The sequence below is a fragment of the Triticum urartu genome, chromosome 1A (assembly GCF_056163025.1).
Source record: "Triticum urartu cultivar PI428250 chromosome 1A, HENAU_Tu73, whole genome shotgun sequence".
NCBI classification, from domain to species: domain Eukaryota; kingdom Viridiplantae; phylum Streptophyta; class Magnoliopsida; order Poales; family Poaceae; genus Triticum; species Triticum urartu.
The window spans coordinates 589,323,066-589,394,544 of record NC_141873.1 but is presented as its reverse complement, the minus strand read 5'-3'; the positions used below and the strand labels follow the sequence as shown (position 1 = coordinate 589,394,544).

Here is a 71,479-nt window from a genome sequence, read left to right as displayed (position 1 = left end):
ATGGGCCAAGTGTGGGAGGGGACCAGCCCCAGGTGGGCTGGTGCGCCCCCCCACCAAGGCCCAAGGCTGAAGGAAGAGGGCAAGGGGGCAAACCCTAGGGCTGATGGGCCCTAAGGCCCACCCTGGTGCGCCTCCCTCTCCCCCTCCACCTGGCCGCACCCTAGATGGGTTTTTGGGGGCTGCCGCCACCCCTAGGGAGGGAACCCTAGGTGGGGGCGCAGCCCCTCCCTTTCCCCTATATATACTTGAGGTTATGAGGGTTGCGACACATATGATTTGATCTCTCCCTGGCGCAGCCCTACCTCTTCCCTCCTCGTCTCTTGCGGTGCTTGGCGAAGCCCTGCTGGAGTACCACGCTCCTCCACCACCACCACGCCGTTGTGCTGCTGCTGGATGGAGTCTTCCTCAACCTCTCCCTCTCTCCTTGCTGGATCAAGGCATGGGAGACGTCATCGGGCTGTACGTGTGTTGAACGCGGAGGTGTCGTCCGTTCGGCACGAGGATCTCCGGTGATTTGGATCACAACGAGTACGACTCCTTCAACCCCGTTCTCTTGAACGCTTCCGCTTAGCGATCTACAAGGGTATGTAGATGAACTCTCCTTCCCCTCGTTGTTGGTTTCTCCATAGATAGATCTTGGTGACACGTAGGAAAATTTTGAATTTCTGCTACGTTCCCAAACAAGGACAACAATATAACCACAAGAAAATTAAATCAATCATAGTAATTCACCAATCACCGATAGGACAACGAAAATCTACTCAGACATCATAGGATGGCAACACATCATTGGATAATAATATGAAGCATAAAACACCATGTTCAAGTAGAGGGTACAACGGGTTGCGGGAGAGTGGACCGCTGTAGATAGAGGGGGGAAGGTGATGGAGATGTTAGTGAAGATGGCGGAGATGTTGGTGAAGATCACGGTGATGATGATGGCCCCGACGGTGTTCCAGCGCCACCGGAAGCGAGGGGGAGAGAGCCCCCCCTTCTTCTTCTTCTTCCTTGACCTTCTCCCTAGATGGGAGAAGGGTTTCCCTCTGGTCCATGGTCTCCATGGCGTGGGAGGGGCGAGAGCCCCTCCGAGATTGGATCTATCTCTCTGTCTCTCTCTGTTTCTTCGTTCTCAGATTTTGCCCTTTCACCGTTTCTTATGTTTCCGGAGATCCGTAAATCCGATTGAGCTGAAATTTTAACACGATCTCTATCCAGATATTAGCTTTCTTGCGGCGAAAGAAGGGCACCAACCGCCTTACGGGGTGGCCACGAGGGTCAGGGGCGCGCCCCCTGCCTCGTGGGCTCCTCGAGCATCGTCTCGCGTTGATTTCACTTCCCAAAATTCACATATATTCCAAAAATAGTCTCCGTCAGTCTTTATCCCGTTTGGACACCGTTTGATATGGATTTTCTGCGAAACAAAAAAAATGCAACAAACAGGAACTGGCACTCGGCACTGGATCAATATGCTAGTCCCAAAAATAGTATAAAAAGTTGCCAAAAGTATATGAAAGTTGTATAATATTTGCATGGAACAATACAAAATTATAGATACGACGGAGACGTATCAAGCAGCAGAGATCGCGGGCTGAAGATAGGTCTATCATCGAGAAAGAAAACTAGAAATTGCAGATGTTGAAACAGATGGTTGCACATCTTTATGCCATGAGCGACAAAACTATGCTGGTATCACCAACCCACCTTACAAATGATCCTGCCTTGGACATGGTGAGTTCTCTTCGAACTTATTTACTCATGTGCTTACAGGTCATTCCATCAATTGGGTCTAACAATGTGCCAGTAGCTAAACCTGGAGTCGGGCAAGCAATCCCAATAGCTACTTTCGATGTTCCCGTTCCAAACCCCAAAACCGTGTGAACTCCTAGTTATGTTCATGAACTTTGTGCTTTCCTATGCATGCACTTGTGGTTTTTACTTGCTATGCTTGAGAACATTGTGTTTGTGTGCTTGAGACGTTGTATTTGTGCTATTTGAGATCACATTTTGTTATGTATGTTGTGCAATGGTGTTTGACTATAATGTGGCAATGGTTGAGTCATTTGAGAAGTGATATTGTTGCTGTATATATGTGGGATATTATTTGTATGTGATTTGTTGCAGGGCTAAAAAATATGTAAAAATTAGCCCCTGCCAGAGGATTTGTTGAGTTCCTTACTCGGCTAAACATTTTTACCGAGTGAAACACTCAGCAATAAAGCCACGTGGCGTGACCTCGTATCTCGTTCTGGTCATTGCCGAGCTGGTTCCTTAAAATCACGACAAAATTTATAACATGTGTTACTACTGACATAGCTTTGTCGAGGGTGAAACTCAGCAACAGAGGAGAGCAACAGAGGAGAGACTCGGCAAACTGTGCAAGTCTTTGCCGAGTATCTGCTTGTGTACTCGGCGAACAATGCGATGATTTGCCATCTACCAAAGAAAGAATCTCGGTGAATAGTCCAAATTTGCCGAGTGTCAGTATAAAAATCTCGGTGAAGACTAAAATTTGCCGAGTACAGACTCGAGGGGTCTCGGCGAATAAGGCATCTCGACACTATATGGCTGCCACGTGTCTCGCTCCGGGGCTTCCGAATTCGCCGAGTCTGTACAATTGGCTCTCAGCAAAGAGGTCTGCCACATGGCAGCCGCCGTCTCTGACTGGCCCGTTAGATACCTTTTTTGTGCCGAGTCCCGTGTTTAGTGCTCGGAAAATACTTTTTTAGAACTAAGGCTCAAGGAGAGCCCGGCTTTGAATTAACAAGGCCATCAACCGGCCAGGAGATACAAACACCCACAGTTACAACGAAGCATAGCAAACAAGCAAAAGAAAAGGAAAACAAAAAAAGACGGCAGATACAAGGTGATGCCCGAAACAACTTCCTAGCCCCAACATGTACAAGCAAACAGGAAATAAGCAGTACAGACTAGCTTGATGTTGCCGAAGCCCTTCAATGCGCGAGTGGAGCACCATAACCCTGACAGAGAGCAAACTTCAGAGGGAGTTACAGCCCAGCTAAGATGGACATGCCCTCATCTACTCCGATAGGTGGACGCCGTCCTCGTACTGACCCTCTCCACTTCCGAAGGGGACCCCTGCCCCTCGCCCTGGATCGAAGGGCGCCGTACCGTTGGCAAGTGGCAATGCTCCCCTGAGCAAGGATTGGTACAAGCTTCCAGGTCACCATGGGAGATTCTCAGCACGACCCACCTGCTGCGCTAAGAACACCAAACGAAGAGCCTCATCAAGACACAATAACCCACACCCAAGGAAGAGAAGCTGTTGTTGAGCGAGGTTGAAGAAGAACTTGCAAGCAGAGGATCCAAGGCAGCCAATGCAGATAGCAGGACAGCACCCGCTGGAATCAGCACCAAGTTCAAGCCTTCCATGCCCTGTTGCTGCCAACGGGGAAAGAACCCTATCTTCATCCCGTCCATGCCATGGCACTGAGAGCCGGCAAGCAAACAACCACAAGTCAGGCAACGGACAACCAAACAGCAGAGCACTGCCCCAACAAGAAGACCATGGCGCCACCTCCACCTGCAAAGCCGCCACACACTTGACAACCACACCCATCGCCCCTGCACACCCCCAACTCACCCAAGGCGGCACCTTCAGGAAGATGACGACGCGTCATTGCAAGAGGAAAGAGGTTGGGCGAGGGTGGGAGCGGGAACACCTAGATGTAGGGTTTTAAGGACCTCACGCTGGAGTGGTTTGTAAGTGATCGCTCAACCCTCAGACTTCGATCACCCAACCAAAAGTAACCGATTTGTTAGTTGAGGTTTTGTACAGTTTCATTGTCGAGGGACCAAACATTATAAATGGATCGACGAAAAATATACTTTTCTAGTAGAAAGCAAGGATAATTGAAATGATTATCGACAGACTATGGTAAACAGATATCACAAAGGATTAGGTTCTTGCAGAGTGATCGGACATGAGAAACAAACTAACTAGACCTGGTGGGTGGATATTGATCATTCACCTTCAGCCACCTGCTAGTGATCGACTAAATTGATATAGCAAACTAAACCTAAGAGGAGTATTCATCATGGATCTTGAGCTACAAGGATGCCTGCAGAAGGAGTTTAGGTAGCTAGCGGCTGTTCCACCAGTCATGTAACTGCTGGGACCAACTCTTCTTTCCAGACCACCAATCCTCGAAATCATCCAGCCCGTTCCTTCGTTTCAGCCGTATCTCCTTGCTCAAAATCTGCACGCCGCCCTCTGCAGTCTTCAAAACCAGAGTAAATACCCCCCAAATTATCACAAATCGCTTCATCCTCTCCATCCTCCGCCGCCACATCCTAGTTAATAATCAAGCGACCAATCAATGATATACGAGAGAAACACCATGATGTAATAATTTCTAGAAGCAGAAAGAAAAAAAGAACCGAACAAACCAGTAGACATCATTGGGTCTGGGCTGGACTTGCACCGAGAGCAGCTCCAACAGCTCTTTGTTCTCTCGGCGGACACCGCGAGGGAGATCGTACTCGGTTGCCAAGGAAAAGCCCATGTTGTAAAGCTCCTCTTTCTTCACCTTCATCTCCGCCAAGCGGATCGCGAGAGGTTGCTTGGCCTGAGGGGCGGTGGCCTGCTTGCATGCAGGGCGAAGAATAAGATCCACCACAAAATAGATACTAGATACTAGTACAATCTTTGATCACAGCACGACATTCAGAGGGAGAGAAATCCAAGGTTGCACGCACGCTCGTGTCCGCGAAGAGCCGCCGTTGCGGATCCGAGAAGACGCGCCGCCCTTGCTGTTGAGTTCGTCGGAGCAGCATGCGACCGCCGAGCCTTAGGGCCGCCGCCGCCGCCGCCGCCATGGCTATTAATCCTAGCTAGTTTCGATTTCTAGTTTTTCGGATAGGGTCTGGTCTGCAACGACCGACCACGTATTATATCTACTATATGTTTTATTGTTTGAGAGGTTTTCCTTTCGAGTCCTCCTCTACCACAAAACACGTAGCGGCCTGGATCTTGAAAGGAGATCGTTTTTTTTTTTTGAGAAATCTCGCCACTTTATTAGATGATAGAAATGTTCATAGATACACGGGTCTGGTCATGGGGGATTCCCAACTAAACATATCGACTTACATCTAAGTTACAAGCAAACTTGGCGAGATTGTGAGCCTCGAAGTTGTTGTTTCTACTCTTGAAAGGAGATCGAATTAAGAGGGAGAGAGAGATTCTGGCTAAGCCCAAAGCCGAGGAATCAGCCCAAGCCCAATCTTGAAAGTCCACTTGGTTAGGTCTTGACCATGAAGCCTACTCGATTGAGCCGAATCCTATTTGACGCCTTAAGCGGGGTACACCTATTTCTCGATTTCTGTGAGAGCGAGGGAATGCTCGCTGAAGCGGACGGCGAATTGCGCCGGCCAAGGCGCGAGAGAGGCCACAGCCTCATTTTCCTCTTCTTTTTCATGTTTTCTGATTTATTTTTTTGCTTTATTTTTGTACTTTTGTTTATAATTTAAAATTTGAAACATGTTGAACAAATATTTGAAAATGTTGAACATGTATTTAAAAAATGTTTAACAAGTAATTGAAAAAATATTGATCATGTATATAAAAATGTTAATCAAGCATTTTAAAAACAAATCCTGAACAAGTATTTGAAAAATGTTAAATGTGTATATAAAAAATGTGACCATGTCTTAAAAAATGATGAATTTTATTGATCCTGTATATAAAAATGTTAATCAACCATTTGAAACAATGTTGAACAAGTATTTCAAAGTGTTAATCAAGCATTTCATAAATGTTAAATGTGCATAGAAAGAATGTTGATCATGCATTGAAGAAATGATGAATCTTTTGAATCATGTATATAAAAAAAGTTAATGAAGCATTTGAAAAAAAATGTCGAACAAGTATTTGAAAAATATTAATCAAGCATTAGAAAATGTGTATAGAAAAAATGCTGACCATGTATTTAAAAATTAAGATTTTTTTATCATCTATATAAGAATGTTAATCAAGAATTTGAAAAATTGTTGAACAAGTATTTCAAAAATGTTAATCTAGAAATTAGAAAATGTTAAATTTGCAAATAACAAATGTTTACCATGTATTAAAAAGTGTTAAATTTTTATTGTAGGAATGTTAAATGTGTATTAGAAAAATGTTGTTGACATATACCAAAAGAAACAAAGAGAACAATAAAATAAAACCCAAAAAGAAACGAAATAAACCAAAGAAAAAAAGAAAGAAGAGCAAAGAAGCAAACGCAATAAAAATTGAAAAAGGAGGAGAAAAAAATGAAAAGAAAATAAAATAAAACAATGAAAGAAAGCAAAAAAGAAAACCAAAGAAAAAAAAAAGAAAATAAAAAAACTAATGAAAAGAGACAAAAAGCCGAGATTAAAAAAAAAAGGGAAAAACGGAGAACAAACAATGGAAAACCCAGGCTTGTTTCGACTAAAGAACAAGCACCTAACTTGTACACCACAAACAGGAGCCTTGCCCACTAGCTAGTCGCGCTTCCCCTTAACCAGGAGGGCAGGGTTTGAATCCTTCTAGCGCCCATTTTCCCTCTTCCTTTCCCTTTATTAATTGCACGCGAGTGCGTCGGCCCAATTACTATGCAGATGGAACAGCGAGAGAGACTTTTCATTTGGCTTAATGCGATAAATAGTTGCCGCACTAAAGCACCCCTTTCTTCGATTCTCGCAAAGGGGCGCACACCCCCTTCGCACGCTTGGTCGGCCCATATTACTTTTTTCTTTTGTTTCTCCAAAATGCAAAAAACAATGAGACTGTTGTGACTTGAATAGCCGATATCTTGATACATTGTACGATGCTCTAACCACACGACCAACCAAACCTGATGTGCTTAGTTACAACCTTTTCGCTCTATTCTTCTTTCCTTCTTTCCTTTTTTTGGAATGGTTTCCTCATTTTTTTTCTTTTTCTTTTTTCTTTTCTCTTTCATCCTTCTCGCCCCCATTTCTCCTCTTCTTTTTTCCTTTATTACTTGCATGCGTGTGGGCCGGCCCAATAACTGCGCACATGCTGCAGCGAGTGAAACTTTTCATCTGGCTTAATGCGATAAATAGTCGCCGCGTTAAAGCGCCGCTTTCTTCGATTCTCGCAAAGGGGCGCACACCCCCTCCACCGCGCTTGGCCGGCCCATATTACTTTTTTTCTTCTTCAGGTTTTTCAAAACACAAAAAACTGTGAGACTGCTATGGTTCGAAAAGCCGATATCCTATACATTGTATGATGCACTAACCACACGACCAACCAAACCTGATGTGGTTAGTTACAACTTTTTCGGTCTACTCTTCTTACGCTTTTTTTTTCCTTTTTTGGAATGCTTTCCAATTTATTTTAGTTTTCCTTTTTTTTCTTTCCTTTTTTATAAATACATGAACTTTTTAAAAAATTGAAGAAATTTTCCCAAAATTTATAAACTCTCTTTAAATAGATGAACTTATTTTAAAATCAATGAACTATATTTACAAATTCAATGATCTTTTAAAAAAATTGATGAATTTTGTCTTTAAATTTGAGAACTTTTTTCAAAAGTGATGAACTATTTCTCCAACTCCATGATATTTTTTCAAAATTGATGAATTATTTCTTCAAATTTGTGAAACTTTTTCAAAATTGATGAACTATTTTTCAAACTTCATGAACTTTTTGTCAAAACATATGAACTTTTTCAATATTTATTTAGTTTTTCAAAATTGATGAACTTTTTAAAAGTTTGTGACTTTTTTCAAAAAAATGATGATTTCTTTTGAAAATCGATGAACTTTTTTGAAGTTTGTGTACTGATCTTCAAAAATGGTGAACTTTTTCTAATACATGAATGTTTTAAAATAAATCAAAAATCTACATTGCACGGCCACACTTGTTCTTATATTAATAGTGCGATTATCCACAACTGTCCAATGGTTCCATTGGTTAGGTAAGCATGAATAGGTATGTGGCAACGCGGGTTCGAACTTGGGACCTCCTATATGCCGCTTATTGCGGCAAAGAGTCATTGAGTCACACAGAAGTTAGCTGACCTGGGCCGGCCCATCCGCGGTAGCGCGGTGTTAAAAATCAACAAAACAGAAAAGTATCCGGTAAAAAAACACCGTTCCCTCTAGTTAGGGTTTATCTTCCTCTCGTCACCGCCGGCGATGTTGAGATCGGTCTGCCCTTCATGCCATTAAACCTGGGTCTTGGACTCAGGCAGAAGCAAGAGGGAGAGATCTGTTTCCCTGGCTCCCCTGTTGGTTTCTCATCGAGGGGCTAGGGTTTCTTCGTTCCACAGCAACCACGCAAGAGTTTTGCCCTCGCTCCGCGATGGCGAACAAGGGTGATCCGTCAGGCTCGAGATCCAAGGGCAAGGGCAAGTTGGAGGATCTGATGCAGGAGCTGGCGCTGAAAGAGGATGATCTAGATGATGTGATCTTTGAGGAAGATGATGAGCCGGCAGAGGAAGAACTCCGGTGGATGATTCTGGCCTGGGTTCACATGGATAAGGACTATAGTTCGTACTGGTTCTTTCGAAACATGAGGACGGCTTGGGACCTTGCTAGGCCGGTTAAGATCAAAACCCTAGAGGAAAACCTTTTTCAGATGCAGTTCGACTGCCTAGGGGATTGGGAGCGGGTCACGCAAGGAGGACCGTGGCACTTCAGAGGAAACCCTGTGATCATTGCTCCGTATGATGGCTACACAAAACCCTCTGAGATCGAGTTGTTCAAGTTTGAGATCTGGGCAAGAATTATTGATCTCCCGATCGCTTTTCATGGTAAAGTCAAGGCACTAGCCTCAAAGTTCGGCGAGTTCGTAGAGTCAGAACCATCATCCTTTGATTTTGAGGGGAATTTCTACAGAGTAAGGGTCAGGCTTGACGCGCGCAACCCTTTGAAGAAGGCAACCTCGTTGATTCGAGGGGGTGAGAGACAGATTTTTGCTGTCAAGTACGAACGCCTGCCAGATTGGTGTCAAGTTTGCGGCATGATGGGTCATGAGTACAAGGAGCATGGCAGTGGGGTTCACCCGCCTTCGGCCCTAATCTTCAAAAACCTCCGAGCTCCAGCCACAACAGCTTGGGGTACTAGGCGACGCAACAGAAACCAGAGGAACAGGACTTCAAACCAACAAGGGTCGGGCCAGCAAGCTACGAAGGAGGATGATGATCCTGAGCAAGAGAAGATGGAGACGGAGGATTCTGATGCCAATCGCAAACGTCCTTCTGATGAGGTGCAGGGTTTGCGAAACCACAAAGGAAATACGGGGCTCGAAGTGGTGCTCTCCGGCAAGAACGGATCTGCTACCCCAATCAGCCCTCCTCCAAAACAAGACCCGAAGAGGCCAAAAACTTCGCAGTCAGAAAAACCAAGCGGTGGAGTGGGGAAGAAGATCCCTAGTACGGGAAAGAGCTCGGACGCGAGAACGGCGGCCTCCCGGGCGGAGGACCGCCGGACGCAATGAGTCTTTTAAGCTGGAACTGCCGGGGTATTGGCAACGCCCCGACAGTTCAAGAGCTTCGCGAACTCGCGATTAAGTTTGCCCCTAAAGTTCTTTGTATTATGGAAACCCAGATAGATAGGGTTAGAGCTGAAAATCTAAAGAGCACTTTAGGATATGATAATTCTTTTGCTGTTGATTCCTCCGGCCGCAGTGGAGGGTTAGCAATTTTTTGGAATGATGAAATAAAGATCGAGATTTTGGGTTACTCTAAGTACCATATTGATGGGAAAATTTCTGGTCTCGGTGATAATACATGGAGGCTCTCGTGCTTCTATGGAGAGGCCCAGACTCATCTCCGGCATCATACCTGGGACACAATGAAGAACCTCTCAACACTCCAAGATCTTCCATGGGTGTGTGTGGGAGATTTTAACGAAGTACTGAAACATGATGAGCATGAAGGCATTGGTTCCAGAAGCCAGTCCCAAATTCAGGGTTTTAGGGATGCAGTGGATGTGTGCGGACTGGTTGACCTTGGCTTCAAGGGAACAAAATGGACTTTTGAGAAAAGAGTTGCGGGTGGTTCCTACACCTGAGTACGGCTGGACAGGGCACTGGGCTCAGTTGATTGGTGCGGTATCTTTCCTGCGGCGTCTGTTGAGCACCTGACGGCTGCGACTTCGGATCACTCGCCGATACTGGTCCAGCTATATCCACCGAGAAGCAGAAAAAAAGAGGAATCAATTTCGGTACGAAGTCATGTGGGATAGGCACCCAGAGCTTAAGGAAACCATCAAAACTGCTTGGGAGGCCAACGTCCATAACCTGCATGTGCATGAGGTACGGGCTAAGCTAGAGGCTCTGGCAAACAACTTGGGGGATTGGTCCCGTACCACTTTTGGTAGTGTAAGAGAAGAGATCAGAGGCTTAAAAAAGGAGCTGGAAAGACTGTGTAATGATGCAACGCGTGTTAGGCCATCGCATGCGGAGATAAAGATCAATGATCGTTTGATCGAGCTATACTTACGGGAGGAACTTATGTGGAGGCAAAGATCCCGTGTCCAGTGGCTCTCAGAAGGGGACCGAAATTCCCATTTTTTCCATATGAGAGCCTCAATGCGACGAAGGAAGAACCTTATAAAGGCGCTGCAACGGCCAGATGGGCAAATGACGAACGACTTAACTGAGATGCAACATATGGCCCTCGATTTTTACAAAACACTATATGCCTCAGAGGGAGTTCAGGGGGTTGACGATGTGCTTGATCATGTACCGGTGAAAGTGACTCATGCTATGAATGAAACCCTTCTTGCACCTTACAGTGACAAAGAGGTAAAGGAAGCGTTGTTTCAAATGTTTCCCACAAAATCCCCGGGTCCGGATGGCTTCCCAGCACACTTTTTCCAGCGGCATTGGGATATTTGTGGAGAAGTGGTTACTAAATCGGTGCTAGCAATTGTGAAAGGAGAAGAGAGCCCGGCATGCATTAATGACACAATGTTGGTTCTCATCCCTAAGGTACAAAACCCCACATTGCTCTCTCAATTCCGACCGATAAGTTTATGTAACGTTTTCTACAAGATTGCCTCGAAAGTTCTGTCAAACCGTCTGAAGCTGGTGTTACCGGATATCATATCTGAGGAGCAGTTGGCGTTTGTACCAGGGCGATTGATTACGGACAATATAATTTCAGCCTATGAATGTTTGCACTTCATGAAAAGGAGTAGATAAAAAAATAGCTATGCTGCACTGAAACTCGATATGATGAAGGCTTATGATCGTGTGGAGTGGACATACTTGAGAGCTATTATGCACAAGTTGGGTTTTGCACCAGCATGGGTTGATATTGTGATGACCATGGTTAGTTCAGTAACCTTTTCAGTCATGTTCAATCGATTAAAGTCTGAGGTGTTTACACCCTCGCGAGGTATATGACGGGGAGACCCGATCTCTCCATACCTTTTCCTGATAGCAGCAGAGGGCCTTTCGTGCCTCTTAAAATCCCAGAATCAGTCATCCCAGCTCAGCGGCATTAAGGTGGCACCATCCGCACCGGCGGTAATCATCTTTTATTCGCGGATGACAGCCTGCTGTTTTTTAGGGCGAGCGTTGATGGAGCAGAAGCAGTGTCAAACTTGTTGGATACTTATTGTATGGCCTCGGGGCAGAAAGTTAACAAGGACAAATCTTCCATCTTTTTCAGCAAGGGATGCCCAGAGATAGTACGTAACGCGGTTAAGGGCTTCCTCCAGGTACCAAACGAATCTTTGAGTGACAGATACCTGGGCATGCCAACTGATGTAGGTCACTCAAAGAAGGGAACTTTCAAATACTTGAGTGACAGAGTTTGGGACAAGGTGAAAGGATGGATGAGCAAGTGCCTTTCAGCAGGAGGAAAGGATGTGTTAATCAAGTCGGTAGCCCAAGCTATCCCGGTTTTTTCTATGTCCTGTTTTAAGTTACCACGAGGTTTATGCGATCACATAAAATCCATTATCCGGAAATTTTGGTGGGGCTGCAAACAGGGTGAACGAAAGTCTGCATGGGTTTCTTGGGATATCATGACGCGACAAAAGCACTTGGGAGGCCTTGGTTTCAGAGATCTTGAGCTGTTTAACTTGGCCCTGTTGGCACGCCAAGCTTGGAGATTATTACAAGAACCAATGAGCCTGAGTGCAAGGATTTTGAAAGCAGCGTATTATCCGGAGGGAACAATTTTAGATGCAGTGGTGGGCTCAAAACCTTCACAGATTTGGCGTGCAATCGTGGAGGGGCGTGATTTGTTGCAGCAGGGAATTTGGGTTGACAACTGGATACCAAAAGAGATGACTCCACGGCCGATAACTTCGCTCGTGGACGACCCTCCCAGGTATGTTTCAGAGTTAATGCTACCGGCCACCGCATCTTGGAATGAAGAAGTAATCAGAAAGGTATTTCTACCGATCGACGCCGAGGCTATTTTGAGGATACCAGTTTGTACACGCAACATAGATGATTTCTGGGCTTGGTATCTGGAGAAGAAGGGAAATTTCACGGTAAGCTCGGCGTATAAATTTTTGCAACAAACAAAGATACAGAGAGAAGAATGGCTGGAAGGACGGGGCGGTTCATGTTGTGGAAAAACAAGGTTCCCTCAAAGATAAGAATCTTCTTATGGAGGTTGGCACACCATTCCCTGCCAACTACTGATATTTTGAACCGTAGGAACATGTCCACCCGAGATGCTTGTCCGCTGTGTGGATGCGAGGATTCATGGAGACATGCTCTTGTCGCCTGCACTATGTCGAGGTGTGTGTGGGCTTTGACTGAAGACACCATCGTTTCCAGCATGACTGAGAACGAGGAAGCGGATGCGAGGATCTGGCTTTTTCAGTTACATGAGTCGATGGACCATGTCAACTTCACATGTATGGTCATCACTCCTTGGTCGATCTGGTACGCTCGTCGGAAGGCTATATATGAATCAATCTTCCAAAGCCCACAACAAACTGTCAACTTTGTCAATAACTACATCAGTGATCTTGGCCTCATAGCTACACAGGAGCATCATCCAGCGCCTATATCAACCGCCCAAGAGAGGCCATTGCGGTGGCTTCGACCGCCGGCTGGCAGTGTCAAGATCAATGTAGATGGGGCGTTGGCACGTCGAAGTAGAGGAGGAGCAGTGGCAGTTCTATGCCGGGACCAGGACGGTGTCTACTTGGGTTCGTCGGCGGTGGTTTATCACCACACGCGGGATCCTCTTCTTCTGGAGACATATGCTTGTCGGGAGGCACTAGCACTCGCCGACGACCTTGGCGTAGGAAACATCTATGTGGCTTCGGACTCCCAGGAGGTGATTAATGACATCAATAGGGGCACCGGAGGCCCAAATGAATCCATTGTGCATGAAATACTGAGTCACTGTAATGATTTTAGCTCTTGCTCTTTTGTTCATGAGCATAGGAACTTCAACTTCGAGGCTCATAATCTCGCAAAATATGCTTGTAAGCTAGGTATAAGGCGTCATGTTTGGTTGGGCACACCTCATGACCCAACTTCTGTACCTATGACTATTTCTTTGATTGAATAAATATTGCGAGATCCCTCAAAAAAAAACAGAAAAGTGTTGGGGGGTAGGAGTCAAACACACGACCAGCGGCACATCGGACCACGCCGTTGCCACCGCAACCAGCTCACTTTAGTTAAAGATTTGCAGCCTGACGCTTAAAGAAGTACGCGAACCGGAGGGATCGAACACATGACCTCCAGCGAGTGAACCACGTCGCTAGCTACTGCAGTCTCTGTGATTTGTTCTCCATAAAATAACAACCCAGTTTAAATAATTATAAGCAGCTAAAATTTTACGTTTATTTTGAAATTTTGAACGTGATTTTATTTTTGACAAAAGTAAATGTATTTTGAATAACGTACATTTTAAAAAATTGTTGAAAAAAAATATAAACTCAAACATTTACTGAAAACACAAACATTTTTTGGGAGCTCAAACAATTTTCGCAAAAGAAGGAACAGAATTGAAGACAAGAACATTTTTCAGAACTATGCACAATTTTTGAACAATGCAAACATTTTATGAAAAACACAAAAAATCGTAATTACGATTTTCTTTCCAAACTGCGAACATTTTATGAAATTCCTTGAATGTTTTTGAAATTTCTGAACAAACTTTGAAAACATGAACATTTCTTTAATTTGAGAACAAATTTAAAAACAGGAACCTTTTCTGAAAATCCTGATTTTTTAGAAATTATGATCTTCAAAAAACAAAACAATTACGAATTTCTCAGAATATATTTTGAATTTGCAAACAAATTTCGAGAACATGAACATCTTTGAATTTGTGAACAAATTGTGCAAATAGGACTGCTTTTCCAAAATCGTGAACATTTTGTAGATATGTGAAGAAATTTTGAAAACATGAACATCTCTTGAATTTGTGCACAAATACTGAAAACAGGGATATATGCTGAAATTCACCAACAATTATGGAATTTGTGATTTTTTTTATTTTGAGATTCAAAACTTTTTAATTTTTCTAATATTTTTTAAAAGAAGCAAACACATTTTAAAATGCTAATATTTTTGGATTTTCTGAAACAAATCGGAAAATAGGAACATTTTTAGAAAAAATGAATAATTTTTTGGAAATGTAAACTTTTTAGGATTTTTTGAACATTTGGTGGAAAAAGAAAAGAAAAATTGAAAATAAAAAAAGCAAAGTGAAATAAAATAAAAAGGAAAGAAAACAAAACAGTAAAAACAGAAAGAAAAGGAAAAAAAAAGAAAAAGAAAAAAAATGTTTCAGGAGCATTTAAAAGGTTCACAAAACCGAAAAAACTAGTTGCAAACTACTAGAATGTTCCCAAAACCGGAAACAGAAAGCTTCCCGTACAGCTACCAAATGGGGCAGCCCAGTGTGCTCGATATCGATCAGTGCCTGTGCTTGCGGCGACAATTTGCAGCAAAGTGTGGGAAATAGGAAAAGCGCCACGGAAATGCCACTTTTTTTTTGCTGGGAAACGTTTCTATGCGGCGTGCCGGCCAAAACTTCAGCTGGTCCCGTGCGAGCCACGCGATCGAGCCCATCGTACGCCTCGCGCAACCCACCCCCACTGCCTTATCTTCTTCCTCCCAATCCCCTTCTTCCTCCCGAATTCTCTCTCAGTCGTGTCCACACACGGGGGTGGCCACGCCCTCCTCTTCCTCCTTCGGATCTCGCCGCCGGCTAGCCCGAATCCCGTGCAGGTCCATACCTCCAACGTCAGCGCCATGCCCACTTCTTCCGCTGCCCCCGGCTCTAGGTTCCTTCTGCCCCGACGAGCCGGAGTTGTAGCTTTTTTGGTCCTCGGTTGCAACATCGGTGGAGGGGCAAATGCTTTCAATTTCGTTTGGAAGAAGATGGTTGCAGCAACAGGGAGAGGAGGTCACGCAGCCGTGGTGGTAGCATCTCCGGTGGACGGTTCCAGTAGCTCTCGGATGGCATATCCATGGCGGCATCAAACCGTTCGATTCGAAAGATTCAACTAGCGGTATATAAAGCTTCAACAAGACACCATGCACTGAAAAAAGATACAATCGTTCATATGAAAGCTACAACTATAGTTTGAAAAAGCTTCAATGGACCCCCGTACAACTAAAAAAAGCTTCAATAGTTCATGTGAAAGATTCAAACCGTATTTGAAAAAGCTTCAAACGGTGGAGTAGAGAGGTTTCAATCCACCACTATGAAATAAAAAAAATTCTACGACCATCATTTTGGAAAGCTTCAACTGTTGAATTGAAAAGCTTCAATCGGTTTTATAAAAAGCTTCAACTGGCTTTAAAGGAAGCTTCAACCCGCGAGTACACAATGAAAAAGTTGCAATCGTTGACATAAAAAGCTTCAACCCGGCGACGAAAATCTAGAACTGGCACGTCACCATTGATACAATGGCGGCATTCCTTCGCCGCAGCTTCAACCTTCGCCGGTAGGAGCTACATGCGGCGGAGCCGGCGAGAGCCACGGTGACGGGGGGTGCTGTGATCGGGGCAAGCCATGCTGGGAAGAAGAGATGGTGATGCTGGAGAGGAGTCGTCGACCAGGAGGATGTCCAAGCGATGGGGGGGCAGTCGAAGGCGGCAGTCGGCGGCGACGTGTACAGTCGGCAAGCTGGCTGACGGCTGGGGGAGATCACGGGGGGCTACTCGAGATGAACATGCGCCAAGGTTTCTTTAGCTACTGAAGCAGTTGGGGAAGAAGGCATCGTGCGACTAATACAAAACAAAGCGTACATATAGAGGTGGATTAACGATCGGCTCGGCTCGTTAAGCTCGTGTTCGTTAAGGCTCGGCTCATTAAGCTCATTAAGATTAACGAGCAGAAAACCATGCTCGGCTCGGCTCGTTTGAAACTCGTTAAGCTCGTGAGCGCTCATTAATAGATTATAATGTATTATGATATACATGATGAATGTATAGGTATGGTTTTCAAGACGAAATATGGTGACTACAAAAAGAAAATGTATTTTGTTGCCTCATATGTCGATTAGATTGAATAGATGGGCTGAGGTGCTATAAAAAGTTTGTCACGTAAGATGAAAATATGTGGTGTGTTGCTATTAATGAGTTTAACGAGCTACTCGTGAAATTCGTTAGCTCGCTCGCTAAGCTCATTAAGCTTAACAAGCTGAAATCAATGATTGGTTGTGTTCATTAAGAAGCGAGCTACGAGTTTAACGAGTCGAACTATCAAGCGTTCATTAAACTCACGAGCTATGAGCTTTTGGTCCAGCCCTACGTATATACGCGGTGCGACCGGCCGAAATTTTGACCGGCGCACCGGCGCCTATCACTCGCCTTTTTTTTGTGTTTTTCTAGAGTTATTCATTCGCTGTGATTTGCTTTGCGGGCCGGCCGAACCAGGCGCTGCAGTGGGCGCCAGCCACCTGTTCGGTGGCTTAAGGCGCCGAGCAGGGGGTGTTAGAGTTGTTCAGTAGACAGAGGCCGCTCCGGCCCATGTAGGTATTACTTTCTAATCAGGTTTCTATGCTTGCACCGGTTTTGTGAAACTTCTAGAAGCTCCCGACGAAATTTTCCGTTTTGGTTTTTACTTTTTAAATTCACCAATTTTACAATATATTAATTTTCTTAATTGATAAACTTTTTTAGTTCATGATTTTTGTCAAATTCATGAAGTATTTTTAAAATTCATGATCATTTATTAAATAAAGCGAACATTTTTCGAATTAATGATTTTTTTTCAGATGCACATACTTTTTTCGAAGTTCATGAGATCTGCAAACTTTTATGGAAGTCACGACCTCATTTTTCAAAATGTTGAGCTTTCTAAAGTTCTTGAACATTTTTTATGTATGGTTATTTATCTATAGAAAAACCAAATGTAATTTTTAAAATCTAAACCGTGGTTTTTTATGTTGCTACCGAGCGAGCGAGCTACACAAGACGATGCAGCCGAGTGATCGAGCACTAGTGAATCGCTCAGCAAGGAAAGCGCTACTGAGCCACTCGGCCTGTTTGGCGTCAGCGCGGGCATTGGGGGGTGAACCGACGCCTTGAGCGCTAGGGAGGAGGCTCCTCGGTTGAAGTTTTGGTGCCTGTTAAGATAGACGTTACTACCCCTTAGCGCACACCTGCGTGTACGGAAGTTTTTTCTCCCCTAGGTCTCGCGACTAGGGTTTGCTAGTCCTCCGGTGGCGCCGCCGCCGTGAGTTCCCTTTGTCGTTGGGTGTGATCCGGCAAGACCGTACCTGCTACCTGCTGCCTGTCTCCTCTCTCCCCTTGGGGTCCATTGGTGTGGGAGTGCACGCAGTTAGGGTTTTGAGGGTGGAGTTCCCCAGCCATGGCGGATATTGGTTCTGGGAGCGGATCGGGAGATCGGAGCCATGAGGAAGCAGCAACACTACTGGAGAGATTGAATCTCCAGGATGAGGAGGTGGATGATCTGGTCTGGGAGGATGAAGCCAACGCTGAGGACATTAAGCCCAAGTGGCTAGCCCTAGGGAGGCTGTTGACAACAAAAAGCTTCAGTCAGAGCGCGTTGATTGCGGACATGAAGGCGGACTGGAATATAGCGCAACAGGTGGTTTGGAGAAGAATCAATCCGAACCTGTACTCAATTCAATTCAACTGTCTTGGAGACTGGAATAAAGCGATGCATCAAGGGCCGTGGGACTTTAAGCGATCGACGTTGCTATTGACGGAGCATGATGGGTTTGCTAATCCAGAGAAGGTGAAACTAGATAAACTGGAGACGTGGTGTCAGATTCATAAACTGCGTGATGGAGTCCTAAGGAGCCCAGCGGCCTTGAGAAATTTGGCTAGCAGAATTGGTGAAGTTCAGGAGGTGCAAGTGACACTCCCCAATGGATTCGTAGGTGAGTTCATCCGTGCTAGGGTGAAACTGGATGTCAATAAGAGGCTTACCAGGGCGGTTGGAATAACTAGAGCAGGGGTGACTGAGAAATATCTTGTTAAGTTTGAAAAACTTCCAGCATTCTGTCATGCATGTAGGTTCATGGGGCACTGGTATGAGGAATGTGGTACAGGAGAGCATGACATAACAAAATTTGAATGGGGCCCTTTTATTGTAGCTTCAAGGAGGGGAAGAGGAGGAGGCTGTGGAGGCCGAGGGGGCACAGGTAGAAGATCGGATAGAGGGGAGGATGAGACAGAGGATGGAGGAAGAGGGCTCGACAGAGGGCTCGGCAGAGGAGGAGGCCGCAATATGCAGATGGATATGAATCAGGGGAGTTGGAGATTTAACGCAGTGGGCAAAACAGCAATGAGGAAAGCAAGGGATGAGGATGAGCGTATGATAAACCCTGAGGCCACTATCCCGAGTCAGGATGTTAGAGTAATGGAGGGGGCAGAATCGGCTCAATCGTTAGCAATACACCAGGCTAATAATGCCAAAGGGCTGGAACACGTTGAGAACACAGGAGGGGTGGGAATCTGTTTGGGAAAGAGAACAGCTGAGAATTCGGCTACAGCAGGGGCAGAAAACTTAGCCATGGTGCCGGTGAGCATATCTGCGAAATCGGTCGTTTCAAATCTAGTTCATCGCTATGAAGGTGAGGATGAAGAACCCAGCTGCTCAGAGAACCAAGTACTGACCCCCCAAAAGAATGCAAACAGGAAGAAACTCAAAGGAGTGAATGGAGAAGTGTTGAGCAACTCAGAGGAAACAGTGCAGGAAACAGATTATAAGAGATCAGCAGCCCCTTTCGAAGGGGACCGCCGGGCGCAATGAAACTGTTAAGCTGGAACTGCCGGGGGCTTGGGAACGCCCTGGCAGTTCGCGCTTTGCTGGATGTCCAGCGGAGTTGTAGCCCAGATGTGATGTTTTTGTCGGAGACACACTTAGAAAGCTATCCGGCTGAATGTTTGAGGAGAAGACTGAAAATGGATCATAAAATTGTTTGCCCTGGTGATAGTAGAAAGGGAGGTCTGGTGATGTTTTGGAAAAAGGAAGTAAAGGTTCTTCCACTAAATTTGGATCCAGTGTTCATTGATGTACAAGTTGAGGAATGCGCCGGTTGAAATATGAAACATGGGAGAGAATGCGCCGGTTGCATCAAAACAACAATATGCCATGGCTATTGATTGGGGACCTGAATGAAATTCAGTTCTTGTCTGAAAAGGAAGGAGGGAACCTGAGACCGCCGCAGTACATGCAGGCCTTCCAGTCGGCGATTGATGACTGCGGATTGCGGGACATGGGTTATATAGGTGATCGCTTTACGTGGCAGCGAGGTGAAATCAGGGCGAGGTTGGATAGAGGGCTAATCAACGCCGGTTGGGAAGATATGTACCCATCGGCGGTACTGCAACACTTGCTTGTTGGAAATATGCCCTAGAGGCAATAATAAAAGTATTATTATTATATTTCTTTGTTCATGATAATTGTCTTTATTCATGCTATAACTGTATTATCCGGAAATCGTAATACACGTGTGAATACATAGACCATAATATGTCCCTAGTAAGCCTCTAGTTGACTAGCTCGTTGATCAACAGATAGTCATGGTTTCCTGGCTATGGACATTGGATGTCATTGATAACGGGATCACATCATTAGGAGAATGATGTGATGGACAAGACCCAATCCTAAGCATAGCACAAAGATCGTGTAGTTCGTTTGCTAGAACTTTTCAAATGTCAAGTATCTTTTCCTTTGACCATGAGATCGTGTAACTCCCGGATACCGTAGGAGTGCTTTGGGTGTATCAAACGTCACAACGTAACTGGGTGACTATAAAGGTGCATTACAGGTATCTCCGAAAGTGTCTGTTGGGTTGACACGGATCGAGACTGGGATTTGTCACTCCATATAACGGAGAGGTATCACTGGGCCCACTCGGTAATGCATCATCATTATGAGCTCAAGGTGACCAAGTGGTTGATCACGGGATCATGCATTACGGTACGAGTAAAGTGACTTGCCGGTAACGAGATTGAACAAGGTATTGGGATACCGACGATCGAGTCTCGGGCAAGTAACATACCGATTGACAAAGGGAATTGTATACGGGGTTGATTAATCCTCGACATCGTGGTTCATCCGATGAGATCATCGTGGAGCATGTGGGAGCCATCATGGGTATCCAGATCCCGCTGTTGGTTATTGACCGGAGAGTCGTCTCGGTCATGTCTGCTTGTCTCCCGAACCCGTAGGGTCTACACACTTAAGGTTCGGTGACGCTAGGGTTATGAAGATATGTATATGCAGTAATCCGAATGTTGTTCGGAGTCCCGGATGAGATCCCGGACGTCACGAGGAGTTCCGGAGGTAAAGAATTATATATAGGAAGTGCTGTTTCGGCCATCGGGACAAGTTTCGGGGTTATCGGTATTGTACCGGGACCACCGGAGGGGTCCCGGGGGCCCACCGGGTGGGGCCACCTATCCCAGAGGGCCCCATGGGCTGAAATAGGAGGGAACCCAGCCCATAGTGGGCTGGGGCGCCACCCCCTATAGGCCCATGCGCCTAGGGTTTCCATGGGGAGGAGTCCAAGTGGTGGAAGGCACCCCTGAGTGCCTTGGGGGGGAGGGAAACCTCCCCTGGCCGCCGCACCAAGGAGATTAGATCTCCTGGGCTGGCGCACCACCCCCCCTTGGTCCTCCTATATATAGTTGAGGAGAGGAGGGATTTCAGATCTCAGCCTTTGGTGCTTCCTCTCTCCCTGTTACGTCTCTCTCTCGTAGTATAGGCGAAGCCCTGCTACTGTGACGCCCTGCATCCACCACCACGCCGTCGTGTTGCTGGATCTTCATCAACCTCTCTTCCCCCCTTGCTGGATCAAGAAAGGAGGAGACGTCATCCGTTCTGTACGTGTGTTGAACGCGGAGGCACCGTCCGTTCGGTGCTAAGATCATCGGTGATTTGAATCACGTCGTGTTCGGCTACATCATCCCCGTTCTTTGAACGCTTCCGCTCGCGATCTACAAGGTATGTAGATGCATCTAATCACTCGTTGCTAGACGAACTCCTAGATGGATCTTGGTGAAACCGTAGGAAATTTTTTGTTTTCTGCAACGTTCCCCAACATTGCTATACAATCATTCGGACCACCGCCCAATTTTGGTTGATACAGAGTACTATGCTTCTGCGCATGGTGGAGGAGAGCGTACAAAACGCTTTGAAGCTAGATGGTTGAAGGAAAGAGATTTCCCGGAACTAGTTCAAGAAGCGTGGCATGCAGCAAATTTGAATCCGAACCTCACAACCATTCATGAGAAACTAAACAGCATGCATGACTCGTTTCATGACTGGGATCAAAGGGTGCTGAAGAAACCAAAGAAGAGGCGTCGGAAAGCGCAAAGAGATCTTGAGGAAGTTATGACGGGCCCAATGAATGAGGCCAGTGAGGAGAAGAGGAAGGAGATCTCAGAGCTTATTGAATTCCTGCTTGAGCTAGAAGAGATCCATTACATGCATCGATCAAGAGCGGGATGGCTGAAACATGGAGACCGCAACACGGGGTTTTTCCAAGCCTGTGCAAGTGCTAGGCGTAAAAAGAATATGATTAAAAAGCTGAAGGACGAGAATGGAAATACTATGGAAGGTATGGATACCCTAAAACCACATATAAAAGGATACTTTAGTAACTTGTTTACTTCCGAGGTTAACCTTGTAGACCCGGCTGTTATAACTAAAGTGCAAACTAAAGTGACAGATCAAATGAACGATATGTTGATGGCCCCTTATACTGCTGACGATGTGCGAAAAGCTGTGTTCAGTATTGGTGATCTTAAAGCCCCTGGGTCAGATGGCCTTCATGCTATTTTCTTTAAAAAATATTGGGGTATACTAGGAGATGATATAACCCAAGAAGTTTTGTTTGCTATTAATAGAAGGCAGATTCCAGAGGAATGGAATGACACATCTATTGTGCTGATACCCAAAGTTGATTCTCCTGATCTAATCACACAATATAGGCCGATAAGCTTGTGCAATGTGTTGTATAAAATTATTTCTAAGATGTTGGCTGTTAGACTAAAGGGGATCCTGCCTGAGATCATATCACCTTCCCAAAGTGCGTTTGTTCCTGGGAGACTTATCACAGATAATGTGTTGATTGCCTATGAATGTGTTCACAAGATCAAGAATAAGAGGGCAGGGGCGGCTGGTCTGTGTGCAGTCAAGCTAGACATGCATAAGGCCTATGACCGAGTGGAATGGATTTTCCTCAGGAGAATGATGGAGAAACTGGGGTTTAACACACAGTGGATAGACATGATCATGGCGTGTGTCTCTTCGGTAAGATACAAGGTGAGGATAAATTCTCAAGAAACTGAAATTTTTGTACCTTCAAGGGGGATTAGACAAGGGGATCCCCTTTCTCCCTATTTGTTCCTTCTATGTGCAGAAGGATTATCCAGCATGTTGCAGTATGAAGAAGAAGTTGGTGGCATGGATGGGATTAGTGTGTGTAGAAATGCACCATCAGTATCACACCTTTTATTTGCCTATTGTGCAAGCTCTAGACAGATGGTGAGCCTTGCAACACTGGTGACAATGCGTTGGCATGTTGTAGGCTCGTCTGGATGCAAAACATGGACCGTGGGAGTAGTGATAACCCACAAGTATAGGGGATCAATTGTAGCCTCTTTCGATAAGTAAGAGTGTCGAACCCAACGAGGATCTAAAGGTAGAACAAATATTCCCTCAAGTTCTATCGACCACCGATACAACTCTACGCACGCTTGACGTCCGCTTTACCTAGAACAAGTATGAAACTAGAAGTACTTTGTAGGTGTTTTTGGATAGGTTTGCAAGATAATAAAGATCACGTAAATAAAAGCTAGGGGCTGTTTAGATAAAGAAGCAATGAAGTTAATATAGCGAGTGTGGAAAAGTGGTGGTAGGAGGTGCGAAATTGTCCCTAAGCAATTGACTACTTTACTAGACCGATAGCAAGTTTTATGTGGGAGAGACCACTGCTAGCATGACATCCCTGACTTGGAATTCTATGCACTTATGATTGGAACTATTAGCAAGCATCTGCAACTACTAACGTTCATTAAGGTAAAACCCAACCATAGCATTAAGATATACTGGTCCCCCTTCAATCCCGTATGCATCAATTTCTACGCTAGGTCGAAACTTCTGTCACTCTTGCCCTCCAATACATAGCCCTATCAACATACGACTAACCCTATGGTGTGATCCACGCGCGCGCTCATATGATGGGCACCAAAGGACAGCAACATAACCACAAGCAAATTAAATCAATCACAGTAATTCACCAATCACCGATAGGACAACGAAAATCTGCTAAGACATCATAGGATGGCAACACATCATTGGATAATAATATGAAGCATAAAACACCATGTTCAAGTAGAGGGTACAATGGGTTGCGGGAGAGTGGACCGCTGTAGATAGAGGGGGGAAGGTGATGGAGATGTTGGCGAAGATGGCGGAGGTGTTGGTGAAGATCACAGTGATGATGATGGCCCCGGCGGCGTTCCGGCGCCACCGGAAGCGAGGGGCAGAGAGCCCCCTTCTTCTTCTTCTTCTTCCTTGACCTTCTCCCTAGATGGGAGAAGGGTTTCCCCTCTGGTCCATGGTCTCCATGGCGTGGGAGGGGCGAGAGCCCCTCCGAGATTGGATCTATCTCTCTGTCTCTCTCTGTTTCTTCGTTCTCAGACTTTGCCCTTTCACCGTTTCTTATATTTCCATAGATCCGTAACTCCGATTGAGCTGAAATTTTAACACGATCTCTATCCGGATATTAGCTTTCTTGCGGCGAAAGAAGGTCACCAACCGCCTTACGGGGTGGCCACGAGGGTCAGGGGCGCGCCTGCCCCCTGCCTCGTAGGCCCCTCGAGCATCGTCTCGCGTTGATTTCACTTCCCAAAATTCATATATATTCCAAAAAAAATCTCCGTCAATTTTTATCCCGTTTGGACACCGTTTGATATGGATTTTCTGCGAAACAAAAAACATGCAACAAACAGGAACTGGCACTGGGCACTGGATCAATATGCTTGTCCCAAAAATAGTATAAAAAGTTGCCAAAAGTATATGAAAGTTGTATAATATTGGCATGGAACAATACAAAATTATAGATACGACGGAGATGTATCAAGCAGCAGAGATCGCGGGCTGAAGATCGGTCTATCATCGAGAAAGAAAACTAGAAATTGCAGATGTTGAAACAGATGGTTGCACATCTTTATGCCATGAGCGACAAAACTATGCTGGTATCACCAACCCACCTTACAAATGATCCTGCCTTGGACATGGTGAGTTCTCTTCGAACTTATTTACTCATGTGCTTACAGGTCATTCCATCAATTGGGTCTAACAATGTGCCAGTAGCTAAACCTGGAGTCGGGCAAGCAATCCCAATAGTTGATGTTGCGAACATCTGACATACACATTTTGATAACTACGTGATAGTTCAGTTAAACGGTTTAGAGTTGAGGCACCGAAGACATTTTGAAACGTCGCGAAACATATGAGATGTTTCGAGGGCTGAAATTGGGATTTCAGGCTCGTTCCCACGTCAAGAGGTATAAGACCTTCGACGATTTTATTAGCCTGCAAACTAAGGGAGGAAAGCTCAATTGTTGAGCTTGTGCTCAGATTGTCTGAGTACAACAATCATTTGAATCGAGTGGGAGTTGATCTTCCAGATGAAATAGTGATGTTTCTCCGAAGTCATTACCACCAAGCTGCTAGAGCTTCGTGATGAACTATAATATATCGGGGACATATATGATGATCCTTGAGATATTCGCGATGTTTGACACCACAAAAGTAGAAATCAAAAGGGAGCATCAATCGTTGATGGTTAGTAAAACCACTAGTTTCAAGAAGGGTAAGGGCAAGAAAGGGATACTTCATGGAACAACAAATCAGTTGCTATTCTAGTGAAGAAACCCAAAGTTGAACTCAAGCCCGAGACTAAGTGCTTCTGTAATAAGGGGAACAGTCACTGAAGCAGAACCACCCAAGATACTTGGTAGATGAGAAGGCCGGCAAGGTCGACAGAAGTATATTGGATATGCATTATAATGTGTACTTTACTAGTACTCCTAGTAGCACCAGGGTATTAGATACCGGTTCGGTTGCTAAGTGTTAGTAACTCGAAACAAAAGGCTACGGAATAAACGGAGACTAGCTAAAAGGTGAGATGACGATATGTGTTGGAAGTATTTCCAAGGTTGATCAAATATCGTACGCTCCCTCTACCATCGAGATTGGTATTAAAACCTAAATAATCATTATTTGGTGTTTGCGTTGAGCATAGACATGATTGGATTACGTCTATCGCAATACGGTTATTCATTTAAGGAGAATAATGGTTACTCTGTTTATTTGAATAATACCTTCAATGGTCTTACACCTAAAATGAATGGTTCATTGAATCTCGATCGTAGTGATACACATGTTCATGCCAAAAGATATAAGATAGTAATGATAGTACCACCTACTTGTGGCACTGCCACGTAAGTCATATCAGTATAAAACGCATGAAGAAGCTCCATGTTGATGGATCTTTGGGCTCACTCGTTTTGAAAAGTTTGAGACATGTGAACCATGTCTATTGGTGTATATGCATGAAGAAACTCCATGCAAATGGACCGTTTGGACTCACTTGATTTTGAATCACTTGAGACATGCAAATCATACCACATGGGCAAGATGACTGAAAGCCTCGTTTTCAGTAAAATGGAACTAGAAAGCAACTTGTTGGAAGTAATACATTTTGATGTGTGCAGTCCAATGAGTGCTGAGGCGTGTAGTGGATATCGTTATGTTCTTACTTCACAGATGATTTGAGTAGATGTTGAGTATATTTACTTGATGAATCACGAGTCTGAATTATTGAAAGGTTCAAGTAATTTCAGGGTGAAGTTGAAAGATCATCGTGACAAGAGGATAAAATATCTATGATATGATCATAGAGATGAATATCTGAATTATGAGTTTGGCACAGAATTAAGACATTGTGAAAATTGTTTCACAACTGATACAGCCTGGAACACCATAGTGTGATGGTGTGTCCGAACATCATAACTGCACCCTATTGGATATGATGCATACCATGATGTCTCTTATCGAATTACTACAATAGTTTATGGGTTAGGCATTAGAGACAACCACATTCACTTTAAAAGGGGCACCACGTAATTCCGATGAGATGACACCATATGAACTATGGTTTAGAGAAACCTAAGCTGTCATTTCTTAAAAGTTTGGGGCTGCGACGCTTATGTGAAAAAGTTTCAGGCTGATAAGCTCGAACCCAAAGCGGATAAATGCATCTTCATAGGACACCCAAACAGTTGGGTATACCTCCTGTCTCAGATCCGAAAGCAATAAGGGATTGTTTCTAGAATCGGGTCCTTTCTCGAGGAAAAGTTTCTCTTGAAAGAATTGAGTGGGAGGATGGTGGAGACTTGATGAGGTTATTAAACCGTCTCTTCAACTAGTGTGTGGCAGGGCACAGGAAGTTGTTCCTGTGGCACCTACACCAATTGAAGTGGAAGCTTATGATAGTGATCATGAAACTTCAGATCAAGTCACTACCAAACCTCGTGGGATGACAAGGATGCGTGCTACTTCAGAGTGGTACATAATCCTGTCTTGGAAGTCATGTTGCTAGACAACAATGAACCTACGAGCTATGGAGAAGCGATGGTGGGCCCGGATTCCGATAAATGGCTCGAGGCCATATAATCCGAGAGAGGATCCATATATGAAAACAAAGTGTAGACTTTGGAAGAACTACTTGATGGTCGTAAGGCTGTTAGGTACATATGGATTTTAAAAGGAAGACGGACAATGATGGTAAGTATCACCATTAAGAAAGCTCGACTTGTCGTTAACATGTTTTCCGACAAGTTCAAGGAGTTGACTACGATGAGACTTTCTCACTCGTAGCGATGCTAAGAGTCTGTTGGAATTATATTAGCGATTACTACATTATTTATGAAATCTTGCAGATAGGATGTCAAAACATTGTTTCCTCAACGATTTTCTTGAGGAAAGGTTGTATGTGATACAACCGGAAGGTTTTGTCAATCCTGAAAGATGCTAATAAGTATGCAAAGCTCCAGCAATCCTTCTGAGGACTGGAGTAAGCATCTCGGAGTTGGAATGTATGCTTTGATGAGATGATCAAAGATTTTGGGTGTATACAAAGTTTATGAGAAACTTGTATTTCCAAAGAAGTGAGTGGGAGCACTATAGAATTTCTGATGAGTATATGTTGATCAGAAATGACGTAGAATTTCTGGAAAGCATATAGGGTTATTTGGAAAGTGTTTTTCAATGGAAAACCTGGATTAGGCTACTTGAGTATTGAGCATTAAGATCTATAAGGATAGATCAAAACGCTTAATAGTACTTTCAAACGAATACATACCGTGACAAGATTTTGAAGGAGTTCAAAATGGATCGGCAAAGAAGGAGTTCTTGGCTGTGTTAGAAGGTGTGAACATTGAGTAAGACTCGAAACCTGACCACGGCAGAATAGAGAGAAAGGACGAAGGTCGTCCCCTATGCTTTAGACGTAGGCTCTACAGTATGCTATGCTGTGTACCGCACCTGAAGTGTGCCTTGCCATGAGTCAGTCAAGGGGTACAAGAGTGATCCAAGAATGGATCACAGGACAGCGGTCAAAGTTATCCTTAGTAACTAGTGGACTAAGGAATTTTCACGATTATGGAGGTGGTAAAGGAGTTCGTCATAAAGGGTTACGCCGATGCAAACTTTGACACTAATCCAGATTATTCTGAGTAGTAAACTGGATTCGTATAGTAGAACAGTTATTTGGAATAGCTCCAAATAGAACGTGGTAGCTGCATCTAGGAGATGACAAAGAGATTTGTAAAGCACACATGGATCTGAAAGATTCAGACCCGTTGACTATAACATCTCTCACAAGCATAACATGATCAAACCCAGAACTCATCGAGTGTTAATCACATGGTAATGTGAACTAGATTATTGACTCTAGTAAACTCTTTGGGTGTTAGTCACATGGGGATGTGACCTTGAGTGTTAATCACATATCGATGTGAACTGGATTATTGACTCTAGTGCAAGTGGGAGACTGTTGGAAATATGCCCTAGAGGCAATAACAAATTGATTATTATTATATTTCCTTGTTCATGATAATCGTTTATTATCCATGCTAGAATTGTATTGATAGGAAACTCAGATACATGTGTGGATACATAGACAACACCATGTCCCTAGTAAGCCTCTAGTTGACTAGCTCGTTAATCAATAGATGGTCATGGTTTCCTGACCATGGACATTGGATGTCGTTGATAACGGGATCACATCATTAGGAGAATGATGTGATGGACAAGACCCAATCCTAAGCCTAGCACAAGATCATGTAGTTCGTATGCTAAAGCTTTTCTAATGTCAAGTATCATTTCCTTAGACCATGAGATTGTCCAACTCCCGGATACCGTAGGAGTGCTTTGGGTGTGCCAAACGTCACAACATAACTGGGTGGCTATAAAGGTACACTACAGGTATCTCCGAAAGTGTATGTTGGGTTGGCACGAATCAAGACTGGGATTTGTCACTCCGTGTAAACGGAGAGGTATCTCTGGGCCCACTCGGTAGGACATCATCATAATGTGCACAATGTGACCAAGGAGTTGATCACGGGATGATGTGTTACGGAACGAGTAAAGAGACTTGCCGGTAACGAGATTGAACAAGGTATCGGGATACCGACGATCGAATCTCGGGCAAGTATCGTACCGATAGACAAAAGGAATTGTATACGGGATTGATTAAGTCCTTGACATCGTGGTTCATCCAATGAGATCATCGTGGAGCATGTGGGAGCCAACATGGGTATCCAGATCCCGCTGTTGGTTATTGACCGGAGAACATCTCGGTCATGTCTGCATGGTTCCCGAACCCGTAGGGTCTACACGCTTAAGGTTCGATGACGCTAGGGTTATAAAGGAAGTTTGTATGTGGTTACCGAATGTTGTTCGGAGTCCCGGATGAGATCCCGGACGTCACGAGGAGTTCCAGAATGGTCCGGAGGTAAAGATTTAAATATGGGAAGTCCTGTTTTGGTCACCGGAAAAGTTTCGGGGTTTATCGGTAATGTACCGGGACCACCGGGAGGGTCCCGGGGGTCCACCAATTGGGGCCACCAGCCCCGGAGGGCTGCATGGGCCAAGTGTGGGAGGGGACCAGCCCCAGGTGGGCTGGTGCGCCCCCCCACCAAGGCCCAAGGCTCAAGGAAGAGGGGAAGGGGGCAAACCCTAGGGCGGATGGGCCCTAAGGCCCACCCTGGTGCGCCTCCCTCTCCCCCTCCACCTGGCCACACCCTAGATGGGTTTTTGGGGGCTGCCGCCACCCCTAGGGAGGGAACCCTAGGTGGGGGTGCAGCCCCTCCCTTTCCCCTATATATACTTGAGGTTATGAGGGTTGCAACACATATGATTTGATCTCTCCCTGGCGCAGCCCTACCTCTTCCCTCCTCGTCTCTTGCGGTGCTTGGCGAAGCCCTGCTGGAGTACCACGCTCCTCCACCACCACCACGCCGTTGTGCTGCTGCTGGATGGAGTCTTCCTCAACCTCTCCCTCTCTCCTTGCTGGATCAAGGCATGGGAGACGTCATCGGGCTGTACGTGTGTTGAACGCGGAGGTGTCGTCCGTTCGGCACGAGGATCTCCGGTGATTTGGATCACAACGAGTACGACTCCTTCAACCCCGTTCTCTGAACGCTTCCGCTTAGCGATCTACAAGGGTATGTAGATGAACTCTCCTTCCCCTCGTTGCTGGTTTCTCCATAGATAGATCTTGGTGACACGTAGAAAAATTTTGAATTTCTGCTACGTTCCCAAACAAGGACAACAATATAACCACAAGAAAATTAAATCAATCATAGTAATTCACCAATCACCGATAGGACAACGAAAATCTACTCAGACATCATAGGATGGCAACACATCATTGGATAATAATATGAAGCATAAAACACCATGTTCAAGTAGAGGGTACAACGGGTTGCGGGAGAGTGGACCGCTGTAGATAGAGGGGGGAAGGTGATGGAGATGTTAGTGAAGATGGCGGGGATGTTGGTGAAGATCACGGTGATGATGATGGCCCCGACGGTGTTCCAGCGCCACCGGAAGTGAGGGGGAGAGAGCCCCCCCTTCTTCTTCTTCTTCCTTGACCTTCTCCCTAGATGGGAGAAGGGTTTCCCCTCTGGTCCATGGTCTCCATGGCGTGGGAGGGGCGAGAGCCCCTCCGAGATTGGATCTATCTCTCTGTCTCTCTCTGTTTCTTCGTTCTCAGATTTTGCCCTTTCACCGTTTCTTATATTTCCGGAGATCCGTAAATCCGATTGAGCTGAAATTTTAACACGATCTCTATCCAGATATTAGCTTTCTTGCGGCGAAAGAAGGGCACCAACCGCCTTACGGGGTGGCCACGAGGGTCAGGGGCGCGCCCCCTGCCTCGTGGGCTCCTCGAGCATCGTCTCGCGTTGATTTCACTTCCCAAAATTCACATATATTTCAAAAATAGTCTCCGTCAGTCTTTATCCCGTTTGGACACCGTTTGATATGGATTTTCTGCGAAACAAAAAACATGCAACAAACAGGAACTGGCACTGGGCACTGGATCAATATGCTAGTCCCAAAAATAGTATAAAAAGTTGCCAAAAGTATATGAAAGTTGTATAATATTTGCATGGAACAATACAAAATTATAGATACGACGGAGACGTATCAAGCAGCAGAGATCGCGGGCTGAAGATAGGTCTATCATCGAGAAAGAAAACTAGAAATTGCAGATGTTGAAACAGATGGTTGCACATCTTTATGCCATGAGCGATAAAACTATGCTGGTATCACCAACCCACCTTACAAATGATCCTGCCTTGGACATGGTGAGTTCTCTTCGAACTTATTTACTCATGTGCTTACAGGTCATTCCATCAATTGGGTCTAACAATGTGCCAGTAGCTAAACCTGGAGTCGGGCAAGCAATCCCAATAGCTACTTTCGATGTTCCCGTTCCAAACCCCAAAACCGTGTGAACTCCTAGTTATCTTCATGAACTTTGTGCTTTCCTATGCATGCACTTGTGGTTTTTACTTGCTATGCTTGAGAACATTGTGTTTGTGTGCTTGAGACGTTGTATTTGTGCTATTTGAGATCACATTTTGTTATGTATGTTGTGCAATGGTGTTTGACTATAATGTGGCAATGGTTGAGTCATTTGAGAAGTGATATTGTTGCTGTATATATGTGGGATATTATTTGTATGTGATTTGTTGCAGGGCTAAAAAATATGTAAAAATTAGTCCCTGCCAGAGGATTTGTTGAGTTCCTTACTCGGCTAAACATTTTTACCGAGTGAAACACTCAGCAATAAAGCCACGTGGCGTGACCTCGTATCTCGTTCTGGTCATTGCCGAGCTGGTTCCTTAAAATCACGACAAAATTTATAACATGTGTTACTACTGACATAGCTTTGTCGAGGGTGAAACTCAGCAACAGAGGAGAGCAACAGAGGAGAGACTCGGCAAACTGTGCAAGTCTTTGCCGAGTATCTGCTTGTGTACTCGGCGAACAATGCGATGATTTGCCATCTACCAAAGAAAGAATCTCGGTGAATAGTCCAAATTTGCCGAGTGTCAGTATAAAAATCTCGGTGAAGACTAAAATTTGCCGAGTACAGACTCGAGGGGTCTCGGCGAATAAGGCATCTCGACACTATATGGCTGCCACGTGTCTCGCTCCGGGGCTTCCGAATTCGCCGAGTCTGTACAATTGGCTCTCAGCAAAGAGGTCTGCCACATGGCAGCCGCCGTCTCTGACTGGCCCGTTAGATACCTTTTTTGTGCCGAGTCCCGTGTTTAGTGCTCGGAAAATACTTTTTTAGAACTAAGGCTCAAGGAGAGCCCGGCTTTGAATTAACAAGGCCATCAACCGGCCAGGAGATACAAACACCCACAGTTACAACGAAGCATAGCAAACAAGCAAAAGAAAAGGAAAACAAAAAAAGACGGCAGATACAAGGTGATGCCCGAAACAACTTCCTAGCCCCAACATGTACAAGCAAACAGGAAATAAGCAGTACAGACTAGCTTGATGTTGCCGAAGCCCTTCAATGCGCGAGTGGAGCACCATAACCCTGACAGAGAGCAAACTTCAGAGGGAGTTACAGCCCAGCTAAGATGGACATGCCCTCATCTACTCCGATAGGTGGACGCCGTCCTCGTACTGACCCTCTCCACTTCCGAAGGGGACCCCTGCCCCTCGCCCTGGATCGAAGGGCGCCGTACCGTTGGCAAGTGGCAATGCTCCCCTGAGCAAGGATTGGTACAAGCTTCCAGGTCACCATGGGAGATTCTCAGCACGACCCACCTGCTGCGCTAAGAACACCAAACGAAGAGCCTCATCAAGACACAATAACCCACACCCAAGGAAGAGAAGCTGTTGTTGAGCGAGGTTGAAGAAGAACTTGCAAGCAGAGGATCCAAGGCAGCCAATGCAGATAGCAGGACAGCACCCGCTGGAATCAGCACCAAGTTCAAGCCTTCCATGCCCTGTTGCTGCCAACGGGGAAAGAACCCTATCTTCATCCCGTCCATGCCATGGCACTGAGAGCCGGCAAGCAAACAACCACAAGTCAGGCAACGGACAACCAAACAGCAGAGCACTGCCCCAACAAGAAGACCATGGCGCCACCTCCACCTGCAAAGCCGCCACACACTTGACAACCACACCCATCGCCCCTGCACACCCCCAACTCACCCAAGGCGGCACCTTCAGGAAGATGACGACGCGTCATTGCAAGAGGAAAGAGGTTGGGCGAGGGTGGGAGCGGGAACACCTAGATGTAGGGTTTTAAGGACCTCACGCTGGAGTGGTTTGTAAGTGATCGCTCAACCCTCAGACTTCGATCACCCAACCAAAAGTAACCGATTTGTTAGTTGAGGTTTTGTACAGTTTCATTGTCGAGGGACCAAACATTATAAATGGATCGACGAAAAATATACTTTTCTAGTAGAAAGCAAGGATAATTGAAATGATTATCGACAGACTATGGTAAACAGATATCACAAAGGATTAGGTTCTTGCAGAGTGATCGGACATGAGAAACAAACTAACTAGACCTGGTGGGTGGATATTGATCATTCACCTTCAGCCACCTGCTAGTGATCGACTAAATTGATATAGCAAACTAAACCTAAGAGGAGTATTCATCATGGATCTTGAGCTACAAGGATGCCTGCAGAAGGAGTTTAGGTAGCTAGCGGCTGTTCCACCAGTCATGTAACTGCTGGGACCAACTCTTCTTTCCAGACCACCAATCCTCGAAATCATCCAGCCCGTTCCTTCGTTTCAGCCGTATCTCCTTGCTCAAAATCTGCACGCCGCCCTCTGCAGTCTTCAAAACCAGAGTAAATACCCCCCAAATTATCACAAATCGCTTCATCCTCTCCATCCTCCGCCGCCACATCCTAGTTAATAATCAAGCGACCAATCAATGATATACGAGAGAAACACCATGATGTAATAATTTCTAGAAGCAGAAAGAAAAAAAGAACCGAACAAACCAGTAGACATCATTGGGTCTGGGCTGGACTTGCACCGAGAGCAGCTCCAACAGCTCTTTGTTCTCTCGGCGGACACCGCGAGGGAGATCGTACTCGGTTGCCAAGGAAAAGCCCATGTTGTAAAGCTCCTCTTTCTTCACCTTCATCTCCGCCAAGCGGATCGCGAGAGGTTGCTTGGCCTGAGGGGCGGTGGCCTGCTTGCATGCAGGGCGAAGAATAAGATCCACCACAAAATAGATACTAGATACTAGTACAATCTTTGATCACAGCACGACATTCAGAGGGAGAGAAATCCAAGGTTGCACGCACGCTCGTGTCCGCGAAGAGCCGCCGTTGCGGATCCGAGAAGACGCGCCGCCCTTGCTGTTGAGTTCGTCGGAGCAGCATGCGACCGCCGAGCCTTAGGGCCGCCGCCGCCGCCGCCGCCATGGCTATTAATCCTAGCTAGTTTCGATTTCTAGTTTTTCGGATAGGGTCTGGTCTGCAACGACCGACCACGTATTATATCTACTATATGTTTTATTGTTTGAGAGGTTTTCCTTTCGAGTCCTCCTCTACCACAAAACACGTAGCGGCCTGGATCTTGAAAGGAGATCGTTTTTTTTTTTTGAGAAATCTCGCCACTTTATTAGATGATAGAAATGTTCATAGATACACGGGTCTGGTCATGGGGGATTCCCAACTAAACATATCGACTTACATCTAAGTTACAAGCAAACTTGGCGAGATTGTGAGCCTCGAAGTTGTTGTTTCTACTCTTGAAAGGAGATCGAATTAAGAGGGAGAGAGAGATTCTGGCTAAGCCCAAAGCCGAGGAATCAGCCCAAGCCCAATCTTGAAAGTCCACTTGGTTAGGTCTTGACCATGAAGCCTACTCGATTGAGCCGAATCCTATTTGACGCCTTAAGCGGGGTACACCTATTTCTCGATTTCTGTGAGAGCGAGGGAATGCTCGCTGAAGCGGACGGCGAATTGCGCCGGCCAAGGCGCGAGAGAGGCCACAGCCTCATTTTCCTCTTCTTTTTCATGTTTTCTGATTTATTTTTTTGCTTTATTTTTGTACTTTTGTTTATAATTTAAAATTTGAAACATGTTGAACAAATATTTGAAAATGTTGAACATGTATTTAAAAAATGTTTAACAAGTAATTGAAAAAATATTGATCATGTATATAAAAATGTTAATCAAGCATTTTAAAAACAAATCCTGAACAAGTATTTGAAAAATGTTAAATGTGTATATAAAAAATGTGACCATGTCTTAAAAAATGATGAATTTTATTGATCCTGTATATAAAAATGTTAATCAACCATTTGAAACAATGTTGAACAAGTATTTCAAAGTGTTAATCAAGCATTTCATAAATGTTAAATGTGCATAGAAAGAATGTTGATCATGCATTGAAGAAATGATGAATCTTTTGAATCATGTATATAAAAAAAGTTAATGAAGCATTTGAAAAAAAATGTCGAACAAGTATTTGAAAAATATTAATCAAGCATTAGAAAATGTGTATAGAAAAAATGCTGACCATGTATTTAAAAATTAAGATTTTTTATCATCTATATAAGAATGTTAATCAAGAATTTGAAAAATTGTTGAACAAGTATTTCAAAAATGTTAATCTAGAAATTAGAAAATGTTAAATTTGCAAATAACAAATGTTTACCATGTATTAAAAAGTGTTAAAGTTTTATTGTAGGAATGTTAAATGTGTATTAGAAAAATGTTGTTGACATATACCAAAAGAAACAAAGAGAACAATAAAATAAAACCCAAAAAGAAACGAAATAAACCAAAGAAAAAAAGAAAGAAGAGCAAAGAAGCAAACGCAATAAAAATTGAAAAAGGAGGAGAAAAAAATGAAAAGAAATAAAATAAAACAATGAAAGAAAGCAAAAAAGAAAACCAAAGAAAAAAAAAGAAAATAAAAAAACTAATGAAAAGAGACAAAAAGCCGAGATTAAAAAAAAAGGGAAAAACGGAGAACAAACAATGGAAAACCCAGGCTTGTTTCGACTAAAGAACAAGCACCTAACTTGTACACCACAAACAGGAGCCTTGCCCACTAGCTAGTCGCGCTTCCCCTTAACCAGGAGGGCAGGGTTTGAATCCTTCTAGCGCCCATTTTCCCTCTTCCTTTCCCTTTATTAATTGCACGCGAGTGCGTCGGCCCAATTACTATGCAGATGGAACAGCGAGAGAGACTTTTCATTTGGCTTAATGCGATAAATAGTTGCCGCATTAAAGCACCCCTTTCTTCGATTCTCGCAAAGGGGCGCACACCCCCTTCGCACGCTTGGTCGGCCCATATTACTTTTTTCTTTTGTTTCTCCAAAATGCAAAAAACAATGAGACTGTTGTGACTTGAATAGCCGATATCTTGATACATTGTACGATGCTCTAACCACACGACCAACCAAACCTGATGCGATTAGTTACAACCTTTTCGCTCTATTCTTCTTTCCTTCTTTCCTTTTTTTGGAATGGTTTCCTCATTTTTTTTCTTTTTCTTTTTTCTTTTCTCTTTCATCCTTCTCGCCCCCATTTCTCCTCTTCTTTTTTCCTTTATTACTTGCATGCGTGTGGGCCGGCCCAATAACTGCGCACATGCTGCAGCGAGTGAAACTTTTCATCTGGCTTAATGCGATAAATAGTCGCCGCGTTAAAGCGCCGCTTTCTTCGATTCTCGCAAAGGGGCGCACACCCCCTCCACCGCGCTTGGCCGGCCCATATTACTTTTTTTCTTCTTCAGGTTTTTCAAAACACAAAAAACTGTGAGACTGCTATGGTTCGAAAAGCCGATATCCTATACATTGTATGATGCACTAACCACACGACCAACCAAACCTGATGTGGTTAGTTACAACTTTTTCGGTCTACTCTTCTTACGCTTTTTTTTCCTTTTTTGGAATGCTTTCCAATTTATTTTAGTTTTCCTTTTTTTTTTCTTTCCTTTTTTATAAATACATGAACTTTTTAAAAAATTGAAGAAATTTTCCCAAAATTTATAAACTCTCTTTAAATAGATGAACTTATTTTAAAATCGATGAACTATATTTACAAATTCAATGATCTTTTAAAAAAATTGATGAATTTTGTCTTTAAATTTGAGAACTTTTTTCAAAAGTGATGAACTATTTCTCCAACTCCATGATATTTTTTCAAAATTGATGAATTATTTCTTCAAATTTGTGAAACTTTTTCAAAATTGATGAACTATTTTTCAAACTTCATGAACATTTTGTCAAAACATATGAACTTTTTCAATATTTATTTAGTTTTTCAAAATTGATGAACTTTTTAAAAGTTTGTGACTTTTTTCAAAAAAATGATGATTTCTTTTGAAAATCGATGAACTTTTTTGAAGTTTGTGTACTGATCTTCAAAAATGGTGAACTTTTTCTAATACATGAATGTTTTAAAATAAATCAAAAATCTACATTGCACGGCCACACTTGTTCTTATATTAATAGTGCGATTATCCACAACTGTCCAATGGTTCCATTGGTTAGGTAAGCATGAATAGGTATGTGGCAACGCGGGTTCGAACTTGGGACCTCCTATATGCCGCTTATTGCGGCAAAGAGTCATTGAGTCACACAGAAGTTAGCTGACCTGGGCCGGCCCATCCGCGGTAGCGCGGTGTTAAAAATCAACAAAACAGAAAAGTATCCGGTAAAAAAACACCGTTCCCTCTAGTTAGGGTTTATCTTCCTCTCGTCACCGCCGGCGATGTTGAGATCGGTCTGCCCTTCATGCCATTAAACCTGGGTCTTGGACTCAGGCAGAAGCAAGAGGGAGAGATCTGTTTCCCTGGCTCCCCTGTTGGTTTCTCATCGAGGGGCTAGGGTTTCTTCGTTCCACAGCAACCACGCAAGAGTTTTTCCCTCGCTCCGCGATGGCGAACAAGGGCGATCCGTCAGGCTCGAGATCCAAGGGCAAGGGCAAGTTGGAGGATCTGATGCAGGAGCTAGCGCTGAAAGAGGATGATCTAGATGATGTGATCTTTGAGGAAGATGATGAGCCGGCAGAGGAAGAACTCCGGTGGATGATTCTGGCCTGGGTTCACATGGATAAGGACTATAGTTCGTACTGGTTCTTTCGAAACATGAGGACGGCTTGGGACCTTGCTAGGCCGGTTAAGATCAAAACCCTAGAGGAAAACCTTTTTCAGATGCAGTTCGACTGCCTAGGGGATTGGGAGCGGGTCACGCAAGGAGGACCGTGGCACTTCAGAGGAAACCCTGTGATCATTGCTCCGTATGATGGCTACAAAAAACCCTCTGAGATCGAGTTGTTCGAGTTTGAGATCTGGGCAAGAATTATTGATCTCCCGATCGCTTTTCATGGTAAAGTCAAGGCACTAGCCTCAAAGTTCGGCGAGTTCGTAGAGTCAGAACCATCATCCTTTGATTTTGAGGGGAATTTCTACAGAGTAAGGGTCAGGCTTGACGCGCGCAACCCTTTGAAGAAGGCAACCTCGTTGATTCGAGGGGGTGAGAGACAGATTTTTGCTGTCAAGTACGAACGCCTGCCAGATTGGTGTCAAGTTTGCGGCATGATGGGTCATGAGTACAAGGAGCATGGCAGTGGGGTTCACCCACCTTCGGCCCTAATCTTCAAAAACCTCCGAGCTCCGGCCACAACAGCTTGGGGTACTAGGCGCCGCAATAGAAACCAGAGGAACAGGACTTCAAACCAACAAGGGTCGGGCCAGCAAGCTACGAAGGAGGATGATGATCCTGAGCAAGAGAAGATGGAGACGGAGGATTCTGATGCCAATCGCAAACGTCCTTCTGATGAGGTGCAGGGTTTGCAAAACCACAAAGGAAATACGGGGCTGGAAGTGGTGCTCTCTGGCAAGAACGGATCTGCTACCCCAATCAGCCCTCCTCCAAAACAAGACCCGAAGAGGCCAAAAACTTCGCAGTCAGAAAAACCAAGCGGTGGAGTGGGGGAGAAGATCCCTAGTATGGGAGAGAGCTCGGACGCGAGAACGGCGGCCTCACCGGCGGAGGACCGCCGAACGCAATGAGTCTTTTAAGCTGGAACTGCCGGGGTATTGGCAACGCCCCGACAGTTCAAGAGCTTCGCGAACTCGCGATTAAGTTTGCCCCTAAAGTTCTTTGTATTATGGAAACCCAGATAGATAGGGTTAGAGCTGAAAATCTAAAGAGCACTTTAGGATATGATAATTCTTTTGCTGTTGATTCCTCTGGCCGCAGTGGAGGGTTAGCAATTTTTTGGAATGATGAAATAAAGATCGAGATTTTGGGTTACTCTAAGTACCATATTGATGGGAAAATTTCTGGTCTCGGTGATAATACATGGAGGCTCTCGTGCTTCTATGGAGAGGCCCAGACTCATCTTCGGCATCATACCTGGGACACAATGAAGAACCTCTCAACACTCCAAGATCTTCCATGGGTGTGTGTGGGAGATTTTAACGAAGTACTGAAACATGATGAGCATGAAGGCATTGGTTCCAGAAGCCAGTCCCAAATTCAGGGTTTTAGGGATGCAGTGGATGTGTGCGGACTGGTTGACCTTGGCTTCAAGGGAACAAAATGGACTTTTGAGAAAAGACTTGCGGGTGGTTCCTACACCCGAGTACGGCTGGACAGGGCACTGGGCTCAGTTGATTGGTGCGGTATCTTTCCTGCGGCTTCTGTTGAGCACCTGACGGCTGCGACTTCGGATCACTCGCCGATACTGGTCCAGCTATATCCACCGAGAAGCAGAAAAAAGAGGAATCAATTTAGGTAAAGTCATGTGGGATAGGCACCCAGAGCTTAAGGCGACCATCAAAACTGCTTGGGAGGCCAACGTCCATAACCTGCATGTGCATGAGGTACGGGCTAAGCTAGAGGCTCTGGCAAACAACTTGGGGGATTGGTCCCGTACCACTTTTGGTAGTGTAAGAGAAGAGATCAGAGGCTTAAAAAGGAGCTGGAAAGACTGTGTAATGATGCAACGCGTGTTGGGCCATCGCATGCGGAGATAAAGATCAATGATCGTTTGATCGAGCTATACTTACGGGAGGAACTTATGTGGAGGCAAAGATCCCGTGTCCAGTGGCTCTCAGAAGGGGACCGAAATTCCCATTTTTTCCATATGAGAGCCTCAATGCGACGAAGGAAGAACCTTATAAAGGCGCTGCAACGGCCAGATGGGCAAATGACGAATGACTTAACTGAGATGCAACATATGGCCCTCGATTTTTACAAAACACTATATGCCTCAGAGGGAGTTCAGGGGGTTGACGATGTGCTTGATCATGTACCGGTGAAAGTGACTCATGCTATGAATGAAACCCTTCTTGCACCTTACAGTGACAAAGAGGTAAAGGAAGCGTTGTTTCAAATGTTTCCCACAAAATCCCCGGGTCCGGATGGCTTCCCAGCACACTTTTTCCAGCGGCATTGGGATATTTGTGGAGAAGTGGTTACTAAATTGGTGCTAGCAATTGTGAAAGGAGAAGAGAGCCCGGCATGCATTAATGACACAATGTTGGTTCTCATCCCTAAGGTACAAAACCCCACATTGCTCTCTCAATTCCGACCGATAAGTTTATGTAACGTTTTCTACAAGATTGCCTCGAAAGTTCTGTCAAACCGTCTGAAGCTGGTGTTACCGGATATCATATCTGAGGAGCAGTTGGCGTTTGTACCAGGGCGATTGATTACGGACAATATAATTTCAGCCTATGAATGTTTGCACTTCATGAAAAGGAGTAGATAAAAAAAATAGCTATGCTGCACTGAAACTCGATATGATGAAGGCTTATGATCGTGTGGAGTGGACATACTTGAGAGCTATTATGCACAAGTTGGGTTTTGCACCAGCATGGGTTGATATTGTGATGACCATGGTTAGTTCAGTAACCTTTTCAGTCATGTTCAATGGAGTAAAGTCTGAGGTGTTTACACCCTCACGAGGTATACGACGGGGAGACCCGATCTCTCCATACCTTTTCCTGATAGCAGCAGAGGGCCTTTCGTGCCTCTTAAAATCCCAGAATCAGTCATCCCAGTTCAGCGGCATTAAGGTGGCACCATCCGCACCGGCGGTAAGTCATCTTTTATTCGCGGATGACAGCCTGCTGTTTTTTAGGGCGAGCGTTGATGGAGCAGAAGCAGTGTCAAACTTGTTGGATACTTATTGTATGGCCTCGGGGCAGAAAGTTAACAAGGACAAATCTTCCATCTTTTTCAGCAAGGGATGCCCAGAGATAGTACGTAACGCGGTTAAGGGCTTCCTCCAGGTACCAAACGAATCTTTGAGTGACAGATACCTGGGCATGCCAACTGATGTAGGTCACTCAAAGAAGGGAACTTTCAAATACTTGAGTGACAGAGTTTGGGACAAGGTGAAAGGATGGATGAGCAAGTGCCTTTCAGCAGGAGGAAAGGATGTGTTAATCAAGTCGGTAGCCCAAGCTATCCCGGTTTTTTCTATGTCCTGTTTTAAGTTACCACGAGGTTTATGCGATCACATAAAATCCATTATCCGGAAATTTTGGTGGGGCTGCAAACAGGGTGAACGAAAGTCTGCATGGGTTTCTTGGGATATCATGACGCGACAAAAGCACTTGGGAGGCCTTGGTTTCAGAGATCTTGAGCTGTTTAACTTGGCCCTGTTGGCACGCCAAGCTTGGAGATTATTACAAGAACCAATGAGCCCGAGTGCAAGGATTTTGAAAGCAGCGTATTATCCGGAGGGAACAATTTTAGATGCAGTGGTGGGCTCAAAACCTTCACAGATTTGGCGTGCAATCGTGGAGGGGCGTGATTTGTTGCAGCAGGGAATCATTCGTCGGATCAGCAATGGCCAAACAACGGAGATTTGGGTTGACAACTGGATACCAAAAGAGATGACTCCACGGCCGATAACTTCGCTCGTGGCCGACCCTCCCAGGTATGTTTCAGAGTTAATGCTACCGGCCACCGCATCTTGGAATGAAGAAGTAATCAGAAAGGTATTTCTACCGATCGACGCCGAGGCTATTTTGAGGATACCAGTTTGTACACGCAACATAGATGATTTCTGGGCTTGGTATCCGGAGAAGAAGGGAAATTTCACGGTAAGCTTATAAATTTTTGCAACAAACAAAGATACAGAGAGAAGAATGGCTGGAAGGACGGGGCGGTTCATGTTGTGGAAAAACAAGGTTCCCTCAAAGATAAGAATCTTCTTATGGAGGTTGGCACACCATTCCCTGCCAACTACTGATATTTTGAACCGTAGGAACATGTCCACCCGAGATGCTTGTCCTCTGTGTGGATGCGAGGATTCATGGAGACATGCTCTTGTCGCCTGCACTATGTCGAGGTGTGTGTGGGCTTTGACTGAAGACACCATCGTTTCCAGCATGACTGAGAACGAGGAAGCGGATGCGAGGATCTGGCTTTTTCAGTTACATGAGTCGATGGACCATGTCAACTTCACACGTATGGTCATCACTCTTTGGTCGATCTGGTACGCTCGTCGGAAGGCTATATATGAATCAATCTTCCAAAGCCCACAACAAACTGTCAACTTTGTCAATAACTACATCAGCGATCTTGGCCTCATAGCTACACAGGAGCATCATCCAGCGCCTATATCAACCGCCCAAGAGAGGCCATTGCGGTGGCTTCGACCGCCGGCTGGCAGTGTCAAGATCAATGTAGATGGGGCGTTGGCACGTCGAAGTAGAGGAGGAGCAGTGGCAGTTCTATGCCGGGACCAGGACGGTGTCTACTTGGGTTCGTCGGCGGTGGTTTATCACCACACACGGGATCCTCTTCTTCTGGAGACATATGCTTGTCGGGAGGCACTAGCACTCGCCGACGACCTTGGGATAGGAAACATCTATGTGGCTTCGGACTCCCAGGAGGTGATTAATGACATCAATAGGGGCACCGGAGGCCCAAATGCATCCATTGTGCATGAAATATCGAGTCACTGTAATGATTTTAGCTCTTGCTCTTTTGTTCATGAGCGTAGGAACTTCAACTTCGAGGCTCATAATCTCGCAAAATATGATTGTAAGCTAGGTATAAGGCGTCATGTTTGGTTGGGCACACCTCATGACCCAACTTCTGTACCTATGACTGTTTCTTTGATTGAATAAATATTGCGAGATCCCTAAAAAAAAACAGAAAAGTGTTGGGGGGTAGGAGTCAAACACACGACCAGCTGCACATCGGACCACGCCGTTGCCACCGCAACCAGCTCACTTTAGTTAAAGATTTGCAGCCTGACGCTTAAAGAAGTACGCGAACCGGAGGGATCGAACACATGACCTCCAGCGAGTGAACCACGTCGCTAGCTACTGCAGTCTCTGATTTGTTCTCCATAAAATAACAACCCAGTTTAAATAATTATAAGCAGCTAAAATTTTACGTTTATTTTGAAATTTTGAACGTGATTTTATTTTTGAAAAAAGTAAATGTATTTTGAATAACATACATTTTAAAATATTGTTGAAAAAAATATAAACTCAAACATTTACTGAAAACACAAACATTTTTTGGGAGCTCAAACAATTTTCGCAAAAGAAGGAACAAAATTGAAGACAAGAACATTTTTCAGAACTATGCACAATTTTTGAACAATGCAAACATTTTATGAAAAACACAAAAAATCGTAATTACGATTTTCTTTCCAAACTGCGAACATTTTATGAAATTCCTTGAACGTTTTTGAAATTTCTGAACAAACTTTGAAAACATGAACATTTCTTTAATTAGAGAAAAAATTTAAAAACAGGAACCTTTTCTGAAAATCCTGAATTTTTAGAAATTATGATCTTCAAAAACAAAACAATTACGAATTTCTCAGAATATATTTTGAATTTGCAAACAAATTTCGAGAACATGAACATCTTTGAATTTGTGAACAAATTGTGCAAATAGGACTGCTTTTCCAAAATCGTGAACATTTTGTAGATATGTGAAGAAATTTTGAAAACATGAACATCTCTTGAATTTGTGCACAAATACTGAAAACAGGGATATATGCTGAAATTCACCAACAATTATGGAATTTGTGATTTTTTTATTTTGAGATTCAAAACTTTTTTAATTTTTCTAATATTTTTTAAAAGAAGCAAACAAATTTTAAAATGCTAATATTTTTGGATTTTCTGAAACAAATCGGAAAATAGGAACATTTTTAGAAAAAATGAATAATTTTTTGGAAATGTAAACTTTTTAGGATTTTTTGAACATTTGGTGGAAAAAGAAAAGAAAAATTGAAAATAAAAAAAGCAAAGTGAAATAAAATAAAAAGGAAAGAAAACAAAACAGTAAAAACAGAAAGAAAAGGAAAAAAAAGAAAAAGAAAAAAATGTTTCAGGAGCATTTAAAAGGTTCACAAAACCGAAAAAACTAGTTGCAAACTACTAGAATGTTCCCAAAACCGGAAACAGAAAGCTTCCCGTACAGCTACCAAATGGGGCAGCCCAGTGTGCTCGATATCGATCAGTGCCTGTGCTTGCGGCGACAATTTGCAGCAAAGTGTGGGAAATAGGAAAAGCGCCACGGTAATGCCACTTTTTTTTGCTGGGAAACGTTTCTATGCGGCGTGCCAGCCAAAACTTCAGCTGGTCACGTGCGAGCCACGCGATCGGGCCCATCGTACGCCTCGCGCAACCCACCCCCACTGCCTTATCTTCTTCCTCCCGATCCCCTTCTTCCTGCCGAATTCTCTCTCGTCGTGTCCACACACGGGGGTGGCCACGCCCTCCTCTTCCTCCTTCGGATCTCGCCGCCGGCTAGCCCGAATCCCGTGCAGGTCCATACCTCCAACGTTAGCGGCATGCCCACTTCTTCCGCTGCCCCCGGCTCTAGGTTCCTTCTGCCCCGACGAGCCGGAGTTGTAGCTTTTTTGGTCCTCGGTTGCAACATCGTTGGAGGGGCAAATGCTTTCAATTTCGTTTGGAAGAAGATGGTTGCAGCAACGGGGAAAGGAGGTCACGCCGCCGTGGTGGTAGCATCTCCGGTGGACGGTTCCAGTAGCTCTCGGATGGCATATCCATGGCGGCATCCAACCGTTCGATTCGAAAGATTCAACTAGCGGTATATAAAGCTTCAACAAGACACCATGCACTGAAAAAAGATACAATCGTTCATATGAAAGCTACAACTATAGTTTGAAAAAGCTTCAATGGACCCCCGTACAACTAAAAAAAGCTTCAATAGTTCATGTGAAAGATTCAAACCGTATTTGAAAAAGCTTCAAACGGTGGAGTAGAGAGGTTTCAATCCACCACTATGAAATAAAAAAGTTCTACGACCATCATTTTGGAAAGCTTCAACTGTTGAATTGAAAAGCTTCAATCGGTTTTATAAAAAGCTTCAACTGGCTTTAAAGGAAGCTTCAACCCGCGAGTACACAATGAAAAAGTTGCAATCATTGACATAAAAAGCTTCAACCCGGCGACGAAAATCTAGAACTGGCACGTCACCATTGATACAATGGCGGCATTCCTTCGCCGCAGCTTCAACCTTCGCCGGTAGGAGCTACATGCGGCGGAGCCGGCGAGAGCCACGGTGACGGGGGGTGCTGTGATCGGGGCAAGCCATGCTGGGAAGAAGAGATGGTGATGCTGGAGAGGGGTCGTCGACCAGGAGGATGTCCAGGCGATGGGGGGGCAGTCGAAGGCGGCAGTCGGCGGCGACGTGGACAGTCGGCGAGCTGGCTGACGGCTGGGGGAGATCACGGGGGGCTACTCGAGATGAACATGCGCCAAGGTTTCTTTAGCTACTGAAGCAGTTGGGGAAGAAGGCATCGTGCGGCTAATACAAAACAAAGTGTACATATAGAGGTGGATTAACGAGCGGCTCGGCTCGTTAAGCTCGTGTTCGTTAAGGCTCGGCTCATTAAGCTCATTAAGATTAACGAGCAGAAAACCATGCTCGGCTCGGCTCGTTTGAAACTCGTTAAGCTCGTGAGCGCTCGTTAATAGATTATAATGTATTATGATATACATGATGAATGTATAGGTATGATTTTCAAGACGAAATATGGTGACTACAAAAAGAAAATGTATTTTGTTGCCTCATATGTCGATTAGATTGAATAGATGGGCTAAGGTGCTATAAAAAGTTTGTCACGTAAGATGAAAATATGTGGTGTGTTGCTATTAATGAGTTCAACGAGCTACTCGTGAAATTCGTTAGCTCGCTCGCTAAGCTCATTAAGCTTAACAAGCTGAAATCAATGATTGGTTATGTTCATTAAGAAGCGAGCTACGAGCTTAACGAGTCGAACTATCAAGCGTTCATTAAACTCACGAGCCATGAGCTTTTGGTCCAGCCCTACGTATATACGCGGTGCGACCGGCCGAAATTTTGACCGGCGCACCGGCGCCTATCACTCGCCTTTTTTTTTGTGTGTTTTTCTAGAGTTATTCATTCGCTGTGATTTGCTTCGCGGGCCGGCCGAACCAGGCGCTGCAGTGGGCGCCAGCCACCTGTTCGGTGGCTTAAGGCGCCGAGCAGGGGGTGTTAGAGTTGTTCAGTAGACAGAGGCCGCTCCGGCCCATGTAGGTATTACTTTCTAATCAGGTTTCTATGCTTGCACCGGTTTTGTGAAACTTCTAGAAGCTCCCGACGAAATTTTCCGTTTTGGTTTTTACTTTTTAAATTCACCAATTTTACAATATATTAATTTTCTTAATTGATAAACTTTTTTAGTTCATGATTTTTGTCAAATTCATGAAGTATTTTTAAAATTCATGATCATTTATTAAATAAAGCGAACATTTTTCGAATTAATGATTTTTTTTTCAGATGCACATACTTTTTTCGAAGTTCATGAGATCTGCAAACTTTTATGGAAGTCACGACCTCATTTTTCAAAATGCTGAGCTTTCTAAAGTTCTTGAACATTTTTTATGTATGGTTATTTATCTATAGAAAAACCAAATGAAAATTATAAAATCTAAACCGTGGTTTTTTATGTTGCTACCGAGCGAGCGAGCTACACAAGACGATGCAGCCGAGCGATCGAGCACTAGTGAATCGCTCAGCAAGGCAAGCGCTACTGAGCCACACGGCCTGTTTGGCGTCAGCGCGGGCATTGGGGGGTGAACCGACGCCTTGAGCGCTAGGGAGGAGGCTCCTCGGTTGAAGTTTTGGTGCCTGTTAAGATAGACGTTACTACCCCTTAGCGCACACCTGCGTGTACGGAAGTTTTTTCTTCCCTAGGTCTCGCGACTAGGGTTTGCTAGTCCTCCGGAGGCGCCGCCGCCGTGAGTTCCCTTTGTCGTCGGGTGTGATCCGGCAAGACCGTACCTGCTACCTGCTGCCTGTCTCCTCTCTCCCCTTGGGGTCCATTGGTGTGGGAGTGCATGCAGTTAGGGTTTTGAGGGTGGAGTTCCCTAGCCATGGCGGATATTGGTTCTGGGAGCGGATCGGGAGATTGGAGCCATGAGGAAGCAGCAACACTACTGGAGAGATTGAATCTCGAGGATGAGGAGGTGGATGATCTGGTCTGGGAGGATGAAGCCAACGCTGAGGACATTAAGCCCAAGTGGCTAGCCCTAGGGCGGCTGTTGACAACAAAAAGCTTCAGTCAGAGCGCGTTGATTGCGGACATGAAGGCGGCCTGGAATATAGCGCAACAGGTGGTTTGGAGAAGAATCAATTCGAACCTGTACTCAATTCAATTCAACTGTCTTGGAGACTGGAATAAAGCGATGCATCAGGGGCCGTGGGACTTTAAGGGATCGACGTTGCTATTGACGGAGCATGATGGGTTTGCTAATCCGGAGAAGGTGAAACTAGATAAACTGGAGACGTGGTGTCAGATTCATAAACTGCGTGATGGAGTCCTAAGGAGCCCAGCGGCCTTGAGAAATTTGGCTAGCAGAATTGGTGAAGTTCAGGAGGTGCAAATGACACTCCCCAATGGATTCGTAGGTGAGTTCATCCGTGCTAGGGTGAAACTGGATGTTAATAAGAGGCTTACCAGGGCGGTTGGAATAACTAGAGCAGGGGTGACTGAGAAATATCTTGTTAAGTTTGGAAAACTTCAAACATTCTGTCATGCATGTGGGTTCATGGGGCACTGGTATGAGGAATGTGGTACAGGAGAGCATGACATAACAAAATTTGAATGGGGCCCTTTTATTGTAGCTTCAAGGAGGGGAAGAGGAGGAGGCTGTGGAGGCCGAGGGGGCACAGGTAGAAGATCGGATAGAGGGGAGGATGAGACAGAGGATGGAGGAAGAGGGCTCGGCAGAGGGCTCGACAGAGGAGGAGGCCGCAATATGCAGATGGATATGAATCAGGGGAGTTGAAGATTTAACGCAGTGGGCAAAACAGCAATGAGGAAAGCAAGGGATGAGGATGAGCGTATGATAAACCCTGAGGCCACTATCCCGAGTCAGGATGTTAGAGTAATGGAGGGGGCAGAATCGGCTCAATCGTTAGCAATACACCAGGCTAATAATGCCAAAGGGCTGGAACACGTTGAGAACACAGGAGGGGTGGGAATCTGTTTGGGAAAGAGAACAGCTGAGAATTCGGCTACAGCAGGGGCAGAAAACTTAGCCATGGTGCCGGTGAGCATATCTGCGAAATCGGTCGTTTCAAATCTAGTTCATCGCTATGAAGGTGAGGATGAAGAACCCAGCTGCTCAGAGAACCAAGTACTGACCCCCCAAAAGAATGCAAATAGGAAGAAACTCAAAGGAGTGAATGGAGAAGTGTTGAGCAACTCAGAGGAAACAGTGCAGGAAACAGATTATAAGAGATCAGCAGCCCCTTTCGAAGGGGACCGCCGGGCGCAATGAAACTGTTAAGCTGGAACTGCCGGGGGCTTGGGAACGCCCCGGCAGTTCGCGCTTTGCTGGATGTCCAGCGGAGTTGTAGCCCAGATGTGATGTTTTTGTCGGAGACACACTTAGAAAGCTATCCGGCTGAATGTTTGAGGAGAAGACTGAAAATGGATCATAAAATTGTTTGCCCTGGTGATAGTAGAAAGGGAGGTCTGGTGATGTTTTGGAAAAAGGAAGTAAAGGTTCTTCCACTAAATTTGGATCCAATGTTCATTGATGTACAAGTTGAGGATGAAGGACACTTAGTGTGGAGGTGTACGGGGATGTATGGGGAATTTAGATGGACGTAGAAATATGAAACATGGGAGAGAATGCGCCGGTTGCATCAAAACAACAATATGCCATGGCTATTGATTGGGGACCTGAATGAAATTCAGTTCTTGTCTGAAAAGGAAGGAGGGAACCTGAGACCGCCGCAGTACATGCAGGCCTTCCAGTCGGCGATTGATGACTGCGGATTGCGGGACATGGGTTATATAGGTGATCACTTTACGTGGCAGCGAGGTGAAATCAGGGCGAGGTTGGATAGAGGGCTAATCAACGCCGGTTGGGAAGATATGTACCCATCGGCGGTACTGCAACACTTGCTATACAATCATTCGGACCACCGCCCAATTTTGGTTGATACAGAGTACTATGCTTCTGCGCATGGTGGAGGAGAGCGTACAAAACGCTTTGAAGCTAGATGGTTGAAGGAAAGAGATTTCCCGGAACTAGTTCAAGAAGCGTGGCATGCAGCAAATTTGAATCCGAACCTCACAACCATTCATGAGAAACTAAACAGCATGCATGACTCGTTTCATGACTGGGATCAAAGGGTGCTGAAGAAACCAAAGAAGAGGCGTCGGAAAGCGCAAAGAGATCTTGAGGAAGTTATGACGGGCCGAATGAATGAGGCCAGTGAGGAGAAGAGGAAGGAGATCTCAGAGCTTATTGAATTCCTGCTTGAGCTAGAAGAGATCCATTACATGCAGCGATCAAGAGCGGGATGGCTGAAACATGGAGACCGCAACACGGGGTTTTTCCAAGCCTATGCAAGTGCTAGGCGTAAAAATAATATGATTAAAAAGCTGAAGGACGAGAATGGAAATACTCTGGAAGGTATGGATACCCTAAAACCACATATAAAAGGATACTTTAGTAACTTGTTTACTTCCGAGGTTAACCTTGTAGACCCGGCTGTTATAAGTAAAGTGCAAACTAAAGTGACAGATCAAATGAACGATATGTTGATGGCCCCTTATACTGCTGACGTTGTGCGAAAAGCTGTGTTCAGTATTGGTGATCTTAAAGCCCCTGGGCCAGATGGCCTTCATGCTATTTTCTTTAAAAAATATTGGGGTATACTAGGAGATGATATAACCCAAGAAGTTTTGTTTGCTATTAATAGAAGGCAGATTCCAGAGGAATGGAATGACACATCTATTGTGCTGATACCCAAAGTTGATTCTCCTGATCTAATCACACAATATAGGCCGATAAGCTTGTGCAATGTGTTGTATAAAGTTATTTCTAAGATGTTGGCTATTAGACTAAAGGGGATCCTGCCTGAGATCATATCACCTTCCCAGAGTGCGTTTGTTCCTGGGAGACTTATCACAGATAATGTGTTGATTGCCTATGAATGTGTTCACAAGATCAAGAATAAGAGGGCAGGGGCGGCTGGTCTGTGTGCAGTCAAGCTAGACATGCATAAGGCCTATGACCGAGTGGAATGGATTTTCCTCAGGAGAATGATGGAGAAACTGGGGTTTAACACACAGTGGCTAGACATGATCATGGCGTGTGTCTCTTCGGTAAGATACAAGGTGAGGATAAATTCTCAAGAAACTGAAATTTTTGTACCTTCAAGGGGGATTAGACAAGGGGATCCCCTTTCTCCCTATTTGTTCCTTCTATGTGCAGAAGGATTATCTAGCATGTTGCAGTATGAAGAAGAAGTTGGTGGCATGGATGGGATTAGTGTGTGTAGAAATGCACCATCAGTATCACACCTTTTATTTGCCTATTGTGCAAGCTCTGGACAGATGGTGAGCCTGGCTAAATCAAGCATATATTTCAGTCCTAATACTAGTGAGGTAACAAAAGCAGAAATTGGTCAAATACTTCATATTGATACACACTACTAGGGAAAAGCCTATACACAGAATCTTACCAGCAGCGCGCTTTAAAATCAGGCGCTGCTGCTAAGTAGCAGTAGCGCAGGTTTTTAACCCTCGCTACTACTAAGTTGATAGAAGTAGTGCTGGTTTTTTACCCTCGCTACTACTAAGCGGTCTCTACCGTGCCCCCCGGGACATGCCATAGTAGTAGCGCGGGTTTTTAACCCTCGCTACTACTAAGTAGATAGCAGTAGCGCTGGTTTTTACCCCTCGCTACTACTAAGCGGTCTCTACCGTGCCCCTGGGCCATGCCATAGTAGTAGCGAGGGTTATAAACCCGCGGTACTACTAAGAGGTCTCAATCGTGCCCCTCCGGGACATGCCATGCGAGGGGTAAAATCCCTCGCTACTACTAAAGGTCCCATTTTGAAACTCTACCCCCCACCCCTGTGGATCGCCTTTTCGGTTTTTTAAAAAGCAAAAGAAAATGATAAAAACTTCAAAAATTAAAATCCTTCGAGATGTAGTTATGTTACTACATCTACTAGTTAGAAAAATTTAAAAACTTAAATTTGGACATGTTTTGCAAAAAGTGTAGGGAAAATGTAAAACGGCTATAACTTTTGCATACGATGTTAGAAAAAAACGTATAATATATCAAAATGTTTCAAAAATTAAAATCCTTCGAGATGTAGTTATGTTACTACATCTACTAGTTAGGAAAATTTAAAAACTTAAATTTGGACATGTTTTGCAAAAAGTGTAGGGAAATGTAAAACAGCTATAACTTTTGCATACGATGTCGGAAAAAAACGTATAATATATCAAAATGTTCAGCACGAAAATCCGCATACGATGGAGACCGCCTACGGCCTGTTTGCAAATTTTTAGAATCCTCAAATTCTAAAAGGAAAAAAAGTTATGCTCAAATTTCAGTTTTTTTAATTTTGGTCAAATCTGGTCAAACTGTGGTCAAACTACTTATTCAAGAAGTATTAGTGTTACTAAATAATTATTCAAGAATATTAGTGTTACTAAATAATTATTTCAGTTTTTTGGAATTTTGGTCAAATCTGGTCAAACTATGGTCAAACTTTGGTCAAAATGTGGTCAAACCCCTTATTCAAGAAATATTAGTGTTACTAAATAATTATTGTTTTTTAGAACAATAGTTTTAAACTCAAACAGCGAAATGTGTGACTTCATGCTCAAGCTAAACTCCCGAGGGTTAATAGGATTGACATCTTACTATTGTTAGGAAAACAACAAGTGCAGACTTGGAATCGAGGGAGAATAGAACCTGGAAGTTAAGCGTGCTCAGGCTGGAGTAGTGAGAGGATGGGTGACCGTCCGGGAAGTTAGATGATTTGGAATGATGAGGGGTGATTAGAGATTAAATTGAGCAGCGATGAGGGTGATTAGAGATTAGAGGTTAAAATAATTTGAAAATTCGCGCAAAAAATTCGAAAAAAAGTTCCGCGGGTTAGTAGTAGCGCGGCTTTTTACCCACGCTACTACTAACGGACGTAGTAGTAGCGCGGGTGGCACCCGCGCTGCTGCTATACGTTAGCTGTAGCGCCTTATTAGTAGCGCAGGCCCCCGCGCTGCTAATAGGCCCAAAACCCGCGCTGCTGCTAGGCTTTTCCCTAGTAGTGACAGAAGCTTTGTCAGACAAATACCTGGGTCTTCCAGCTATTGTGGGGGCAGATAAGAGTGATTTTTTAAGCACTTTGTTGAAAGGATAAGAGAAAGAATATTAGGGTGGATGGAAAAGCAACTTTCTATTGGGGGCAAAGAGATACTACTGAAAGCTGTTGCACAAGCTATTCCAGTATTTGCTATGTCAGTCTTCTGTATTCCAAAAGGGATTTGCAAAGAGATTACAGACATCATAGCTTAGTTTTGGTGGGGGGACGATGAGGATCATAAGAGGCTGCATTGGATGGCATGGTGGAAGCTTTGCATCCCCAAAAGTGAAGGTGGAATGGGCTTTCGAGATCTATACTCGTTCAATTTAGCAATGCTTGCAAAACAGTGCTGGAGGATTGTAACAGAACCAGAATCCCTGGTGGCCCGTGTGTTGAAAGCTAAGTACTTTCCTAATGGGAGTATCCTAGAAGCTACCCTGAAAAATGGTTCTTCCTTTACTTGGCAAAGCATAATGAAAGGCTTAGAAACTTTCAAAAGAGGAAATATATGGAGAATTGGCACGGGAGAACATGTGAATATCTGGAATGATCCATGGATACCCAGTAGCGCAGACAGGAAAGTGATCACTCCCCGTAACCAAACACTTCTGACAAGAGTTTGTGACTTGATGGATCCGCTGACTGGTATGTGGGATGAGGAGTTACTAAGAGATGTTTTTTGGGCAGTGGATGTGCGTAGGATTATGCAAATCCCAATATACCCGTTAGCCTTCGACGACTTCATTGCTTGGCAACCTAACAGGACAGGGATTTTCACTGTAAAAACGGCCTACCATCTTCAATGGAGTCATACTTATAGGGCACATGCAAATAGGATAGAGAACCCGACTGGATCTGCACCCGTGGATATCTGGAATACCCTTTGGAAACTTCAGGTGCCACGTAAAGTTCAAATATTTGGTTGGCGAATATTGCGAGGAATCATCCCTCTAAAATCAATCCTAATGAACCGGCATGTAGGGTCGGATGGGGCCTGTCCGATTTGTCATCAGGGAGCGGAGGATCTGAAACATCTTCTGTTTTTGTGCACTAATGCAAAGGAGCTTTGGAGGCGACTAGGTATGGTGGATGTCATCAAACACTCAGCTGTGGTTGATCGGTCGGGGTCTGTTATTGTAGAACACATCCTATCCCTACCAGAGAAGCAACTATCCATACATCCTAGTGTCGAAGTTAAGCAAGGTCTGATGGTAGGGGCATGGTATCTATGGTGGATAAGGAGGCAGATCACTCATAATGAACAAGTTCCCCCGACATGGAGATGGCCGCTTTCGGTCCTCTCTATAATTCGTAACTTTGCAACAATACATGCAGGTCCATTGAGTGTGTCTGAAGCAACTTGGACAAAACCAATCCCAGGCTCTATTAAAATGAATGTCGATGCAGCTTTCTTTTCAGATGAAGGTGTGGGTGCTACCTCGGTGGTCCTACGAGATGGAAGGGGAAGTTTTATTGCGGCCCAATGCAAGTTTCTTCCGGTGGCAGTGGATGCGATTACATCAGAAGCCATGGCAATGAGGGACGGATTGGTATTTGCTAATTCTCTGGGATTTAGCTGTCTGGAGGCAGAATCTGATTCTCTACAAGTTATCAACTTCTGTACGGGTCAAACAAGATGGTGGGATGAAGCGGCAGCGCTCTTTGCAGAATGTGTGGATTTAGGTACATCGATTGGGAAGGTCATCTACAAGCATTGTTTACGTTCATGTAATCGTGCAGCTCATGTGCTAGCAAATTTCAGTTTTTGTAATAAGCTTTCTTCTGTTTGGTTGCATGAGCCCCCTGATTTTTTGGTTAGGGAGCTTGTGGATGATGTAAACATTATTCATAATCAATAAAGCTAGCCATGATGGCCTTTCCTCAAAAAAAAGATAGATGTTACTACCCCATCGATTAAGGAATTCCCATTATGACGCATGGGAGCTCTTACACGGCCTATAATGCGCGAGAGCAACTAGTTAACGAGCACTTTTTCGGGAGCCTCGCAACGATTAGTGCCACTTTGGCGCGCTCTCAGCCATTCTCCACGTGTCGCGCTCTCAACTATTCGCCACGTGTCGCACTTTGGAAGCTCCCTTCGGATTTTTTTTCCGCACGCGTTTTCGGCTTTTAAATGGCTTTCTTCAGGGTTTTTCGATGTTTTGGTTTTCCATCGATCTTCCTTAGCTTTTCGATAAAAAAATTCAATTTTTATGTGAAAAAACATGTTTTTTATTTACTTTCGCGAGGGTCATGGTTTTGCTCCCGTGAGAGGCACGATTTTGCTTTCGCGAGAGTCATGATCGTGCCTCTCGTAAACAAAAAAACACATTTTTTTCCTTTTGCGAGAGTCACGGTTTTGCTTCCGCAAGAGGCACGGGTGTGCTTTCGCGAGAGTCACGGCCGTGCCTCTCAGAAACGAAAAAAACAAGTTTTCTGTTTTTTTCCTTCGCGAGAGTCATGATTTTGCTTCGGCAAGAAGCACGATTGTGCTTTAGCGAGAGTCACGGCCGTGCCTCTCGGAAACGAAAAAACGCGTTTACTGTTTTATCCCTTTCGCGATAGTAACGGTTTTGCTTCTGCGAGAGGCACGGTCGTGCTTTCGCGAGAGTTAGGACCGTGCCTCTCGGAAACGAAAAAAACGAGTTTTCTGGTTTTTTTCTTTAGCAAGAGTCATGATTTTGCTTTCGCGAGAGGCACAGTTGTGCTTTCACGATAGTAACGGCCGTGCCTCCTTGGAAACGAAAAAAACGCGTTTTCTCTTCTTTTTTCCTTCTGCGAGAGTCGCGGTTTTACTTCCGCGAGAGGCAAGGTTGTGATTTCGTGAGAGGCGTGGGCGTGCCTCTTTCGGAAAGGAAAAAACCCGTGGTCCCGGTTTGGTTTTTCATCTGGTTTTTTCGTGAAAAAAAAGTTCGTTAAAACCTATCAACATGGGATCTAGTTTTGAAGATCTCAATGCGAGGAATCAAACGGTGAAAGCGGTTTGAGATTTGGACGCACGGTTTGAGAGATAAAACGTTTTGAATAAACGGATCTACAAAAAAATGAAAAACTCCCGGTTGCGACAAGTGGCGCGCTGCATGTGCGCCACTTGTCACAACCTAGGGAGTTGGAGTGATCTTTGCAACGAGTACTCCTCAACTAGTGATTTCGATAATTCACTGCGGACGAATTGAACGCGCAACCCCGGTACCCCCTTCGCACCCTTCTGGGCAAGCCCATGTGCGGGCCGGGACGCCGACTGTTTTTATTTTCTTTTCCTTTATTTTTTTCCCTTTTTTTTCCAATAATTCAGGATGTATAAAAGTTCTAAATTTCAGAAAAAGTTGCTAATTTTGAATGAAACACATGATTTCAAAACGATGCTTGAAAATTCAAAAAATATTCATGAATTTTATAACTGTTCATGATTTATAAAAAAACTTTGCAAATTCGAAAAGTGTTCATGAGTTTAAAAAATATTCACGATTTCAGAAAATATTCATGAGTTTTAAATAATGTTCATGATTTAAGAGAATGTTGACGAATTTGTAAAAACAAAACCACGATTTCGAAACAAATGTTCACTTATTTAAAAATGTTCATAATTTAAAAAAGTTAATGATCTAAAAAATCATGAATTTAAAAGTTATTTGCTTGTTGAAAAAAATGAAAACAGAAAAACAGAAAAGAAAAAATGGAAAAGAAAACACAAAAATTATTTAAAAAGAAAAAAATGAAAAAAGTAAAAGAAAGAAAAAAAACGAAAGAAAATAAATAAAAGAATAACAGAAAAACCCAGTTCAGGGAAGGTTCTAGAACCTTCCTAGAACCGGTTGGAGTGGAAACCCCGATATGGGCCTATAGAAACAGTAGCGCGCGAGGGGGGTACGTGCTATGTTGGCCCTCCTAGGCTTCCGCCTACTTTTTCTTCTCTTAAGTCTACAATAAGTGGGAGAGGCAGGATTCGAACCTACATAGAAAACCTTCAACAGATTTACAGTCTGTCGCTTCTTTAAATAACTATACTAAACTAAAAACAAAGAAAACTTTTTTGCATGATTCAAATGAAAAATATTTCTCAGCGAATTCATAAGGGTTGGGTCCTTTGTCAATGACTTACTTTCCTAGTAGCAGAGATGCAAGACTAACTACTTTCTTCTGCTAGGCGTTTCTTGAAGGAAATATGCCCTAGAGGCAATAATAAAGTTATTATTTATTTCCTTATTTCATGATAAATGTTTATTATTCATGCTAGAATTGTATTAACCGGAAACATAATACATGTGTGAATACATAGACAAACAGAGTGTCACTAGTATGCCTCTACTTGACCAGCTCGTTGATCGAAGATGGTTATGTTTCCTAGCCATAGACATGAGTTGTCATTTGATTAATGGGATCACATCATTAGGAGAATGATGTGATTGACTTGACCCATTCCATTAGCTTAGCACTTGATCGTTTAGTTTGTTGCTATTGCTTTCTTCATAACTTATACATGTTCCTATGACTATGAGATTATGTAACTCCTGTTTACCGAAGGAACACTTTGTGTGCTACCAAACGTCACAACGTAACTGGGTGATCATAAAGGTGCTCTCTACAGGTGTCTCCGATGGTACTTGTTGGGTTGGCGTATTTCGAGATTAGGATTTGTCCCTCCAATTGTCGGAGAGGTATCTCTGGGCCCTCTCGGTAATGCATATCACTTAAGCCTTGCAAGCATTGCAACTAATAAGTTAGTTGCGGGATGATGTATTACGGAACGAGTAAAAGAGACTTGCCGGTAACGAGATTGAACTAGGTATTGAGATACCGACGATCGAATCTCGGGCAAGTAACATACCGATGACAAAAGGGAACAACGTATGTTGTTATGCCGTCTGACCGATAAAGATCTTGTAGAATATGTGGGAGCCAATATGAGCATCCAGGTTCCGCTATTGGTTATTGACCGGAGACGTGTCTCGGTCATGTCTACATAGTTCTCGAACCCGTAGGGTCCGCACGCTTAAGGTTTCGATGATAGTTATATTATGAGTTTATGAGTTTTGATGTACCGAAGGAGTTCGGAGTCCCGGATGAGATCGGGGACATGACGAGGAGTCTTGAAATGGTCGAGACGTAAAGATCGATATATTCGACGACTATATTCGGACATCGGAAAGGTTCCGAGTGATTCGGGTATTTTTCGGAGTACCGGAGAGTTACGGGAATTCACCGGGGAGTATATGGGCCTTATTGGGCCATACGGGAATAGAGGAGAGAGGCCAAAAGGAAGGAGGCGTGCGCCCCCCTCTGGTCTGAATTGGACAAGGGGTGCAGGCCACTTTTCCTTGTTCCTCTACCCCTCTTTCCTTCTCTCCTACTCCAACAAGGGAAGGAGGAGTCCTACTTCCGGTGGGAGTAGGACTCCCCCCTTGGCGCGCCCTCCTCCTTGGCCGGCCGCCTCCCTCCCTTGCTCCTTTATATACTGGGCAGGGGGCACCCCGGATACACAACAGTTAATCATTGATCTCTTAGCCGTGTGCGGTGCCCCCCTCCACCATAGTCCTCGATAATATTGTAGTGGTGCTTAGGCGAAGCTCTGTGACAATAGAACATCAAGATCATCACCACACCGTCGTGCTGACGGAACTCTTCCCCGACATTCTGCTAGATCGGAGTCCGGGGATCATCATCGAGCTGAACGTGTGCTAGAACTTGGAGGTGCCGTAGTTTCGGTGCTTGATCGGTCGGGCCGTGAAGACGTACGACTACATCAACCGTGTTGTGCTAACGCTTCCGCTTTCGGTCTACGAGGGTACGTAGACAACACTCTCCCCTCTCGTTGCTATGCATCACCATGATCTTGCGTGTGCGTAGGAATTTTTTTGAAATTGCTACGTTCCCCAACAGTGGCATCAGAGCCTAGGTTTTATGCGTTGATGTTGTGCATGAGTATAACACAAGTGAGTTGTGGGCGATATAAGTCATACTGCTTACCAGCATGTCATACTTTGGTTCGGCGGTATTGTTGGATGAAGCGGCCCGGACCGACATTACGCGTACGCTTACGCAAGACTGGTTCTACCGACGTGCTTTGCACACAGGTGGCTGGCGGGTGTCAGTTTCTCCAACTTTAGTTGAACCGAGTGTGCCTACGCCCGGTCCTTGCGAAGGTTAGAACAGCACCAACTTGACAAACTATCGTTGTGGTTTTGATTCGTAGGTAAGAACGGTTCTTGCTAAGCCCGTAGCAGCCACATAAAACTTGCAACAACAAAGTAGAGGACGTCTAACTTGTTTTTGCAGGGCATGTTGTGATGTGATATGGTCAAGACATGATGCTAAATTTTATTGTATGAGATGATCATGTTTTGTAACCGAGTTATCGGCAACTGGCAGGAGCCATATGGTTGTCGCTTTATTGTATGCAATGCAATTGCGTTGTAATGCTTTACTTTATCACTAAGCGGTAGCGATAGTCGTGGAAGCATAAGATTGGCGAGACGACAACGATGCTACGATGGAGATCAAGGTGTCGCGCCGGTGACGATGGTGATCATGACGGTGCTTCGGAGATGGAGATCACAAGGACAAGATGATGATGGCCATATCATATCACTTATGTTGATTGCATGTGATGTTTATCTTTTATGCATCTTATCTTGCTTTGATTGACGGTAGCATTATAAGATGATCTCTCACTAAATTTCAAGATAAAAGTGTTCTCCCTGAGTATGCACCGTTGCCAAAGTTCGTCGTGCCCAGACACCATGTGATGATCGGGTGTGATAAGCTCTACGTCCATCTACAACGGGTGCAAGCGAGTTTTGCACACGCAGAATACTCAGGTTAAACTTGACGAGCCTAGCATATGAAGATATGGCCTCGGAACACTGAGACCGAAAGGTCGAGTGTCGGTGTCAAAACCGGCGGATCTCGGGTAGTGGGTCCCGAACTGTGCGTCTAGGCCGGATGGTAACACGAGGCAGGGAACACAATGTTTTACCCAGGTTCAGGCCCTCTTGATGGAGGTAAAACCCTACGTCCTGCTTGATTAATATTGATGATATGGGTAGTACAAGAGTAGATCTACCATGAGATCAAGGAGGCTAAACCCTAGAAGCTAGCCTATGGTATGATTGTTGTATATGAAGTTGATTGCCTACAGACTACAACCCTCTGGTTTATATAGACACCGGATAGGGTTAGGGTTACATAGAGTCGGTTACAATGGTAGGAGATCTTGAATATCCGCATCGCCAAGCTTGCCTTCCACGCCAAGGAAAGTCCCATCCGGACACGGGACGAAGTCTTCAATCTTGTATCTTCATAGTCCTGGAGTCCGGCTGAAGGTATAGTCCGGCTACCCGAACACCCCCTAATCCAGGACACCCTCAGTAGCCCCTGAACCAGGCTTCAATGACGACGAGTCCGGCGCGCAAATTGTCTTCGGCATTGCAAGGCGGGTTCCTCCTCCAAGTCCTTCATAGAAGATTGTAAACACCAAGAGTAGTGTCCGGCTCTGCAAAATAAGCTTCCACATATTGCCATAGAGAGAATAATATTAACACAAATGAAATCTGCTGACGTATTCCGCAGTGCGTCATCACACTACGGCCAAGTCCTTTACTCAAATCGTTTTCACTTTTCCACCTCAGCTTGTTTTGCGAGGCGGTTTCCTTGGCACGTCTTGTCAAAGCAGAGATCGTGTGCCCCCCTTTTATGGGATTCTCATCAATACGGACGTGGGTAACCCAGTCGTGCCCGTTAGCATGTTTTCTCGATTAAAGGCGAGTCCCAAACGGTTACGGGGAGGGCTCTTGGTATTCAACTTTTTATAAAGGGTCCAAGGCCTTACTCCTTTTTTTTAAATCTCAAGCGAGTTCGCCCGTTGCCTTGAGTTTCGACACCCTAGGCTCCAGATTCCAGGCGCTTCGGACCTTCGACAATGTCCGGTTCTGACCTTCAAGGCCGATGGACGCCCTCCTCCGTCACGGAGGAGGACGTACTAAAGTTATGGGAGGCTAAGTTCCTGACCGGCGAAATTTGGCATAGGTTGCCTGCTCAAGGGCAGGTCATCCCCAGTCCCCAGCCCGGTGAGAGCGTGGTGTTCATGTCTCACTTCCTTCGGGGATTGGGCTTCCCAATGGATCCCTTTGTGAGGGGACTGCTGTTTTATTACGGGCTAGAATTCCATGACTTAGCTCCGGAGTCCATCCTCCATATCTCCTCGTTTATCATTGTATGCAAAGCGTTCCTCCGTGTTACCCCTCACTTCAGATTATGGCTCAAGACTTTCAAAGTGGAGCCGAAGATGATCAAGGGACGGCAGCAGAGTGCGGAGGCGCTGTTATAAGAAAAAATGCTGATGCTCCATGGCCCGAGGGCTCTTTTCAAGAGGAGCTAGGCTTGTGGTAACGAGAGTGGTTTTATATCACCACTCCTTGGAGCACCAAGTGGGTGGCGCTTCCTGCCTTTCTCTCGGGTCCCCCACCACGGCTAGCGTCATGGGTTAACAGAGGGTTAGATTGGGTTTTGCCCAAGGACGTGCCCTTGTTACATGGCCGAATTAAGGATCTCCTGGAAGGAGACCTCAGCCTGGTTAAGGTGACGCAGGTCATGCTGATTCGCCAAATATTGCCCGGCAAACGTCGCTCCCTTCGCCTGTGGGAGTTTAATCCAGAGGGACCGCGAGCTCTCCAGAATTTCATGGGCGCAATGCCCGCGGAGATGTATAAACTATTCTTCGGATCACAAGAGATGTGTCCGGATTTGACCGAGGATGCAGGCCTAAGCTGCAATTGCCTGGATACTCAAGTAAGCAACCTTGTGCCCGGACCTTCTATCCGTATAATTGTCATAAACTTGCCCCTAAAAGAGCCATCCTTTTAAACAGGAGTGGATAGCGAAGGAAAAGCTGATCAGGTGTCCGGCTCCCCTTCCCGAAACCAGGCCGGATCCCGTGCTGGTCAGGATGCTGGAGATAATGCCTTTGGAGGGAAGCAAGGGGGAGGACAAGGAAACTATGGCCTCCTCGAAGGAGGCTGCTCCGAAGGGAGGAACCGACAGTTCCTCTCCTAAGGGGAAGAAGAGAGCCGCCTCTGACGACCCGGAAACCATGGCCTCGAAGCGGGGGAAAAAAATCCTCGTCAGAGGGTCCGACACCGGGGATTCCTCGGCCGGACTACGCCCTCAAGGGGATCAGCCCTCCAACGAGCCGTAAGTAGAGAAAGATTTTCCTTTTGAGGGATGAGGGAAATCCTTAATTTATATCTAAGAAGATTAACCGAATTTTTACCTTGTAGCTCGGCCCTCAGCCCTTCTCAGCAGAGCTCGTCTTCAGGGGATCTCCTTCCGGAGATGATGGAGAGCGGGACGCCTCCCCCTGCCGTGCCGCCTAGCGAGGCGGGCGACCCTGAGGTGTCGTCGCGGAGGGTTTCTCCGAATCCGGCAGGGGAGGAAGATAGCTATGTGGCCCCCCGAGGTTCTCGGCGTCTGGCCTTCGAAAGAGGTCGTGGGACAAGTCCGGCACCGTCTGGTGCTCGGCCGGAGGAGCTAAAGATTCTGCTGGGGCGAGCTTCTATCTCGGAGGAGCATCGTGCATTGATGGGCACGGTGATTGAAAGGATCTCATCCGCAGAGAGTGGATTGCATGAGGCTGTCAAAAGTTTACTGACGGGTTTTGAGGTACATTAGATAATGTACACTTTTGTCAGTTGCGCATGAATAAGATGCGCCCTGTGTAGATAGTAGCCCCTGAGACTCTGCGTGTCGTCAAGAAATGACAGCACGCGGAGGATCATAATCCCAGGTCTAAGATGTCGCCTTTGAATGTAGGTGGCAGGGTGTCCGGAATCGAGCCGAACTGATGATTTTGCCGAACTAAAGCGGCAACTGGACATGGCAGATGCCGACATCGCGCTTGTCAGCAAGCGGCTTGATGAGGCTCAAGGTATGTAATTCCTCGGGCGGCATCAGGTAAGAAGAGTTTTATGCCAATGTCTTACGATATGTGTGCTTGACGCAGATGGTGCGGCCGCCGTGGAGAGTCTTAGGGCAGAACTTGCCCGAGCTAAAGAACAAGCCAGAGAAAGTGATGCGGCTGCCAAGAAAGCCCTTGAAGAGCTGAGAGCCGAACAGGCTGCTCATTGCCGAAGCAAGGAAGAGATGGCCGAAAAGTTAAAGAGTGCTACAGACCGTTGCAGACTTCTTGAGAAAGAAGACCAGGCGAAACAGACGGACTTAGAGAAGGCCGTTGCCAATGCCAAGGATGCGCGCTCTGCAATGAGAGCTGTGAAGGAGGAGCTGCGTCAGGCCGAACAGATTGCGGCTGGAAAGCCCTTTATGCTGCGAAGGAAATTTTGCGATCCGAAGTTTGCTCCGTTGGACTGGATGTGGAGTGTGGAGGATACCTATCTGGATTTGGCAGTGAGTGCTGCTGATGCGACCGAACACTTTCGAGATCAGAAAGATCGCGAAGTGGAAAAGCTTTTCTGGTCGCAGTTTCACAATCCAGAGCGTCCAATGGCAGTGGACGATCATTTGGCTCAATGGGCCGAACTGAATAGGTTGTCCGGACTCGCCACGAAGTACGTCATGGGTCATCTGTGGCCGGGGAGATCGGAGCCGAAGAGTTATTTCAGCTTGGTGCAACAATTCCTTGACGCGGTGCCGCGTATAAATGAAATGAAGAGGTCAGCATGCATAGAGGGCACAAGGATGGCTCTTGCCCATGTTAAGACATACTGGGCAGAGATGGAGACCACCGTTGTTGCGTCCCGAGATTCGGACAAAAGCCGAGTACCCTCCGAGCACTATTTTCAGGAAGTCCTTGAGGGCGCTCGTGTAATAGAGACGCAGTGCTCGAAAGATGCTATGTTATGATAGCATGTGTAATTATAAAGTAATATTTTGATAAACTGTAGTGGCCTTTTTATACTTGTGCCTTCAAGTATTGGGAACACCTCCTATGCGGTCGTTTTAATATATATATAAAATCTAAAAGATGGCAGTCGTTGGCTTCAGCCCCCACGCACATAGTGCGGGGGTGCTCGCAGAAGACGCATTGTCACACTTAACCCAACGTCTTGGTCCTACAAAGGAGGTGATAGCGCAGCGGGCCAGGCAACCGGACTATAATGCTTTAACACTTTCACTTAGCCATAGGAGCTTGACAGTGAGACTATTTAAGTAGCTCTTTGGTGGCAACTGCGCTCATCTGAGTTCGGGGCGCGTATGTGCCTGACCGAGAAGTGGCCCTTCGTTAAAGCGGAGGAATCCGATAGATTCCGATAGGTCATCGAGTGGCTGACCAGTCTCACGCTACATCATGACAGTCAGTTTTCGGCTTTCTCTACTGAGGTGCTCGCCCGGCCGAACCGGGGCACAATCACAGTAGTTCTCCTGGTGCTACCTTAGCCGATAGAGCGGAACGTAAGGTAGCCGAACTCAGGAGCCGGGCAACCCAACATTTGACCAAAGACATGATTCGGAGCTGATGCATATAATGCCAAAACTCGCGACGCCGAACACTCCCTAAGGTGTTCGGTCTTTATGAGTGCGGGCGAAACAACACTCTTTATTAAAAAAGCCCCTAGTGTCTAGGTACGTGCAAAAAATTCTGACGTGGCCACATGCCAAGACGCCAGCCTCCTCCTTGGTTATATCAGAAAAAACCAGGGGATGTGTAGCAACAAGAGACAGTAAAAAAGGTTTACGCAGGGTCTTAATCTAAAAAGAATCCTTTAGGACGGGTCCCTACTGCACGTCTGCACCTGTGTCTCCGTTGTGCCGTATCCTGGACGGGCGCCGCATGACGTTCATCTGTAAAAGAGAGGAACTGAGTTGAAAACGGGTCGTGCCGAAAAAGTTTAAAATAAACAAAGTATAAAGTAAAATATATAAGATTGAGCTTTATTGTCTCTTATTGTATATGCGTGAAGTCCCTAGTGCGGGGGTATATGGCCACTAAGCCTGCATCAATGATGATTTTGCACCGAACTCGTCTATCCGCGTTCGTGGTCTTGAATGACCTATTTCGAAGTTTTTTGGCCGGTGAGGCCATTTTGCTGTGGGGCTGTCAAAGCAGCCGCACAGTCCTCCGCTTGGGGAGGCGCACTTTAGTGCTTCCCCTTCAAAGAGATGATGCCTCATGGACCGGGCATCTTAAGCGTAAGAGATGCATAATGCGGTATTGCGTTAAAGCGAGCGAAAGCTTCGCGTCCCAGTAGTGCTTGATAGCGACTTGAGAACGGGACGATATGGAAGGTCAGCTTTTCGCGGCGGAAGTTATCGGCCGAGCCGAATATGACTTCGAGCCGGAGAAAACCCATACAATGGGTGTCCGGACCAGGTATTACCCCTTGAAAGGAGGTTTTGCTGCGGCGGATTCTTGCTGGGTTTATCCCCATGTGCTGGATTGTATCCTGATATATCAGGTTTAGTCCACTACCGCCGTCCATAAGGACATTTGAAAACTGGAGCCCGCCAATTATTGGATCGAGTATCAAGGCAGTCCAGCCTGCATTCTTGATATTTCTAGAATAATCTAGCTGATCGAAAATGATCGGTTTTGACAACCAGTGGCAGGACTCTTTGGGGATGAGCCCTGTGGTGCGTACTTTTACGGGCGCCGCATGTTTTGTTATGTGAAGTAAGTTCACTGTTTTTACTTCTTGTGGGAAGTTCTTTTGTTTCCTGGTGCTCCGCTTTTGGGGTTCATCCTCGTCTTCGCTTGGTGTGTCGAGCCCCTTGTGTTCGGCATTGAGTCTGCTGAATTGTTTGAAAACCCAACAGTCTCTGTGGGTATGGTTAGCGAGCTTCCCGGGAGTACTGTGTATCTGACATATCCTGTCCAGGATTTTATTTAGGTTGGATGGATCGTCGCTGTTATCCCGGGGGGCGATTTTGCCTGATTTTGTCGTGAGCCTTTGAATCCGGCATTGACTGCCATGCTCTTCAGACTTTTCTCCTTAGTCCGGCGACGGTCCTTGTTGCGTCGTGGTTTTCCGTTTCCATCCCTAGTTTCAAATGTACTTGGGTCGCTGGGGCTGCACCTTGCCAACCAGCTGTCCTCCCTGCACAAAAGAGGGTCATGAGGCTTGTTAGTGCGGCCATTGTTCTTGGCTTTTCTTGGCCAAGGTGTCTGGCGAGCCATTCGTCTCGGACGTTGTGCCTAAAAGCTGCTAAGGCTTCGGCGTCCGGACAGTCGACTATCTGATTCTTTTTAGTGAGGAATCTATTCCAGAACTGCCGAGCTGATTCTCTGGGCTGTTGCGTTATGTGACTAAGATTGTCTGCATCCGGAGGGCGGACATAGGTCCCTTGAAAATTTGCTCGGAAAGCATCCTCGAGCTCTTCCCAACTTCCAATTGTGTTTTCAAGAAGGCTTTTAAGCCAATGCCGGGCTGGCCCTTTAAGCTTAAGGGGCAAATATTTTAAGGCGTGGAGATCATCTCCTCTAGCCATGTGTATGTAGAGGATATAATCCCCGATCCAGACTCCAGGGTCTGTTGTTCCATCATATGCCTCTATGTTTACGGGTTTGAATCCCTCTGGAAATTCATAGTCCAGGACCTCATCGGTGAAACATAGGGGGTGTGAGGCACCCCTGTATTTGGGTGTGTCGGATTCTGATGATGGCTTCATAGCATTGCTTACGAGAGCTTGCTTTCTTGGCCCATAAATGGACCTGACTGGGCCATGGTGTGAATCCTTAAGTGGGTCGCATGCCGATTTAAGTGCGGCGCCGCTTGCCGCTTTATGGGGTCGTCTATCCGACCGTGTGACTTTCTCATTTTTTGAATGCGAGGGCTCTAGGGCCTCTTCGTCGAATTCAGGCAGTAGCTTTATTTTCGGATAGCTTTTAGCGCGGCGACTGTCGCCGTATTTATCTGCGGTATTGATTACTTTGCTCCATCTAATCCGGAGTGCATCTTCCGCTGTTTTTAGCTTCCGCTTCTGCTTTTTTAGGCTGCGTGCAGTTGCAAAGAGCCTCTCGTGGAGATTCTTCTGCTCCATAGGTTTATCCGGCATGAGGTCGTACGGAATGCCGTTTTCGCTGCAGGAGGGATGTTCGGTTTCTCTATCCGTGTTGCCCTGTTCGGACGGTTTCTCTAAGGCTTGTGTTGGGGAACGTTGCAGAAAACAAAAATTTTCCTACGGTTTCACCAAGATCCATCTATGAGTTCATCTATCAACGAGTGATCGGATGCATCTACATACCTTTGTAGATCGCGAGCGGAAGCGTTCAAAGAACAGGGATGAGGTAGTCGTACACGACGTGATCCAAATCACCGGAGATCCTAGCACCGAACGGACGGCACCTCCGCGTTCAACACACGTACAGTCAGCGTGACGTCTCCTCCTTATTGATCCAGCAAGGGAGAAGGAGAGGTTGATGAAGATCCAACAGCACGACGGCGTGGTGGTGGATGCAGGGCGTCACAGCAGCAGGGCTTCGCCTTATACTATGTGAGGAAGAGGTGTAGCAGGGAGAGAGGGAGGCGCCAGGACTCAGGGTGCAGCTGCCCCCTCCCCCCCTCATATATATAGCCTCCCCTAGGGGGGCGCCGGCCCTAGGAGATTGGATCTCCTAGGGGGCGGCGGCCAAGGGCTGGAGTGGCCCCCAAGCCAAGGTGGGGCGCCCCCCACCCCTAGGGTTTCAACCCTAGGCGCATGGGGTGGGCCTAGGGGGGCGCACCAGCCCACTATGGGATGGTTCCCCTCCCCACTTTGGCCCATGGGCCCCTCCGGGATGGGTGGCCCCACCCGGTGGACCCCCGGGACCCTTCCGGTGGTCCCGGTACAATACCGGTGACCCCGAAACTTGTCCCGATGGCCGAAACAATACTTCCTATATATAATTCATTGGCTTCTTCCCGGCAACTTGCTTGACGGGCGCGGCAACTTCCTTGCCGTCCTTCTTGAAGTTCTTTTTACCCTTGCCCTTCTTGAACTTAGTGGTTTTATTCACCATCAACACTTGATGTTCCTTCTTGACTTCTACCTCTGCTGATTTCAGCATAGCAAATACTTCAGGAATGTTCTTTTCCATCCCCTGCATATTGAAGTTCATCACAAAGCTCTTGTAGCTTGGTGTAAGCGACTGGAGGATTCTGTCAATGACCGCGTCGTTCGGGAGGTTAACTCCCAGCTGAGTCAAGTGGTTATGTAACCCAGACATAGTGAGTATGTGCTCACTGACAGAACTATTTTCCTCCATCTTACAGCTGAAGAATTTGTCGGAGACTTCATATCTCTTGACCCGGGCATGAGCTTGGAAAACCATTTTCAGCTCTTCGAACATCTCATATGCTCCGTGTCTCTCAAAACGCTTTTGGAGCCCCGGCTCTAAGCTGTAAAGCATGCCGCACTGAACGAGGGAGTAGTCATCGGTACGTGCCTGCCAAGCGTTCATAACGTCTTGTTCTGCAGGGACAACAGGTGCGTCACCCAGCGGTGCTTGTAGGACATAATCTTTCTTGGCAGCTATGAGGATAATCCTCAGGTTCCGGACCCAGTCCGTGTAGTTGCTGCCATCATCTTTCAGCTTGGTTTTCTCTAGGAACGCGTTGAAGTTGAGGACTACGTTGGCCATTTGATCTACAAGACATATTGCAAAGATTTTAGACTAAGTTCATGATAATTAAGTTCATCTAATCAAATTGTTCAATGAACTCCCACTTAGATAGACATCCCTCTTCTAGTCATCTAAGTATAACATGATCCGAGTCAACTAGGCCGTGTCCGATCATCACGTGAGACAGACTAGTCAACATCGGTGAACATCTTCATGTTGATCGTATCTTCTATACGACTCATGCTCGACCTTTCGGTCTTGTGTGTTCCGAGGCCATGTCTGTACATGCTAGGCTCGTCAAGTCAACCTAAGTGTTTGCATGTGTAAATCTGTCTTACACCCGTTGTATGTGAACATTAGAATCTATCACACCCGATCATCACGTGGTGCTTCGAAACAACGAACTGTCGCAACGGTGCACAGTTAGGGGGAACACTTTCTTTGAAATTATTATGAGGGATCATCTTATTTACTACCGTCGTTCTAAGTAAACAAGATGCAAAACATGATAAACATCACATGCAATCAAATAATAATAGTGACATGATATGGCCAATATCACATAGCTCCTTTGATCTCCATCTTGGGGCTCCATGATCATCTTGTCACCGGCTTGACACCATGATCTCCATCATCATGATCTCCATCAACGTGTCTCCATGAAGTTGCTCGCCAACTATTACTTTTACTACTATGGCTAACGCGTTTAGCAATAAAGTAAAGTAATTTACATGGCGTTTCTCAATGACACGCAGGTCATACAAAAAATAAAGACAACTCCCATGGCTCCTGCCGGTTGTCATACTCATCGACATGCAAGTCGTGATTCCTATTACAATAGCATGAACATCTCATACATCACATATATATCGTTCATAATTCATCACAACTTTGGCCATATCATATCACAAAGCACTTGCTGCAAAAACAAGTTAGACGTCCTCTAATTGTTGTTGCAAGTTTTACGTGGCTGAAATAGGGTTCTAGCAAGAACGTTTTCTTACCTACGTGAAAGCCACAACGTGATTTGTCAACTTCTATTTACCCTTCATAAGGACCCTTTTCATCAAATCCGCTCCAACTAAAGTAGGAGAGACAGACACCCACCAGCCACCTTATGCAACTAGTGCATGTTAGTCGGTGGAACCGGTCTCACGGAAGCGTACGTGTAAGGTTGGTCCGGGCCGCTTCATCCCACAATACCGCTGAAGCAAGATAAGACTAGTAGCGGCAAGAAAGTTGACAACATCAACGCCCACAACAAATTGTGTTCTACTCGCGCAAGAAGAACTACGCATAGACCTAGCTCATGATGCCACTGTTGGGGAACGTTGCAGAAAACAAAAAATTGTCCTACGGTTTCACCAAGATCCATATATGAGTTCATCTAGCAACGAGTGATCGGATGCATCTACATACCTTTGTAGATCACGAGTGGAAGCGTTCAAAGAACGGGGACGAGGTAGTCGTACACGACGTGATCCAAATCACCAGAGATCCTAGCACCGAACGGATGGCACCTCCGCGTTCAACACACGTACGGTCAGCGTGACGTCTCCTCCTTCTTGATCCAGCAAGGGGGAAGGAGAGGTTGATGAAGATCCAGCAGCACGACGGCGTGGTGGTGGATGCAGGGCGTCACAGCAGCAGGGCTTCGCCTTATACTACGTGAGGAAGAGGTGTAGCAGGGAGAGAGGGAGGCGCCAGGACTCAGGGTGCAGCTGCCCCCTCCCCCCCTCTTATATATAGCCTCCCCTAGGGGGGGAGCCGTCCCTAGGAGATTGGATCTCCTAGGGGGGGGGGCGGCCAAGGGCTGGAGTGCCCCCCAAGCCAAGGTGGGGCGCCGCCCACCCCTAGGGTTTCAACCCTAGGCGCATGGGGTGGGCCTAGGGGGTGCACCAGCCCACTATGGGCTGGTTCCCCTCCCCACTTTGGCCCATGGGGCCCTCCGGGATGGGTGGCCCCACCCGGTGGACCCCCGGGACCCTTCCGGTGGTCCCGGTACAATACCGGTGACCCCGAAACTTGTCCCGATGGCCGAAACAGCACTTCCTATATATAATTCTTTACCTCCGGACCATTCCAAAACTTCTCGTGACGTCCGGGATCTCATCCGGGACTCCGAACAACATTCGGGTTACTGCATATACATATCTTCACAACCCTAGCGTCACCGAACCTTAAGTGTGTAGACCCTACGGGTTCGGAAGACAAGTAGACATGACCGAGATGACTCTCTGGTCAATAACCAACATCAGGATCTGGATACCCATGTTGGCTCCCACATGCTCCACGATGATCTCATCGGATGAACCACGATGTCGAGGATTCAAGCAACCCCGTATGCAATTCCCTTTGTCAATCGGTATGTTACTTGCCCGAGATTCGATCGTCGGTATCCCAATACCTTGTTCAATCTCGTTACAGGCAAGTCACTTTACTCGTACCGTAATGCATGATCCTGTGACCAGACACTTGGTCACTTTGAGCTCATAATGATGATGCATTACCGAGTGGGCCCAGTGATACCTCTCCGTCATACGGAGTGACAAAATCCCAGTCTTGATCCGTGTCAACCCAACAGATACTTTCGGAGATACCCGTAGTCTACCTTTATAGTCACCCAGTTATGTTGTGACGTTTGGTACACCCAAAGCACTCCTACGGTATCCGGGAGTTACACGATCTCATGGTCTAAGGAAAGGATACTTGACATTGGAAAAACTCTAGCAAACGAACTACACGATCTTGTGCTATGTTTAGGATTGGGTCTTGTCCATCACATCATTCTCCTAATGATGTGATCTCGTTATCAATGACATCCAATGTCCATAGTCAGGAAACCATGACTATCTGTTGATCAACGAGCTAGTTAACTAGAGGCTTACTAGGGACATGTTGGTGTCTGTTATTCACACATGTATTACGATTTCCGGATAACACAATTATAGCATGAATAAAGACAATTATCATGAACAAGGAAATATAATAATAATGCTTTTATTATTGCCTCTAGGGCATATTTCCAACAGCCTGCTCGTCGTCTACCGGCTCGTCCTGCTCTATGGCTGGGTTTTTATCGAGGCGGGGCTTGGATCGGCGTTTACACCGACGCTTTGATTGCTTTTTGGGGGGTAGATCTCCCGTTTCGTCCCCTTTTTCCTCGTTGTCGCTTCCTTTAGGGGTATCCACCATGTACACATCGTGAGATGAGGTGGCTGTCCAATGCCCTATGGACGTTGGTTCATCGGTATCTCCTGCATCGTCATCCATGCTGTCGATGTCTCCGGACTTGAAGTTGAGCACGTC

At 45.5% G+C, this 71,479-nt stretch overlaps 4 protein-coding genes across 4 annotated transcripts; 2 read left to right on the top strand and 2 right to left on the bottom strand.

Annotated features, from left to right (window-relative positions):
* Positions 1-3,867: 3,867 nt before the first annotated feature.
* On the bottom strand, positions 3,868-4,953 carry LOC147993188 (uncharacterized). Its single transcript, XM_087533734.1, has 3 exons — positions 4,717-4,953; positions 4,408-4,601; positions 3,868-4,311 (listed from the first exon to the last, which is right to left on the bottom strand). The coding sequence occupies exons 1-3, from the start codon at positions 4,834-4,836 to the stop codon at positions 4,101-4,103; spliced, it is 525 nt and encodes a 174-aa protein (XP_087389860.1). The 5' UTR covers positions 4,837-4,953; the 3' UTR covers positions 3,868-4,100.
* Positions 4,954-8,587: 3,634 nt separating this feature from the next.
* On the top strand, positions 8,588-9,448 carry LOC147993187 (uncharacterized). Its single transcript, XM_087539254.1, has one exon. The coding sequence runs from the start codon at positions 8,588-8,590 to the stop codon at positions 9,446-9,448; it is 861 nt and encodes a 286-aa protein (XP_087395380.1).
* A 24,009-nt stretch (positions 9,449-33,457) lies between these two features.
* Positions 33,458-34,543, bottom strand: LOC125532413 (uncharacterized). Its single transcript, XM_048696483.2, has 3 exons — positions 34,307-34,543; positions 33,998-34,191; positions 33,458-33,901 (listed from the first exon to the last, which is right to left on the bottom strand). Exons 1-3 carry the CDS (start codon positions 34,424-34,426, stop codon positions 33,691-33,693), a joined length of 525 nt encoding a protein of 174 aa, XP_048552440.1. The 5' UTR covers positions 34,427-34,543; the 3' UTR covers positions 33,458-33,690.
* A 3,631-nt stretch (positions 34,544-38,174) lies between these two features.
* LOC147993186 (uncharacterized) lies at positions 38,175-39,035 on the top strand. Its single transcript, XM_087539253.1, has one exon. The coding sequence runs from the start codon at positions 38,175-38,177 to the stop codon at positions 39,033-39,035; it is 861 nt and encodes a 286-aa protein (XP_087395379.1).
* Positions 39,036-71,479: the final 32,444 nt, after the last annotated feature.

Excerpts from the sequence above, each read along its gene's own strand:
- LOC125532413 (XM_048696483.2), bottom strand. The coding sequence starts at position 34,426 with ATGGCGGCGGCGGCGGCGGCGGCCCTAAGGCTCGGCGGTCGCATGCTG. Across the intron at positions 34,192-34,306 it reads GGCTCTTCGCGGACACGAGC|GCCACCGCCCCTCAGGCCAA; the intron begins GTGCGTGCAACC and ends GCATGCAAGCAG. Across the intron at positions 33,902-33,997 it reads AGACCCAATGATGTCTACTG|GATGTGGCGGCGGAGGATGG; the intron begins GTTTGTTCGGTT and ends ATTATTAACTAG.
- LOC147993187 (XM_087539254.1), top strand. The coding sequence starts at position 8,588 with ATGCAGTTCGACTGCCTAGGGGATTGGGAGCGGGTCACGCAAGGAGGA.
- LOC147993186 (XM_087539253.1), top strand. The coding sequence starts at position 38,175 with ATGCAGTTCGACTGCCTAGGGGATTGGGAGCGGGTCACGCAAGGAGGA.
- LOC147993188 (XM_087533734.1), bottom strand. The coding sequence starts at position 4,836 with ATGGCGGCGGCGGCGGCGGCGGCCCTAAGGCTCGGCGGTCGCATGCTG. Across the intron at positions 4,602-4,716 it reads GGCTCTTCGCGGACACGAGC|GCCACCGCCCCTCAGGCCAA; the intron begins GTGCGTGCAACC and ends GCATGCAAGCAG. Across the intron at positions 4,312-4,407 it reads AGACCCAATGATGTCTACTG|GATGTGGCGGCGGAGGATGG; the intron begins GTTTGTTCGGTT and ends ATTATTAACTAG.